The sequence below is a fragment of the Lemur catta genome, chromosome 23 (genome assembly GCF_020740605.2).
Source record: "Lemur catta isolate mLemCat1 chromosome 23, mLemCat1.pri, whole genome shotgun sequence".
NCBI classification, from domain to species: domain Eukaryota; kingdom Metazoa; phylum Chordata; class Mammalia; order Primates; family Lemuridae; genus Lemur; species Lemur catta.
In genome coordinates, this window is record NC_059150.1 from 18,149,046 (window position 1) to 18,221,134 (window position 72,089).

The 72,089-nt window shown below is 45.2% G+C and overlaps 1 protein-coding gene across 2 annotated transcripts; it reads right to left on the minus strand.

Moving 5' to 3' along the window:
- Positions 1–45,022: 45,022 nt before the first annotated feature.
- On the minus strand, positions 45,023–49,339 carry ZNF648 (zinc finger protein 648). 2 transcript variants are annotated; one of them, XM_045536032.1, is made up of 2 exons: positions 49,121–49,339; positions 45,023–47,748 (listed from the first exon to the last, which is right to left on the minus strand). In XM_045536032.1, exon 2 carries the CDS (start codon positions 47,684–47,686, stop codon positions 46,013–46,015), a length of 1,674 nt encoding a protein of 557 aa, XP_045391988.1. In that variant the 5' UTR covers positions 47,687–47,748; positions 49,121–49,339; the 3' UTR covers positions 45,023–46,012. The 2 variants fall into 2 exon arrangements, 1 of the variants encoding a protein (XP_045391988.1); XR_006731016.1 differs by lacking the exon at positions 45,023–47,748 and adding an exon at positions 48,547–48,782.
- Positions 49,340–72,089: the final 22,750 nt, after the last annotated feature.

Genomic DNA, 72,089 nt, shown 5'->3' on the forward strand with positions numbered 1-72,089 from the left:
TATATATAAATATATATGGTATATAATGAGCCCAGAACATAGGGATTGAGAAATAACGGGGTTTTACATACTGCATGTAAAAGATGCACCTACTTCTTGTATTCCAGCCCTGCACACAGCTGAGTTCCAGGCAAAGGACAGAAAAAAGCAGAGGGGAAAAATTCACTCCACTCTAAGACCTCCTCATGTTTTTCCCCCTTTTCTGTGACTCCATTTATAGTTTCTAAAAGTGCAAATGTTGCTACTATTATTTGGTATAATCTGAGTTGAACAAATCTTACCGGTAGTCAAAGGTACTGCCTGTGTCTGCCTGGGTAGCTCTCAGTAACTTTGTCTGAGGCCATCCCATTCTCATCTTCATCACTTGTCTGAATCGTGGCCTCCTAAGTCATGGCTGGAAGGAGGGGACATTCTGTCATTTATCAAATCCTTTTTTGGGGGGGAAGACTGTCGATGCCACTATCAGATGTGATTGAGAATTTGATAAAGTACTTGTTCATCAGACTATGTGATGTATCACAAACAAGAGATGAAAATGCTTGCCCTTGTTGGAGAAGATGAACCATAAAAGCAATAAATGATACGATAGGTTTAAAGGTAAGTGCTACAGGGAGAAAGAGCAGACACGCTGGCTGGGGCTGGGGCCACTGGTAAGCAGGTCCTCTGAGAAGGTGATGTTTCAGCAGAGGCTTGAAGGAGCTGCGGGAAGGAGCCTCTCTGGGGGAAGACCCCCTGGAGGGCAGAGGGAACAGCCAGTGCAAAGGCCCTGAAGCAGGGGGTGGCTGCTGTTTTTAAGGAACAAGTGTGGGGCAGGTGAGCCAGGAGGAGCTTACCAGGGGCTGACATCCTATGAGAGTGTATTTAAAAGTCACTGAAGGAAAGGGCCTTGTGAAGCTCTAATTTTCTGCTTTCAGAGTCCTGTGATTAAAAGGTGTCAGGGAGGGGAAGAATAAGGGCTGGAAGGAGTTTGTACCCCTGTGGCATGCCACTGTCTAGGAGTGACATGCTGGGAATGACCTGATAAACTCAGAACTAAGGAATCAGATTTTTTAAAAGTCCAATTCCCCTCCCTTGTCTTGCCCAAGATCCCGGGGTCTCAGGGTACCACTGCTGGTTGGTCAAGTTTCTGTTCTACCTAGCTTCGGCCAGAACATATTCTGTCTCTCGTGCTCTTTTTCCTCCCCACTTCCCTCCCTGAATCAGGCAGGGAAGGTACAAAATTTATTTTTGCACTTTTGTGGCAAGGCTGAGTTATTTTTATCTTTATAAATTATTTCCCATTCTTTAAAAAAAATATTTAATGAGATGCATTTCTAAGTGACTAGGCTTATACATATTTCAAAAGGCACCCTCAGGGGCCATGTGAGGGCCTCGCCTGGCGGGAACGCTGCCAAGTCCTCCTTGTTCCTACGCTGGGTGCAGCCTCAGAAGTCAGGTGGGAACTGGGCCCGGGAGACTGTGGGCATGGAGGATGCAAACAAAAGGGGGCCCCTCTGAGGTGGTCTTTGTCAACTGATAACTGTTATAGCTGGGGTGAAATCCCTGTGGAGTCTGGGACAGAAGAGGGCAAGAGGAAGTCTCTCTATTCGGGCCTCACATAAGAGTAACAATCTTTACTGGAAGCTGTTGTGTGCAGATCTTATGCAGAAATTCCAAAAGGACGTCCCGGGCCCTCCCAGCCACAGTAAATTTGGTGGCATCTACATCTTCATTGCAGATTCTCCCAGTGATGGGTTGAAAACATTTTGGCACATTAGCAAACCTCTGGACTTTATATAGGGGACTGTCTTTAATTGAAAATCCAGGAAAATCTAGAAATGACTTTCTGACATACGAAAAAAGGAAAGAAACCAGGAGAAGAGGAAATATGAATAAAAATATAATCAATAACAGTGACAGCAATGGCTAAATATAATAGTTGACAATTATGTGCTTGATACTGAGCTACAGGCCTTATCTGTATTACTCATTTAACTTTGCAAAATCTCTCTGAAGCAACTATTATTATCCCTGTTTTTCAGGGGAAAAATGGAATTTTAGAGAGGTAACAAGTCCAATTCCAAATATCTTGATTGTATCAGAAAAGGTCTGTCTCAAGTGTTTGGAGAAGAGGGAAACAGGGTGAAGAAATGGGGAAGACGTTGGGAGAAGCAGAGAGAACCTTACAGACAGGAATACTGGAAGCAAGCTCTGTTTGGATGGTAGATGATAAAAAATATTTGGGCTTAAAGATTAATGTCGTAGCAGGAACCTCCATGCAGTTGTGTTTTCAAATAGAAATGTTCTTTAACTGGTTGACAGGTGTTTTATTTGTCCAGTTTTTTTGACACAGTAGCAAGGTGGGACATAATGGAAGGTAAAAATTACTCCTGGAGTGTCACCCACTCATCTGGTGGGAGGGATGAATGGCTCTGAAAGCCGGATGCTGCTTGTTACCACACTCGCAGTGAGGCTCTAGTGCCTGAGAGTTCAGGAAAGCTTGCTGGGCCCACGCAGCTCCTGGCGGGCTATGACTAAGTGACCACCAAGGTTCCCCCACTGCCCTAAAGTGTCATGATTCCCTCACTCTGCTCGTGTTTCACTTTCTCTCCTCTCTCCCTGTTTGATCATTTATCTTCATCTCTGCAAATGATTCCCAGACCTAAGTCAACGTAACTCAGAGTTAAACTTTTGTGAAGCTTTGAAAACTAAAATCAGGCAAAACACTCGAGTATATAATACTATCCCCTGGATTGAGCACCACAGACAGGTCTTCAACTCTTATTGGCCTGCCCCATCCCAAGTTTGCAGGGGTCCAGGTGGAAGTAAAAAGGCTGCTTGCGGGGCTACTTTGTCAGTGTGAGTCATGGGCTGGTGACGCTTTCTGGTGATCTGGCTGGTAGGGGAAGTGGCACCTGCTTCATAGCTCTATAATATCCCTCCCAGCTTTGACCTTTCTGTCTTTAACTAGAAGGTTGGAGAGTGCAAATTTTTTTTGGGGGGGGTGAAGACATTTTTATTAGTCCTTTGAAGACCTTGGGTTAAAATTCTACAGAACCAAAGGGCTAAGCCTTAGATTTGTCTCTTCCTGAAGGGTAGAAATAGAAGCTATTTGCATTGGAAGTGCTATATAGTTGTCTACAGATAAAATGGCTTTTCTCTTTTTACCCCTTCTATTCCTCTTTCTGCCACTCCTTTATCCTTTTCCACACATTCACCCAAGGAGGGGACTGTAACTCTTGAGGGCAAGAACATGCAATTTATTTTTGTATCCACCAAGGCATCTAGTTCTGTGCCTGTCACATGCAGGTGCTCAGTATTTGCTTATGGGATGGATGGATAAGCCGAGATGGGACAAAGAAGAGAGGAGAATGAACACCTCCCAGTTCTGCCATATACTAGCTATGCAAATTAGGCAATTTACGTGGCCTCTTTAAGCCACAGTTGCCCATATCTTCCACATACACTGGCCATGCCCACCTCATACTTTGTTATGAGGAGCCAAAGCAATAGTCTGCAGGAAGCTCATAGCGCAATGCCTGATGTTTTTAACTTGCTTAATAAATGTTACCTAGTTAAAGGAAGATAGGAATAAACATTAAAATCGAGAGAAAGGAAGTTCACGGGGCTCAGAGTAGATGACAGTATAGAAGACAAGGTCTTTTATTCAAGTTGGGGCTTAGAAAAATCTCCTGGAATTCTATAGGGTAGGAGAGTCAATAAAAACATAACATCTGGAATCTAATGGAGACAGGATGAGTAAGTTGGAAAGCTAGGATATGCTTCTGGGCAAACACATAATTCTTCCAATAAATCCATCCATCCATAACCTCAGCTCAAGACCAACCTCCTTTTCTCACATGCCAGCTGGACACAAGCCCTAGGTCTTTAAGGAAATGACCCCTAATTTAGAGCTTTCTTCTTTTCTTTTAGACTCTGACCAAGCAATCATTTATTGAATATTTGCTATCTTCTAGGCACTATATTAAAATCATCTTTGAAGATGCCTAAGAGGCCCTCAGTTGCCAGTTTGACATGTAAGGAGCTTGGAGGTATAATTCCTGTCCTCACAACAAAAAATAAACTGAAAAGCAACAACGTTTTAGATCCATCAGAGAACTGAGGTCACAAGGCAAATTCATCCTTTCCATTCCCTCCTTTCCTCTCTACACTACAGCCATGCTCACCTCCCTTCCACTCCCACCCAAGCTGTTCCCACCTCAGAGACTCCGCACTTGCTCTTCCCTCTGCCTGAAACACCCTTCCCCCAGAGATCTCACTCCTCTTCCTTCATGTGATGACTCAAAGGTTACCTCCTTCAGGAGGTAGCTCTGTCCCATCCCCTGTTCTGCGTAGAACTGCTACTATCACAAATGGTCTTGTTTCTTTTCTTGCTTATTTTCTGTCTCTCCCACTAGAATGTAAGCGGGGACCTCATCTGCATTGATATCCCTGGAACAAGTCTTGGCACACGGTAGGCATTTCAGGCATTTTGTGAATTAATGAGCTCTCCTCTATTAAAATGTGAAGTATCCCAGGCAAGTAATATACAAAGTCATTATCAGTTATTAATAGACTGTTATGAAATTGTTTATCAGCTTCTTTCCAGGGCTCCAGCTCGCAGGGATTCATCACTATCTCCAGCAGCTCAGTGGGGAAACAAAAGAGAATTAAATAGGATTGCAGGTTGGGAAAGAGCTTTGTCATGGGGAGGTAGGAACGGGAGAGGCTCGGGAGGAAGAAAGTGCTGGAGTGATGGTCCGGGCAGGTAGAAGACTTCAGAAGGGACTTCTAGAAAGAAGAGGAGTTTGCCACCAGGACAACTCTCATTCTGTTCACTGGTGAACTCAAAGCTGACCCCAAACATGGGCATTTGTAAAGGCTGCAGAGTGGAACTGCAAACATCAGGACATTTATTCCAATGTACTTGTGACCCTCTTTCAATAACATCACCCGTGTAGTATACACATGCCTGCCCTTGACCATCATGTTCCCTGCTACCCTGAGCCACTTGCCAAGAGGCAACTCAGAACCGGATAAGCAATTATGTAATTAGATATAAGCTGGAAGGGAATCTAAAGAACTGGATTTCTAAAAACTCTAGAGGCCTGATTCCTTCTGGAACCCCTCATGGGATGAAGCTAGAGAAAAGAGAGAGAGAGAGAGAGAGAGAGAGAGAGAGAGAGAGAGAGAGAGAGAAAGAGAGAGAGAGAGAGAGAGAGAAATCTTAAAGGAATGAGGGCAGGTAGAAGAGAGATGTTCCTTTAAGAGTTCAATAAGAAAAATAAGGCTTTTAGAAATGATTAACAACAGTGACAGCTCTATTCAAAAGAGAAATGAATAAATATTAGAGCCACCCCACAATATCTAGGTGGGAAGCACTTAGCAGACATCACCCCCGGCAGACAGCACCACTCACAGCTGCACGGATAGAAAAGGCAAAAGTTGGGTTTTCTTGAGTTTCTTATCATCTCATTTTCTGTTGAATTTCTCTTGATGCTTCTCTCAGGGTAGGGCTGTCCCTTCCCGTTTGACTGTTCTGCAGGCCTGTGGCACAGACTTACGTAAGACATATGCAGAGAAATAACAGGATTGCTGGGAAGCAGCACTTAAAGGCTTATTTTTTAAAAACTGCATTGCTAAATTTAGGGAAATGATTCAGAAGACACCCCCAGCCCGTCACATGCACACCTCTCTGTCTAGTGTTCCATGCACGTTCGACTGTTTTTCTTGGCATTTTATTTTTTTCTAGTTTCGGCAAAGGGTTTTGCATCTGTCTGTAAAGGTTCTTTCTGTAGGGATCACTTTTGCCCTTTTTTTTTTTTTTTTAGGTGAAGTGATGGAAGTGCTGGCTTGGACTAACATGAATAAAATATAAAGCAGTGTATGACATCTCCTCGCGTGGAGATGGAAAACTGGGAGCTGCGTGGTTCGTGAGGGAAATGTGTTTGTAAGGGCCTGGGGAGGTTTGGGGTAATTCTTCTTGAAAGTCACAGGACCTCAGTCTTTGGAATGTCAAGCTGCAAACAAACACTTGACATCAGATTCATGCTCTTGGCTCATTCCAGGGGTTCTTTCCCCATTGCGTGGGATGCAGGGGACTGTGTAGCAATCCTCTGTGGACCAACCACAGAAGGGAGAAGTCTGGGTCCTAATCCCAGATGTGCTAATAAGATAAATGTCTCCAAACATGTCATTTTTTTCTTCCAATCTCATTTTCCTCATCTATAACATGAGAGGGCTGGACTGGTCAGCCCCTCCCAAACTGACCGACAGAACTCCAGTGAGAGTACACAATATATACTTTTATCCCTTCTTTTGGTCATCACAAGGCTCAATAGTACTTTAAAGACTTATTAGGTCCTATAATAATAATAAACTTTGGTCACAGTTTTCAAATTAATTTGTCCATGAAGCAGCCCCTCTCTTCCTTCTTCCCAACGACCTTCTAACCTCTGTCTCACTGGGCCCTAATGTTCTAAGGAACCCATTTTTGGGAATCCTGAGCTAGATGACTCTGTGGGCCCTTTCTTGCTCCAGGTTCAGCTTGGTTCTGCCATAGGGCCTACTTCTGGCCAAACATGTGCCGGTGCAATGAGAAGGGACAGGGCCCCTGCCTCCAAGCTGCTCAGTCACAGTCTATTCTGGTGACAGAAAAGCATGTTGGCTAATTAGCCGAACACATCACTTTGAAGGGTGACCAGCATGTCCCAAAGGTTGAGGGTTGCTTAGAGCTCACTGGCTGAGAAAGAGCTGGCCCTGTGTCTTAGCCGTTTACTTGTATGTTCATCAGAAATATGTGAATCCATGATGAAATATTGAATGGAAACTGTCACTGTTTCCCCAACAAATCCCCTAAACACAGGGCTGAGAGAGCTCTGTCCTGGTCCTGGGGAGGACCGTGACCAGTGTGACCACTGGGACAAGACGATGGCTGTCGAGACTCATGCAGGTAAATGTCAGGAGCTTCTGCCCAGGACCAGAACTGCAGCATCTAAAAGCATTTGGGGAAAACGAAATTGCGTGGAGAACAAGATGACTCTTGTTTGGTGGTAGAGCAGTATAAATTTGCTAAAATTTGTTCCAGTATATTTTATGAAAACATTTCTCTGACTTAGGATTCTCTTTTCTGGGCAAGGCAACTGCAAATCTGCCTTGAGCTTTACAGCTAATGGCATCCCCCACCGAGTCTCCATATGGCCCCGGGACTAAGGATATTTGTTACAACTTTCAAGTGGCCCCTAACAGTGCCATAGGCACAGGAGTATGTGATATCAAGCTACTAGAGACATGACTTAAGGGAAGAAACTACAGAGAGAAAAAGCAGGCAGAAAAAACTGCTGCTTTATGATACACTGCTGACAGATGGATCACTTACGGCGTGCGGAACACCTCAACAGCTCACTGGTAATGAGCACTCAGGCCTGCTCTGCTCTTCCTCCAACAGAGAGTGAGCAGAGAGAGCATCTGATTGGGAGAGCAGTGAATGAAAATGAAACAAAGGGTGGGGAGACTGTGGGATGGGTAGAGGGGAGGAAGGCAACTGGCGAGCAATAGGACCACAGGGTGACAAAACTGAGCGCATGCCCATTACAGAGCAGCTCAGGACTAGACGTGGATTCAGTTTCAAGCCCAGGGAAAGCAAATGCCCACTCCTGCTCCCCCCACGTGCGTCGTGCGTCGCAGCAGGCAAGAGAGAACATTGTTCCCTGAGAGGAGAGTGGGATGTCAGGGAGGGAAGTGGGGGAGAGAGGAGGAGCAGCTACTGTGCGACTGTGCATTTCCTACACTGCACGACCACTCTGCAAGGGCTGCAGAGAGCCGTGCTCAGCCTGCCCTGCGAGGGCCACTGCCTTTCCTGCCCCAGACGTCTGTGAAGCTTTACACCACTGCAGCTTCGGCAGCTCGGGGTCTCCCAGGGAGAAAGTGAGAGCTCAGAGGCAGGGCCACCCTGCCATCGGGGCCGCCCTGGGCACTCAGGTCCCAGAGCACCGCGACAGCCACCCAGCTGCCCAAATCCTAACCCCTTTCCCCACACCAGCTCCTTCCTGTCTTGCTCTTTGTCTCACAACCCATTTTCCAATCTTGTTGACATGTTGGGTATTTTTTTTTTTTCCTTTTCCGTCTCCTTCCCTTCTTGGCCCACTTTCTCACTGTCCCCTTCAGACCCATAGCCCATCTCCTCAGCAAAGCTCTTCTCAGCACCTTACATAACTTTGTGTCTTTATCTTGCGCTCACTCTGCAGACTTCTATAACCCCAAGCAACACCAGCCATCTTTTTTCACTTCTTTTCTGCTTGCATGGCTAATTGCTAGCAAAGAATCTAACCACCTCTGTTTCAGCTGCGTCCTCCAGCATCCCTGGCGTTCCTTCCCCCTTTCCCTGCAGAGGCCTCTTGGCATTACCTCCTTCTGGAGCCTTTTCTTACTCCTGCCCTCCCTCACCCAGCACCCCATCTCGGCAGGGGGCCTTGCTTCTAGCTGCACGCAGGGCAATGCAGAGTGAAACCAGGGCCGGATCTTGTCACACTGAGGATCTCTCCATCAGTGGAGAGGCTTATTGATCTCGGGTTTGCAAAGGCAGGCTTAGCCCAGAGTAGGAGAGCAGGGGCTAGGGACAGTTGCTTGACATAATAGAATGAAAAAATTCAGCATTCCCAAGGATAACAAAAGAGGGAGGAGGGAAAGAGGAGGGATAAGAGGAGCGGAAAAGGGAGGAGTCTGCAGCTTGGCCAAAGTTGTCCTTCACTCCTGGGTGAAGAAGCTGGTGAAAAATCCCAGTGGGGAAAACGACAAGAATTTTGAGCACGAGAGTGAATCATGTTCAGCTGGAAGCTGTTTGCGTTGCTAGGATAAATGCCCCTGCTTTGCCCCCGTCGAAAGCCTCTGTCAAGTCTACCACAAATGCACGTGCTTTGTGAGAGTGCCGTTTTATAGAATCTAAGAAAGGAACAATTTTTATCTGGGGCAATAAAGCATAGACATCAGACACCCCCAGGATGAAAGAGCATCTCCCAACTGAACCAACTCAGGAAAAGCCATTCCTGAGACCCAGAGGAGTTAGTTCATGAGAACGTGAGCCCTGGGCATCTGGGTAAGGGTTCAGTGACTCTCCCAGGTTTGGAATAACATTGAAGCAATCCTGTCTCCATTTAGAGGAAGAAAGGACCCCAGAAAATGAATGTCTGGATTAAACAGAAAAAAAATAGGTCTTCAAGTGTACATTTCTTCAACTTTGCTCCCATTTCACAAACATACAGATATACCTACCTTACCCGCAATTTCATTCATCTCGAAGAAGAGGTAGAGGCATGTGATTTGGTAAAACAAACAAACAAACAAACAAACGCACACCCCACTTGGGTGTCAAACAGACTTGGCTTTTGAATCTTGACTCTAACCCTTTTAGCTGTGTGGCTTTGAGCAAGTTGCTTAAACTTTCTGAGCTAAGATCAACTTTTTCATCTGTAAAATGGGAAACAGAACTGTTACAGAGTTGTTAGGTTTAAAGGATAATTTACAAGAAAGTGACTTCACAATCCCAAGGGAGGTCAAACACAAGCTCTACACCAGCTCTAAGACCCCAGGTCTTCTACCTGCCAAGGACAGGGGCCAAGAGGAAGCCCCAGACACCTGTGCCTCCATACCCCCAAATGCTCACAGCCTGACATGCAGGCCTCCCACCCACATCTGCCTGGAGTCCCCTGAAACCAATGTCATTATGGCCTTTGTCCCTGTGTCAGTCATCACAAGAAGCCTCAGATTTCCAGGCCACCCCTCATTTCCCATCTTCTTATCCTACATGCAACCCCAATTTTATCCCAAGTTCCCAAAACCTTCTATTGTGTGCTCTTAAGTCCATGGTCCATCACTAGCAAAAATCTCCTATGTCTCCAGGTCTTCTCTGAACACTCCTGCCAGTTTCTTGCTCTGACAAGAACCTGGTCACCCCTGAGGACACTCCCTCCAGTAGAGTGGGGGCCGCTTTCCTCCCACGCCCCCGAGGTCCTCCCTGCTTCTTATTGCCACTTTCAGACCTGTCTCCCTCTCTTCTCAAGTACCCCTGGCTTTGAATAACATCAGACTATTTCTCCCACTACCCCTCATTGTAGCTGTCACTTACTGACATTTGGCTGCCATTTTCTCCAACATTTCTTCTATCTTAATTTTTGGTGATTTTAATATGAGATGAAGAAACTTCATGTGTCGTGGCCGCTCACTCATTTCACCAAAAGCCCCATGTTGATGATCTGTCCTCCACCTTCCCTCATCACTCTCATGGTGACACCTGGACCTTGTCATAGCGAGTCACTGCAACTATTGCATGACACCCTCTCTCTGATCTCTTGCTTTCTCATTTTCAGCTCTTTCTAGGGCCCCAGATCCAAAAAATCATCTGGCCCCCTCAGGACCTATAATCCATTGATCCTGCTACCTTTTCACTGTCCCCACCCACTTAATGTCCTCTCCTCTTCCCTCTTTAGCCAGCTTAGTTCCATAGTCAATCATCGGTAACCTCTGTGTATATATACACTCATTTCCCATGTCCTTCTTCTTTCATTATATTTGCTTGGTTAAACTCCAAATTTGATAATTTCTAACTCTGCTGCTTTGGCCTATGAACTCAGTCCAGCCAGACGTGGCTGGAAACATGTACAAAACCATACTGACTTGTCTTGCTTTAAATTCATGCTCATGCCGCTACCCAATGACCATATTGTATTTCCCTAGTACATTTACCCTCCCACTCTACGAGATGATTATTTCACACCTTCTTCTTTTTCCTCACACGTCCAACACCTCTGCCCCCACTCACAGCAGACAACCTTGCTTCTTTCTTTCCTGGCAAAATCGGAGCAATCAGGAGAGAACTTCCACAAACTCCCACTACCTCATCTACCCACCTTCCACCATCTGCACCCATATACTCTGCCTTCCTCCCGTTACTGAAGATGAACCCCATGCTCCTCTCGAAAGCCCAACTGTCCTTCGTGCAATTAAGCAGACCTGACTGGAGTAAGTTTGGTGCGTGCACGTTGAGAGATCAAGAGAAAGAATGTTTTCAATTTCTTGCTGCTATAAACAAGACTGTCATGAATATCTTAATGCCTAAATGTGTTGAATTTTGGATTATTCCCTTAGGATGGACTGCCCAAAAAATATAATGATGAGGGCAAACCTTATTTTCATGGTGATACAGTGTGTCGGGGTGGGGTGGGGACATGTAGGGGAATAAGCGTTCTCTGGCTGGCTGTTGCATATGAGGAATTAACCTTATGAAACATAACTTAAAATGGAGCTAAGTTATGATAAAAACATGGATACTTGAGAAATATGTCTGAGTTTGTATGTTACAATGCAGTCAATCTAAATAACTTTTACGTCTTTCTTTCTCCAAAAAGTCAATTTTTCATGTTTATAGTTTTGCTCAGAGAAATAACCAAGTAACATAGCAATAAAAGCTAAAATATTAATTTCTGCTTGTACCATTTGTGCCAATTCATAGAAACAATTATGGAAAAGGGTTTCAGTGAGATGATTTTCCCATCAATAAATATTTGTGAAATTGAAGTACTAAACCTCCTTAATATCCCAGGAACTGCACAAGTACCTACACAATTCTGTAAAACCTTTGCTGATATTGGAGGGAGGAGAGTGGGGAGAAGATCAAATAAATCATGTCTGTTGGCCTATTTCTTGCTGTGCTTGTCTGGATTTCTGTTATTCACAGTGAGCTGCGTTGGCATTTCCCTGTAATTATTTTATTCAGATTTTTCCATTACAAAAGCAATATATCTCCAGTTAAATGAGATCTACCAGTTACTTTTTAAAAGAAATCTCTTCTCCGTTCCAAAACAGTCAAGTCCCAGTGCAGGAATAAAAATACATAAATCCGCAAGGAACAAGAGAACACAGAAGGAAACCATAGATAAGGAGAAAATTTGGCAGGTTTGAAAGATCTCATTTATACCATGTCCAAATACCAGATGGAGGAGTAGCGACTGCCTTTGCGGAGGGGAGTTGGTGCCAGCCCACGTGCCTGCAGGCAGAAAGGTAACTTGCCCAGTGGGTTCCTGGGAGGACTTAGCATGTGGAGACCCAGGCACTGCCAAAGACAAGGATGAAGCATGGGACTAAATAAGGGGCTTGGCTGAAATCTGTGTAAGAAGGTGGATTTCCCCAGATCCCCTTCCCAAAACTACACAGCCAGAGGACCAGCCTCTGCAAAAGATCAGAAGTTGATTCTCCAGCAAATTTTCTTTTTCTTTTTTTTTTTTTGGGACAGAGTCTCGCTCTGTTGCCTGTGCTAGAGTGAATGCTGTGGCGTCAGCCTAGCTCACAGCAACCTCAAACTCCTGGGCTCAAGTGATCTTCCTGCCTCAGCCTCCTGAGTAGCAGAGATTACAGGCATGTGCCACCACGCCTGGCTAATTTTTCCATTTTTTGTAGAAACAGGATCTTGCTCTTGCTCAGGCTGGTCTCAAACTCCTGGCCCCAAGTGACCCTCCCACCTCGGCCACAGTGCTAGGATTATAGGTGTGAGCCACCACACACGACCACCGACACACTTGATTTTCATTGATTTAGAAAAACTAAAGTTTATTTCTCATTTACACTGAGTCCAAAGCAATAAAAAGTTGCTCTTCTTTATCTGAAACTCAGAGATGCAGGCTCCCTTGATTTTGGGATGCCACCATTTTTACACGTGGCTTACAAGGACACCACAGCAGGAGGCAAGACACAGCTTTTTGCTGCCTCAGCCTACCAAGTGACATACGTCATCTCTGCTCACAGACCTTTGGCCAGAACTGGACACATGGCCCCAATTTAACTAAGGCTTGGAAGTGTAGAGAAGTACATGGAATATTTTTTGAGCCTCATATCACTGCAACAGGAACTATCAGAATAAGAAAGAGCTCTTGAAAATGAATAATGATAACTGAAATTTAAGATTCTACATAAAATTTAGAAGACAAAGTTGAGAAAACCTATCAGGAAATATAGTTACCTTTGAACAGCACAGGTTTAAACTTGGCGGGTACATTTACACACAAATCATTTTCAATCAAAAGCAGATCTAAAATAGTATTCATGGTTGCAAAGCCTGGGTATATGGAGGGCCGACTTTTCCTATACATGGGTTCCACAGGGCTGACTGCGGGACGCGGATATGCAGAGATTCTGGCATACGTCCCGTGTATTCCAAGGGATGAATGTACATTGTGAAAAGACAGATAGAAATTTACAAAGGTTTATAATCCATCCAATTATTAGAAACTATGAACAGCACACATAAAAAGAATGGGAAGACATTTTTTATGAAGTAATATCAAAAATCATCCACAAACTAAAACACACAAGTCGCCAAATTAAAGGCACCCACTGACACGGGCACTCACACTTTGTGCAAAAAGCTATGACCAGGAGTCATGTGATATAACGCCCAATAATTGTGGTTAAAATAACAAACGCTCAGAGGTGTGGCCTGCACTCAGTTTAATGGAAGGGAGCAGGATGAACTTGCAGAGCCTGTTCTGCTGAGTGTATGGTGTTGTCTTGTGTTTACCATTTGACATTATAAAATAATTGTATTCCCATGGAACTTGGTGATCTTTATAACAATCACATTTAATGGTTATAAATATTCTATAGAATAGATATACCATGTTTTACCTAACCCTTCTACTATAGTTAGACTTTAATGGTGTTTCCAATCATTTACTGTTCTAAATAAAACGGTTCTAGCTATCTTAATGCCTAAATTTTTAATGTTTTTTTTTGTTTGTTTGTTTGTTTTTGAGACAGAGTCTCACTCTATTGCCTGGGCTAGAGTGCTGTTGTGTCAGCCTAGCTCACAGCAACCTCAAACTCCTGGGCTTAGGCGATCCTCCTGCTTCAGCCTCCCAAGTAGCTGGGACTACAGGCATGTGCCACCATGCCCGGCTAATTTTTTTCTACATATTTTAAGTTGTCCAGCTAATTTCTTTCTATTTTATTTTAGTAGAGACGGGGTCTTGCTCTTGCTCAGGCTGGTCTTGAACTCCTGACCTCGAGCGATCCTCCTGCCTTGGCCTCCCAGAGTGCTAGTATTACAGGCATGAGCCACCGTGCCTGGCTTAAATTTTTAATTTTATATTATTTCCTTATGATGGACACCCTAGAACTGTAAAGATGGAAGCAAACCTCATTTATATTTCCATGAGTCTTGGTAGATTTTACCAAAAATGACCTCTGCAACTATTATTATACAACAGTTCCTAATACATCAAAGCATACATACACATACTTGCACGCTCACCAGCTTTAGATATTTTTATTGGAAAATGCTTTGCTAACTTAGAAAGGAATGGCTTTGTCTATATTTTCTGTATTTGTTTATAACAATTTTGTTTTAATGAATTATCTGTCTGTAAGTGTTGCTTATTTATCCATTAAGTGCTTAGTGCTTTTCTTATTATTTTGTATAATCTCTATATTAATCCATTGTCAGTTACTTATTTGCCTTTTAGTTTGAATACCTAGCAAAGTATTGGCTGTTCAATAATGCTTAACATTGTCTTTGTGGTATTGTATTTAAGAAGTTCAAAGATTAATAAAAGGCCAACTTATGAACAGAGCAAAATAAAGGTAGGTGTGAGTACATTTGTCTTTGCAACTTTTAATAAACCAGTTGACTATTCTAAACTGACTTTTATACCTTTTTAAGTAGTTTTAGACTCTTTTGCAAAATTATTGGGTCTTATATTTGTTGTTGATTTCTTTAGTATTCATAAAGTGTGTGTGTTTTATGGGATGTAGGGGCAGCAATGTCTACCAGTGATATCTTGAGATTCAGAGATAATATTAACCATCTGAGAAGAAGGGTCACAGTTCTAATTGTTGATTCAAGTGGAATCCTGAGGCCCCTCCTGCTATTGCTGAGTAGCAGAGCACTCCGTGACTGGTGGCCTAGGACAGCAACCATTCACTGCTGCTCACACTCAGTGGGCCAGCTGGGATTCAGCAGACAGGGCTGTGCTCTGCTGCCTACTGTGGGCCTGTGGACCAGCGGGAGGCTCCGCTTTAGGCTGCAAGGGCAGGGGGCAGCCTTGCACCATAGGGGTTTCATCCTCCCTGTCCCGGGCATGTCCTTCTCATGGCAAATGGCGGAGCTGCAAGAGAGTGAGCCGAGATGCAGAGCAAGCAGCAGGACTGAGCCTCGAGATCAAGCCCCACTCACGAGGCCACGTCACCATGCAGAGAACAGAAAAAAGCCGGGGCTAGTGACGCATAGGGTCTCATGCAGAAAAGGAGAAACTGGCGAGGAAGGAGCCAGAAAACCACGGGAAGATTGGAATATGAGGAAGTAGAGAAGTTTTAGACAAACCCTCTGGAAAACAGGCCTGCAGGAGAACAGAGAGGGTTTCTGTTGTCATCTAAGCATGGAAATCAGAAGCCATGGAAAAGGAGTAATGACAAAGATTTCATAGTTTCTAACTTCTTCCCATTCTGGAACCCTGGAGTGAAGAGTGCAGCAACCTTTCAAACAAAAGGCCGTGTGTCTTTGGGGACTGCGAGGAGCAGGTGGCTGGGAGGATCAGACTCACTCTGCGTTCAGCCCTGGGGAAGGAGGGCTTTCTAGAATTAAAGAAGCGAAACTGTGGAGACTGGGTGAGATCAGCCTCTGTCCAGACGGCTGCTGTTCTGAGGCTGATTGGCTACTTGGGGAGGGTAAGAACTCCATGCCGCCATGGAGCTACCGCCTGCTCTTTCTTTTCCTCCTGGTGATATATCCCTGGAAGGGTTTGGGGGGTTTAAGCATCTCTGTGAGGGTTGGGGAGGGGGTAGATTCTTAAAGATTTGGCATAATTCAGATTTGACTTCCCCTCTCTATGCTCCCTCTCATTCTTCTCCTAAAGCTGAATCCCGGAGGAGCCAGTCAGGGAATAAGCCTTTGGAGGGAAGAGAGACTGTACTTTCTGGTCAGAATGGGACTAGTTTCTGATTTCCCCACATCCCTCCATGAAGTTTAAATCCATTTTTATCCCCAACTGTGAGTTATACTTATTGTTTGTCAGGTATCTATTCTGAACCATTTAAAAAACAAGATTTGATTCATTACAAGCTCTTACCAAAATGTGTAAATTTGTTAACGATCATAATTATTTGAAAGCTCCACTTAGTACAAATTTAAAGTAATTCACAAGCTTCCTGTATTCTCACTCTGCTTCACAACCACAAATGCAATTCAAATACCCAGCCCAGTTTGAGGAATTGACTATATCTAATTTGTCTATTTAAAAATCCCCAAATTCATGAATTCATGGAAGACGTAAGTACCCTTGAGGAAGAGAACTTTGTCATCAGTTTATCATAAGTAATGACACCACATCCAGCACAGCAGTTGCAATTAGGATTACTATTTGGTTTCGTATTTAATAACTCAAAGATTTTGGCCATCATTTGGCAGCTTTGCAGGGATTAGACTGGTGAATTAGAGGGGAATGTAATAGAGACCACCTGGATCCTTTAGATCTCAGGGTGGTGCTAACCTTTGCCATTCCACTGGGATGAAATGTTTTTTTTAATCTTGGTATGGGCAGAAAGATGGTATGAAATTTCAAGGGCTTCCACCTAGTCTTTCCTACCATAGAACTTCTGACTGTATAGGCCGAGGAATGAATGTGAGGGTTACGGCAAATGCTATGTCTCTTCCAATTACAAAGTTGGGAAGCAGGGAAGTGACCACAGTGTGAGGCTGTGACCCACTGGATCCATTGTGAGGTGGCTCTGGGCCAAGATTCTACTTGTTGCCCGAGCCCCAGGAGCCCCCTGCTCTAACAGGGGTGCCATGTTGATACTCTGAGCCCCTGGGCATGAGCATCAACTCAAAACATGTATCCAACAGCCCTTGAAAGATCTGGGAAAATGGCCAAAGATCTCCTTGGGGAACGAATGGGGGACTAACCGTTGTGTACACTTGCCATGGTGTTGCAAATCCTTCCTCATGACAACCTGGCCTCTCCCCTTCAGTTAGTGGGCTCTGAACCAGAGAGCCAAAAAATGAGCAAGAGATTGGGACTTTCTGCAGGGGTGGCTGACTTCAGCCTTCTATTCAACCATTCTTGGTCTCTTGATTAGATGCAATAAGCAGTACCCTTGTTGGCCATCCATCAATCTTGTCCATAAGAACACCTGTTCTAGCCATCTTGTTTGATACCTACAGGTGAGGCCTCTCTGGCTGCCATTCTGACCTTGCTGCCCATCATGGTAATTATACTCACCTGGCTTCTGACAGTCAAATACTGCCACTTCACCTGTGTTTCCAACATCCCACTGCTATTAGGGACCCCTACTGTACCCACACATTCTACCACCAGAACTGGCTTACAAAAGACAGCTGCTGCTGGGATCCTCAATGACGAAGCTCCCCTCACCAGTGCATTTCTTATCACCTTGCTAAATGGATTGACCTCTGGGTCCTCTTGAGAATTTGGTCAGCTAGTAGCTTTCCTGTCTTATACAGCAGATCCAACCCAGTATACCCACTTCTGAGCTTCCTGATGCCTTTCTCCATCATTTGTTACAACAGCTCTTGCATTTTTACTTCCCATTGTGTAAGTCATTATTTTTTCCAACCTTCCAAAAGCTTTCCCAGCAACAATTTTATGTCATCTCCTCAGCGCTTGCTAGGGGATTAACTTACGGCAGTAGCGGAGTGCCCCATAAGCACAAGCTTTCCCTTAACACGCTTGTATTCCGTTCCCCTTGGTCAAGCACTCTTAGGGTCCTCTCTTAGACATACTCTTCTAGCTTCCACCAATAAGTTTTCTCTGGGTCCTGAGGCCCCTTCAACATATAATATCTCCCTTTTGGCAGGCCTAGCACTTTTATGACTGAGCAATAGAGATTTGATGCTAATTATGGGTCAGGAGGTCAGCTGGGGAAGTGGGACCATATCATGAACAGGACCCTTCATTGCTTTATAAGGCCTTATTTGAAGTCTCTTTATGGTCTTCAAGAAAGGTGGGGGCTGAGGGACACTATCTTCAATAATGGGGAATAGGCCACTTCTTCAGCATCAGAGGGTTTAGGGGAAATCAAAGTTCAAATTGCATCTATGCAGAGATATCCCTATTCCAAGTTTCAGGTCATACTCTTTCCCTATCGAGACCCTGATATTGGCTGAAAAGACTTACCGAGGCTAAGGACTGCCTTCTCATGGCTTCGCACTGTTGCAATCAAGTTCTGTGCCTGATTGCCAGCTGTTTCTGCTCCCACCCCATCCCAGCTGCAGGAGGTGAAGCCTTCTGACTCACATGTTTGGCTTTCAATTTTTGACTAATCCATATGAGCCTGTAGTTTTCTCTCTTCAACTAGTGATTCAATTCCAGAGGATGTAAAATTACTATTTTCCCTCATTTCTCAAATGCCTGAGACATTACACCAGCTAGTTCAGCCCCTTCCACCTTAATCCCATCTCAGCTCATCACAAATGGAAATCTGAGCCATCACACTGTGCAGCATAGCAGGGGTGTCAGTGCTCCACCTACCTCCATCAGTGGGGTCCTCACTGCCATCCAGCCGGAAGCAAGCCAACTCTAGAACGCCATGCAGAGGGTCGACTTCCTAAGATTACCACCGATGCCGGTTAGGTTGGGTTCCTGGGCAGCGAGAACTGAGATGAAGATTCTTGTGATTGGGAAAGTGCTTCCAGGATGAGAGGAGTGAAGGAAGCACGCTAAGACAGGAGTAGAAAGCTTAAACAAGAGTGTGCTCACGGCCGAAGACTAGTTTTGGTTTAATCCTACAGAAAGACTCAAGCTGCATGACATAACAATCCCACCTTGAGGCAAGGGGCCAGCCTTTTGTACCACTAAGTCTGTTACCATTGGCTGAGATCTGCCCTGGGGAGGTAGGGGTGTTTCCTCCCAGGCAAGGAAGCTTCTGTTTGGCTGAGGGCTAGTTGCTGATGGAGGGCAGCTGTGAATTGTTAACACAAATAGCAGCCAAAGCATGAGTGCACGCTGTCCTGCAAAGAGGCTCCAGGTGGGCAAAAAGCAACTCCATTACACTAACATTTAATGAGTGCATACTATATATGCTAAGCTCTTTTTTATTGTCTATCTCACTTAAACTTCACAACAGTTCCATGAAAGAGGTATTATGATTATCTCTATTTTACAGATGAGGAAAATTAACCTTGAGAATTCATAGTTATACAATGATGGTCTATCTCAGGTGTAATAAGCTTGTGGATAAGCAGGAATACCTCAACTATGTATTTGTAAAGTGGGCGCATGCAAAACCTATTTCTGTTAATCTCTCTGGAGGCTTAAAGGGACTCTGGAGTCAGCCAGTTGGATTCAAACCCTGGGTTTTAAGTGATTTGTAATAATATTGCCCTTCAAATATAATTATGAATCTCATTCCCTAAATATGATTGATCTCATGTTGGTTTTATGTGTGTATCAACCCAGTTACTGGTAATATTCAATTAACTGAAACACTACACTTCCCAACTCCTTTGGATAATCAGTGTCAAAAATTACTACTAAATTTTCCATTAAGTAGTGGAAAGGCCAGAAAACCAGTCCATATGGAATTAATAATAATTTATTTGGCTTTTAGCTGTATGTTATGCACTTTTTATCCATTTTATCATTATGAAGAGCTAGCATCTTATCCCATAATTTAGATAAGAAAACTGAGACCCTAGGGAGTTCATTAATTTGCTTCCAATCACAGAACTAGGAAGGGCTGTGTCTGAGAATTAAACTAAAACTACCATGTGACATCAAAACCACAATTGGAACCTAATGAGAAAATGGCACATCTTAGATTCACATATATAGAGACAATCAGTGATACTGATGTCAGCATGGATAAAGGAAATTTTCCACCTTCTCAACTCTCTTTCACATGAGCCAAATCTGAAGGCTATGAAGGAGACGGAAAATTTCAAAAAACATTCATTCATCCAATGGATCACTGAGCTGAGAACATTTCTGAGACAAGAAGGAAGAATCATTAATAATGATTTGCTAAAATAAAAAGTATTTTTCTAGAGGCAGTGCCCCGAGCTGACACAAAATTGAGTGGCTCTGACTCCCTGGCTTGGATGACATCATCAAATTGGGTTCTCTGGCCTAGAAGAGGATGAAGTTTTATGCAGGGGTTGGTATCTATTACCATGGAAACCATGCTGGCCACTTGCCCTGGAGGCTGGCTTCCCCAGAATGCTACTGGGAGTTTCTTTGTTTTCTCTCCCTACCCACCACCTCCTACCCCCAATGAAGAAGTCATTTGCTGAATCCCACCATGCTCTGTTTCCTGAAGTCACTCTTAAAAAGGAAGCAAAACTGTTCCACTGTTGGCAGAAGCCCGCTTCTGTTATCCTCAGACAAATTACTTAGCTTTTCTAGGCATCAATTTCTCCATTTGTGAAATTAGAATAACCCACTCCTTTGGATTGTTGTGGGGATAAAACCATTTTATACATATACATATACATATGCATGGATGTATACATATGTACATGTATATGTATGTATATGTATATACATATGTAGAGAGTTGTGTGTGTGCATATGTGTGCCTAGGGTAAAAAATTCTGAATAAACTCAGATATACTTCCCGTACTTCACCCTATTAAAAGTAGTAAGAACTGTGGAGAGTTACTACTCTGTTCAAAACTCTTATTGTCTCTCTATGGCCCATGAGATTAAGAACAAACCCTATCTAGTGTTCAAAACCTTCCACAACCTGGCTCCAAATCCCCTCTCAGCCCCCTTCCCCATGATACTCCACCTCTCACTAGGCCACAGAACATGATCTGCATTTGCTCACCTTCGTGCTTTCCTCATACTTTTTCTCTCTACTTGCACTGTTCTCTCTACATTTCACACAAATCTTATCTATCACTTTAGTCTCAGAGAGTATGGAAATTCTACGCAAATCAAATTTCAGGAATAGTTATGGGTAATTGTATTTCATTCCTTTGCTTGAATGTGTCTTATCATTTGCTGTGGATGAAATTCCAATTTAAGAATGTTCCTTAATGTTATCAAACCATTATGTGTAACATGATGGATTTTCTTTTTCTTTTTTCTTTTCAATTATTATGGGTACATATAATAGTCATATATCTTTATAGGGTACATATGATCTTTTGATACAGGCATACAATGTGAATTAATCAAATCAAGATAATTGGGGTATCCAACACCTCAGGCATTTATTATTTCTTTGTGTTAGGAACATTCCAATTCCACTCTTTTAGTTATTTTAAAGTATACCATCATTTACTGTTCATTATAGTCACTTCATTGTGTTATCAAATATTGTTCATTCTATCTAACTATATTTTTTAACCCATTAACCATCCCCACTACCCTTCCCAGCCACTGGTAACCATCATTATATTCTCTGTCTCCATGAGACCAATTGTTTTTAATATTTAGCTCACACATATGAGTTAGAACATGTGAGATTTGTCTTTTCGTGCTTGGTTTATTTCACTTAAGATAATGTTCTTCAGTTCCATCCATGTTGTTGCATATGTCAAGATTTCATTATTTTTTGTCCTATATACTATTCCATTGAGTATATGTACAATTTTTCCCCATTCATCCACTTAATGGACATTTAGGTTGATTCCAAATCTTAGCGATTGTGAATAGTGCTGCAATAAACATGTGTGTGTAGATAACTTTTCGATATATTGATTTCTCCTTCTTTGCATGTATTCCCAGCAGTGGGATTGCTGGGTTATATGGTAGTTCTATTTCCAGTTTTTTGAGAAAACTCCGTACTATTCTCCATAGTGGTTGACTAGTTTACATTCCCACCAACAGTGTATGAGGGTTCACCTTTCTCCACACCCTTGCCAGCATTTGTTCTTGCCTGTCTTTTTGATAAAATCCATTGTAAATGGGGTGAGATGATATCTCATTGTAGTTTTGATTTGCACTTCTCTGATGACTAATGATTTGATCATTTTTCCACATACCCGCTGACCATTTGTATGTCTTCTTTTGAGAAGTGTATTCAGCTCCTTTGCCCATTTTTTAATTGGATTATTTGATTTCTTCATATTGAGTTGTTTGAGCTCCTTTTATGTTCTAGTTATTAAACCTTATATAGCTTCAGATGATTTCTTATTTTTCATTAACATCCTTTTCTTTCAGATTGAGGAATTCCTTTTAGCATTTTTTGTAGGACAGCGCTGGTGTTAATGAAAATCCCTCAGATTTTGTTTGTCTGGCAAAGTATTTCTGTTTCATGTTTGAAGGATATTTTTGCTGGTATAATATTCTAGGATTAAAATTTTTGTCCTCCAGCATTTTGAGTATATCATGCTACTCTCCCCTGGCCTGTAAGCTTTCCACAGAGAAGTCTGCTTCCAGACATATCGGAGCTCCTTTGTATGTTATTTTTTCTTTTTTCCTGCTTCCCTTGGGACATTTTCTTTATCCACAACTTTGGAGAATTTGATTTTAAATGCCTTGAGGTGGTCTTGTTTGAGTTTAATCTGCTTGGTGTTCTACAACCTTCTTGTGCCTGAATATTGATATCTTTAGGTTTGGAAAATTCTCTATTATTATTCCTTTGAATAAACTTTCTACCCCAGATTCTTTCTCTACCCCTTTTTAAGGTCAATAACTTTTAGATTTGCCTTTTTGAGGCTATTTTCTAGATCTTATAGGCATGCTTCACTCTTTTTTATTCTTTTTTTCTCTTCTAACTGTGTATTTTCAAATAGCCTGTCTTCAAGCTCACTAATTCTTTCTTCTACTTGTTCAATTCTGCTGTTGAGAGACTCTGATGCATTTCTCAGTTTATCAATTGAATTCTTCAGCTCCAGAATTTCTGCTGGTACTTGTATTGGCCCTCCTTTGTATGTCATTTGTTTCTTATTTCTTGATGTTCTCACAATTTTTTTTGTCTTTGATTTTTGACAGTTTTTTATGCATCTTGGTGAACTTCTCTTTGGGTTAAATTTGATTGAAAGCCTCTAGGCACTTCTTGTACCTGGCTGCTGGCATCTGTCTACAGATTAGGGATGTTTTCAGCCATTATTGCTTTAAGTATGCCTTCTGCCTTTTTTTCTCTTTCTTCTCCTTCTGAAACTCATACTACATAAAGGTTTGGCAAAATTCATTTTGCCATAGGAGCTAGAAGAGTCCCTCACAGCTATAGATTAGACAAAATGTCAGCCTTCTCACCCCAGCTCCTCAATGCCATCATGGTCAACTGAATAGCTGTGGCCAGATTGGATCCCTTAGGAATGAGCCTAGGGTGGGAAATTTTTATAGGAGGCAAAGGAGGAAGTTGGGAGCCAAAGGGATGAACTAGAGGAAGTTCAAATAGTCAAGCTAGGACCCAATTTCCATATATACAGCTAGGCCTTCGAGATAAAAGTGAGATCACGGACACTAAGTGGGGAATTGGACCTGGATTAGAGTGCCAGATGGTTAGGAAAAACAAGGGCAATGACTTCCCTTGAACATGGGCTGTAATCAGTGGCTCACCTTTCTAAATTGGAGATTGCAGGGTGTGTGGATAGCTGGCTTGAAGGTTCAGGAAAGAATATTTTAAAATCTCATCTCTGTTTCAATGTGCATCTTTTTTATTAGTGAGAATGTTTTTCTGTATGTTACTACATGAACATTTCTCTATATGTCAGTCATTTGTTTTCCAATGGAGGCTCATTGACTAAATAATTTCCAAGGGGACCTTTGAGAAATGCAGTGGAGGCTAAGAGGGAGTAAGATAAACTGTAATCTCAGGGAGGTCATCCCTCCAATTACTTCCCTCTTAGATCTCACGCTGAGATAGAACAGTACAGGGAATGCACCCTGGAGAAAGACACTGGGTTAGACTCCCAGGTCTGCAATTTATATTAGCTATACTTCTTGCTCTCTGAGCCTCACTTTCCCATCTACAAAATGAAGATGGCAATGCCTACTTTACAGGTTGTTATGAGGATTCAATAAGATAACATGGGTAAGGTCCCCATAAAACACCTGACACATGCTCTCTGCTCTTCTCTTAGCCTGCTGAAGGAAGGCTGACATCACATTAAGATGACAACGGTTAAGGAGATGTTGATTTGAGCTTTGATCCAGCCAAGGAGACATTCCATAGGCATGCAGGGGACCTCTTTGCATACAGTGATAGCTCTGATGGCCTTTGACATAGTCCCTTTCCCTAATCTAACCCCGTTGGCACCAAACATTAAATAAACCAAGGAGCATATTAGTTTTATAAGGCTATAAACTTATGGTAGTATTTCACCCAATAGATAGAAGTTTTATTGCCCAAACAAGTAAAAAGTTAAATAGGTGATTATGGTTATACACTGTGAATACCCATTGGCAAATGTTTTTGTTTGACTGCTGCAGCTTTCTTAATGTTGACATTCACTGCCTCCCATTGCAGCTGAACATGCTTCACACAGTCCTCAGAATTTGAAAGAGACACAGAACCCACCCTAATTCTTTACTTTCTGTCAGTGAAGCAGGATCAGTTAGGGGAAGAAGCCTTTACTGGGAACTCTCTTTTGTTCCTTGTGTTTACTTGAGTAATGCGATGGAAGTTCACATAAGCCATGCTACAGGGCCATGGGGTGCCTAGACGGTTGACCAATTTGGTGTGCACCCCCTTCCAACCAGCAGAATCAAAAGAACTTGAACAGATCAGAAAGCTGATCGTATCCTAGACTCATTCAAGATGAACAAAACCAAGTTTCCTGGTGGCCTTCCAGACCCAGGTCTTCAAAAGTATATATAACCTGCTGCCCTTGAGCATAAATTTGAACTTGATCATTATACATCTTAGCTTTCACACCCTGACTTCTTGTTCATTGATTTGAATAGTAACTGACCCTCGGGTCTTTGTACTTGCCTTGCTCTGTTGGGAGTCTTTCTCTTTATAGCACCTGGTATTTATGGCTAGACTTTCAATTCTATTTCCTGCTTTATGAACTAGATTTTCACCCGCTTCAGTTTTTAAGATAACTTCTCTCTCCCTACCATCATCCTTCCTCTCCTTTTCCTCAGGATTCTTCCTGATATTTCATTTTTGCATTTCTATCTTGGTGCTGACAGAAGTAATCAGTATAAAAAGAGCTCAATTATTCAGTACTGTCAAGTATTTGGCACTGTTGTGAACTCAGAAGCAAATAAAGATGCTCAAAAAACTGGCGGCTAAGGAATGATAGAGAAATGCGAAGTATATGATATCCTTGTGGTTGAAAAAATAAAAAAAACCTAAGTTTAATGGTCATTGGTTAACACCAATTCTAAATCCCACAAGGTAAGAGTAGTTTCTCATAACAGAAAGTAGTGTCTTATTCCAAATGAACTTAAATTTAGCAAACATTTATTGATTACTTACCAGATAAAAAGGATTGTGCTAAGTAAGCACTGAAGGGAAAGCAAAGATGAGCAAGTCTCCATCCTCAGAAGAGCTGGCAGTTCATGACCCATGCCTCACATTCTAGACCAGGGCTGTCCGGTTGATATTTAATGCAATCCACATATGTAATTTAAACTTTTTTATTAGTCACATTAAAAAAGTAGAAGGAGGCCAGGCACAGTGGTGCATGCCTATAATCCTAGTGCTGTGGGAGGCCAAGGGGGAAGGATTGCTTGAGGACAGGAATTTGAGACTATCCTGAGCAAGAGCAAGACTTTGTCTCTACAAAAAATAGGAAAAATTAGCTGGTGTAGTGGCATGTGCCTATAGTCCCAGCTACTTGGGAGGTTGAGGCAGGAGGACTGCTTGAGCCCAGGAGTTTGAGGTTGCAGTGAGTTGTGATGACCTCATTGCACTCTAGCCAGGATGACAGAGCAAGGCTCTTTCTCAAAAAAAAAAATAAAAATAAAAACAAAAAACAAAAAAATAAAAACTTAAAAGGAAACAGGTATAAAGTAATTTTAATAACATTTTATTTAACCAGTATATTTCAAATATTACCATGTAATCAATACAAAAATTATTGCAATATTTTTCATTCTTTTTGTCATAGTAAGTCTTTGAAATATGATGTGTATTTTACACTTATAGTACATCTCAATGCAGATGCTAAATTTCACCAGACAAACCTGACTTATAGTTAGATTTCATAAAATTTACAGTTGGAAAAAATTGATTTCTATACACAAATTGTTTCAAACATACTTAAAAATTTCCAATAACTGAATCAAGTACCAAAACATCATATTCCTTTAAAATTTGCATGCACATTTACAAAACTGGTTCACCCTTTTAGAAAAATTGCTTTGACTATGGAGTAAATGCATTTCATGTTCAAAGCTATTTTTGTCCAAGTTAAGTAAACTCACTAACTCTTGTATATTAGCATCAAATTCAAAGGGATATTATATAAATAGCAACCCTAAATTTATAAATATTAACAAACTGTTTTCAAATTATTTGTAGTGTTTGCAGCTAATTTATATAACACTGCTGATCCCAACTAAAATCTTGTGTATTTTGATTCACCTTAGTGAAAGTGTAAGAATCATTATTATTGATTTTTATTATGAAAAGTTTCAATTTCAACAGAAACACTTGACTAATTAGGTCTCATGTGAACTTTTCTTTTCCTTAGAGCTTCAAATTTAGTACTTCACATGAGAAGTCTAAGATCAGTGAGAAATTGTAAATAATATATTGCCATATTTTGTTTTTGATGATTGACTATTTGGCAAGCATTCCTTTTGTTTAAAAAATTGGGAGTTAATTGTATAGTAAATCTTTGTACAACTCCTCTGGTACTCAACCAACATGCAACTTCTGTCCCATTCTCTATTCTCCTATTCTCTCTTCAACCACATTTTTTGCTCTTCTCCCTTTCCCAAGGAAGAAGAATTGCTAATCCAGTTGGGTTCCAGGTCATTGATTGGACCACATTTCCTAGTGGTTGTTTCTTTCACTTTTCAGTGCTGTGTAAATACTCTCTCTTCTATTGCCTTTTTCTTTACAGCTAAGATTCTGCCTCCTCACAGCTGACAGGCCACCTTCTTCTCTCTCTCTCTCTCTTTCTCTCCCTCTCTCTACTCCTGTTTCTTTTCACTTAGGTGGGTAAGTTTATTTATAACTTCCTTCTTCGAAACATGTCCTGCCATCTTGTACTATCTTCTGTCACCCTCATTCATACATGAAGTAAAAATCCTTGGCTTGGTCTCCAACATCATGCCACTGACTAGAAAATGGCAAGGTCCCAAGATCTGGAGGCTTAGTGAAGAACAGATCTGCAGTGACCTTTAGGTTAGGCTACATGCCCCTACCTCGGTTTCCCAGGGCATGGCACTAGAGCCATATTTAGTCAGGACTCTCAGAGGCAGTGAACAAATCCAGTGGAAAGTACTTTGTCGGGGAGGGGGCTGAACTTACTGGCTCACATAATCAAACTATGGGAAGGACAGGAATGTAGCTATTCTTGGGGGTTGAGTAGAACTGGATTAATTGCCATCTCGCCTCTGCTTTCCTCAGCAACACGGCTTTTTTCTCTCAGACCGGCATCCTCTATGAGGCTGGAATCATGGGCACCAGCATCTTTTAACTTCAACTCCAGAGAAAAAAGAGTCTCTTACTTTAATTTCTACTTGAAAAATCTGCAAAGGGCCCTGGATGACCTAATTTCCATAATCTGCCCACCTTTGGCAAAGCTGGGAAGGAGAACAGTTCCCAAAAAGAAGTAGGACAGAAAAAGGGAGGAGTTCTGGAGAGACAAAACAAAAAGGCATACATTACTGGGAGTATTGAACACTAGCCCAAGTAACAATGAAGTTCTTCTGTATTAGTTTGTTCCCTAAACCCTTAAATACATTTATGAAGCAATTCAACTGGGCTGAGTCAAGATTTTTGGAACTTCCAGAACGCTGAAGTTAAAATCAGTATTTCATCCGCACGTCTAGTACAGGTCAAGAAATGAGTGCAAACTTTAGAAAGCTCAGGATGCTTTAGAATGCTTATTGATGCATATGTTTTTTAACACCATAAAAGTAATATAATCTAATCTGATTATTCAATTAATCAGGGCTCTTTCTGTTATAAATTAAAGGAGAGAAACAGACAGGCTTAAGTCAAAATATTAATAAAGTTATGGGTACATGTGACTGAACAGTCCAGAGGTAATTTCACATCATACATCTGGGGGTCAAAAAATGTTCTCAGAATTCAGTCTTCTTGTCTCCATCTCTTGTCTTTGCTTTCCTCTGCCTTGTCTCCTTTCCCAGACAGACTGTACCCTGTGGTGGCAATATGGTTGCCTGCAGCTCCAGACTTATACCCTATCCTCTCACCAAGCCACAGTGTCTGGAAAGACCTTGCATCTTTTCCAAAAGTTCCTACAAAAGTCCTAGAATTGGGTCTAATTGCTTTTGATGATCTTGGCTTGGACTATATCCCTGGCAGGGTTAGAGTCAGCCTTACTGAAACCATTCGAACTCAGAGAAGCAACCAGCAATTCCCTCTGGAGAGTCAGGGCGCTTTTGCTAAACAAAGGGCAAGTGGTCACTGGAAAAACAAAAATAATAAATCTCTGATACACATATAATTTGGAAAATAAATAAAAATCATAACCCATAATTTCCCCATCCAAATGCAACTATTGTTAGCATTTTGGCAAATTTATTCCCATTATTTTTCCTATGTAGTTTTGACATAATTGTAATTATAATCTACTTAAAATTTTTCTCCTGCATGGTCTCTTTTAACATCCTATCATATGCATTTTCACGTCTCTCTATAATTTTCCTAACTATAATTTTAATGGCCACATGTAAACGAACTATAATTTACTCCCATAGACACCAAGGTTGCTTCCTTTCCTTTAAAAGCTATAAATAAAGCTGTGATAAACATCATTATGCATACAGCTTTTTCTATTGCTTAGATGATTTCTTTAGGATTTGCCAAAAGTTGAATTACTGGGTCGGAATGTACATACATTTATGACTCTTTCTAAATTTTGCCCATTTTCCAAAAAGGATTGTACGTCTTCATAAGGCTATCATATTATGTAAGCAGTAATCATATCTAAAATGTTAAGTCAAAGAACACTAAAATGTTAAGTTGAAGAAAGTAGCAAATTTCTCTGAGGATGATAAAAAATGCTTATGAAGAGGATTTTTAAGACTTTGATTCTATATCAATTTTGTAGAAATCAGTCATATCATACTGTTCAAAATCATACAGTTGTGCATTTGTTCTTTTTTTTTTCGAAAATTATGTCAATCACGCCGGATCAAAAATTGATAGGACATTATTAAAGAAAGTAATATCAATGACATGGCATGAGATTGTGAATTTCAGCCATTCTCAGTTCACTAATGTCTTCTGCACAGTATAGCTAATTGAGCATCTGGGAAAAAATTTACCCACGAGGACATATGTCCCAATGTCGTTTATAATAACAATAAAATGGAGACATGGCTCCTGAGCTTTAGATGCCTCTACCTATTGGCTAGACATCTCCATCTGGATGTTTCAAGGCATCTCAAACTTATGTCCAAAATGGAAATCATTCCAGGACTTAGCCTGATGCCCAGCATGTAGAAAATGCTCAAGCATCTGTTTGATGAATGAATGAATGAATATTTTCCAATAAGTCCACTTCACTTTCTATAATCCATCGTGAGGAATGGTTTCTCATCTACCCAATTACACAAACCAGAAACCTCATCAAAATTTTTCCAGTTTCTGGAACTTATGGCAATCTCTCACTCAGAAGCCTTTCCTAATGCTGTTTTCTCTTAACTAGAACTCTGTCCTCTCCCCTCAGCACGCTCCCCCACTGCCTAGCTGTCTCCCTCATTGTTCTGGTGTCAGTTCCTCCAGGAAACCGTCCTCGACCCAACATAGCCCAGTACTTGCTATTCACTCTCTGAGCCTCCTGTACTTTCCTTATGAAACACCCACTCCCTTGTTTATTTATCCTCTCCTGCTGGACTAAAGTTGGGACGAGCAGAGACCAGTTTGCCTTCTTTACTCCTGTGCTGCCCCCTCACTGTTTGGCACAAAGTGCTTGGCACCAGTAGGCGCTCAATACTTGCTGAGTCAAGGATGATAGGCGGGTTACTCTCCTGGAGCTCGCTTTCCTCTGCCGCGGGCTGGAGGCGGAGCCTTGTCTGCTGGGGGTGGGTCTCCGTGCTGGGGCGGGGCTGGGGGCAGGACGTAGAGGAAGATTCGAAACCTGGTTGGCCCGGAGGCTGATCTGTCAGGCCCGGGGGCGGGGCCGGGAGCTCCTTTGTTTGCCGTCCGCGGTTGGGCGCGAAGAACTCGCTGCAGCTGCGGGGCAGCAGTAACTGCAGGGCGGCTGCGGCCTGGCCAGCCTCCCGCGTTCCTCCGCCGCTTCTCGGGTCTGGTCGCCGCCGCACTTCGGGAAGCAGGGCGGCAGGCGGGTGAAGGAGTCGGGGCAGGCGGAGGGCGCTCCCTGCCCGGGAGCCAGGGCGGCACCTGGAGCAGGGGGCAGGCAGCGCCCTAGGCTTGGCGGGACAGGCACCGCCCCTTGTCGCCTGGGCCCGCGGGCTGCTCCTCGGAGCGTTCCGGGAGACGCAGCCCCCGGAGGGCGGGCGCGGGACACCTCTCCGGACAGGACCCGGGGAGGCTGGCGCGGGGCGGCCGGCCCAGGTTATAAGGAGGCCACCTCCTGTGCTTTAGGTTTTAAGTTCCCCAGCTGACCTGGTGTTGCTCCAGGTGTTTACAGGCAGGTACCGAATAAGCTGTTCATTGGGAAGCAGAACTTTGGTGGAGTCAATGCGGGGATATGAGAAAACATACGTGGACAGAGAGAGTGAAGCCACTCAGAAGCCAGGACTTCTGATGTTTGTTACTTATATTTTACTTCTCTTTCCCCTCACTTTCCTCCCGCCCCGCGCTGTAGGTAACGTCATCTTGTCCTTGTTATATTCCGGTGATAGAAGCTCTCATACAACTTAGAAGCAGCCCACTAATGTCTCGGAACACAGACCACAGCTTGGACATTAATGCTACCAGTTAGGAATATGTAGTAGCTTATAATTTCCTCATGGCTAGTTCAAACTAGAGAATTTTAAATTATTACTAAATAATTTTAATATGGATCTAAATATTACTAAGATTTTTCTATTATTACTAAATGCAAAGTATACAGGAGCAGAAATTGTGGGAAAGGAAGATTTGGATAAGTACCTGACAATTTACTCAGTATTTTACTTTCTTTGAAGCAACTAATGAGCTCTGTGGCTTCTCACCTTGAATAGTAATTTCCTTAGCCAGGTTGCTATTTAAAATGCTTTTAAATTTTAAAAGTACAACTGTGAGGAGAGGTCTCCACATCCTCCACTGAAAATTGGGGAAAGCAGAAGGAATAGAGAGTGTACCTTTGAAAAAAGTACACTTAACTAAAAAAAAAAAAAAAATGTTTAAGTATATAGGTAGATAGAAAACCAGCAGCTTTCTTCGTAGGCTTTGAAATCAGAACTGAAGGAATGACCGACCATCTGCCATCTCTTCTTTGTCCACCTCTTCATTTATTGCTGATTATTCATTTTACATTCTAGTCAGGTCAAATTATAGTTTCTCCAGACTCATTTTACTTTCTTAGATCTCTTTGCCTTTGCACAATGTACTCCTTTACTTTCTTAATGTTTATTTTGCCTTCAAAATCGAGCCAATAAAGCACCTGGCCTAGAAAGTTTCAGTATCTTCAAGTACAGCTCTTTCCACTGTACTACCGTAGTGCTCTATGACACTTATCTTTGGTGGCACTTTTCACATTTTGAGGTTTACTTGTTTCTGTTCCAAACTGTTAGGACAGTGTCTTTATCTCAGTATTTCTATGCCTAGATCAATACTAATGTTGGGTGAATGGATAGATGATGGATGAACAGACAGGTGGGTAAAGAAATAGCTAGAAGGATGAACAAATGAATAGATGAATGTTTGGACTCAAGGTTGGGCAGGTGAGTGGATTGGAAGCTTGTTTGAAGAGTGAGTATTGACGAAGACTCTTATTGGGAAACACTGAGAGTATCTTGATATGAGCTCAAGGAGGTTGATGGAATGGGATAGGAGATAGTTGAGGTTGGATCAGTGAAACCATTATTTCTTTTGGAAAAATATTAATAAAACATGTACCAAAGTTAATAAATGCAACTTTACAATGAGAATATTAGTTTGATATTCTTAGTATTTAAAATGTAAACTGCTAACATTTCCTTCTATTAGTCTCCATTTCTTTCTTAATCTCTAGTGTATTATTAAAAGGTTAATCATTATAGTAAACACTACACAGAAATCCTCATCAGAGAGATTATTCTTAAAAGTCATTTAAAGTATTTTGTTATTGTTGTTGACTAAACTAATTGACTTGTGTGCTTTTGGTCTTTGAAAACAACTATTTTAATAGTAATATATTTTTTTTCTATAATAATACCTTACGTGTGTTAAAAGAAAAACTTGAGAAAAATTAAATTTAGCAGAGTTTAGAGCAAAGAATGATTCATGAATGGGGCAGCACTCAGAACCAGAAGAGGTTCAAAGACTTCTGCCCAGCAATGTGAGTGGCAAACTTTATAGGCCCAACACAGAAGCAGAGTAGAGAAATCACATGATTGTCTACAGCTAGGTGTCTGCCTTATTTGGGCATGATCTAATCAGTTAGCTGTGATTGGTTGAAGCTCAATTGTTTATGATTGGCTGAAACCCAGCTATTTGTTAATAAAAAAATACGACTCCTAATTTAGGCTTCAGTTTATTTATATACTAGGTTAAGTTCAAGTTTATTAGTAGAAGCTCAAAGTCTAAAAACAGCCTCAGGCTAATCATCTGTTTATTTAACTTAATACATGTGTAGAACTTTATAAAACTTAGAAATCTTCTGTGTACACAATTTCATTTGATTTTTACAGCAATTCTACAAGGTTACTTGATATTCTTTTCACTTTATAGATGAAGAAACTGAGACTTAAAGAAATTATGTGGTATTCTTGTAGTCACACAAGCCACTGTAGTAAATTGAGCAAAAATTCAATCTATTATTATATGAAGTAATTTAACTTTCAAATTTAATCAGAAATTTTTTGAACTACTATGTGCCAGTTCTATAATTAATGAAGTAGATATTCAACAAATGTTTACTGAGCGGCGAGTTTTTCTGTATTGTGTCTTTCCAAATTTATAAAGGAGGCACAAATCGTATGATGGGACCCAGGGAAGTAATAATGTAAATGAGGGAAGCACCAGGTTTAAGCCAGCAGGGCTGGAGTGAACTGTGGAGAGGACATGGTCTATTATTATGGTCTTGCACTGGTGAAGTGCATTTGATCAAATGTGTATCCAGGCACAGTTCGGAACATATAAAACAAGAGCCTCAAAATGCTCACAATAGCAGAGCAGTGTACCTTTGGGAATTAGAGAGACCAGCATAGTGCTAACAAGAAAACCTGTGCATGTGATTGCAGAATTCTACAGGCGGTCTCCAACAAGTTCTCTCTCGGGCTGTGTTCATATTTTCTGCTTTATTCATCTTCATATTTTCTCTGTAGCAAGGTATGAAGAGTTTGTAGGAGGACATTATTATCCTTGCTGACATTATCTTAAGACAGCTAAGGTTATGGCCCCTTTCCTTCCAATAACAAATGACCTTAAAAATAGCATAGCCTAAGATCTACACTAAGATAATTAAGCTCCTTTAAAATTTGACTTTTCCCCAAATTTAATATATCTGACTATATTTGTAATTCATGCTGCTCTGAAGTTGAATTTGTGATTATTACCTTGAGTCCATATTAAAATAATTCCCTAGTTGTATTTATTATCAAACCTCTTAGAGTTAATCATGTTTATTGCACCAATCTTTTCTGAATGAAACATGGGAATTGTCTTTCTCACTCTTAATTAGGAAATCATAAGATGCAATTCTGAGAACATGGGAATTATTTTCCCTTGCTTAATAAGAATGACCCATCAGGTTTATTAAACAAAAATATCTCTTGATAGCCCATAAAAATTTTAACTTTACTGTTAAAATATTAGGTTATTAAATATGAAATATCTGATTTGAGTACTGAGCTTGACAGTTGATATCTCTGACATTTCACTTTGACACTTCTGGTTTTATTTTTATTGTGAAGGTACATCTTCATTCTTTCAAATGCATGGTTTTGCTTGTGATTATCTTTCAAATTTTTTGAGCAATTTTTATAAAACCATGGATAAGTCAAAAATTTGAGTTATTTTCAAATATGAGTTTCGTCATGGAACCAATGCAGTGCAGATAGCTTGAAATATCAACAAAGTGTTTCAAAAAGGATGTGGCTAATGAACGCACAGTACATCCATGGTTTGGGAATTCTGTTCTGGTGATTTTGATCTTGAAAATGAACCATGTAGGTGACCCGAGACCAAGGTGGATAATGATGAGCTGAAAGCTGCAGTGGAAGTGAATCCATTTCAACCTACACATGAATTAGCAGTAAGGTTTGATTTTACTATTCCAGCAATATTGGACCATTTAAAATAAATCGCGAAGGTAAAGAAGCTGGATAGATGGGTATTACATAAATTAAATGAGCATCAGAAGAGAAATTGTCTCGAAGCTTGCCTTTCTTTGCTGTCATGACATAAAAGCGAACCAATTCTAAACCATGTTGTTATGTGTGATGAAAAATAGATTGACAGTCACAAGCCTTCAGCACAATGGTTGGATAAAGATGAAGTACTGAAACACAGTCCAAAAATGAATATTCATCAAAAAAAAAAAGCTAATGGTGTCTGTTTGGTGGTCCAGGGCTGGTATTATTCACTCCAGCTTCATGAAACCTGGTCAATCCATTACAGCGGATGTCTACTGCAAACAATTGGATGAAATGATGAGGATGCTTGCAATTAAGCAGCTGAGATTGGTCAACAGAGACAGACCAATCCTCTTGTAAGAGAACACTCGACCACATGTCGCACAAATAACACTGCTCAAATTACAGAGCCTGGACTTGTAAACACTCTGTCACCCACTGTATTCACCAGACCCTTCACCAACTGACTACCACTTTTTCCAGGCTTTGGACCACTTCTTGCAAGGAAAAATACTCAATTTTCAACAAACTGTGGAAAACACCTCTCACAATTTCATCACCACTCGTTCTCCAGACTTCTTTGATGCTGGCATGAGCAAGCTACCATTAAGATCACAAAACTGTGTTCATGGTTTAGGCGCATATTTTGATTAATTTTACTGCTTCTTGTTTGAAATATAATAAACTACACTTTTGATTTGAAATTGGACATTTCATATTTAATGACCTAAAATATACAAGGACATTCTATTGAATAACAGATCAGCTTCTCTTTTTAATTTCCAGTTCTTCATTTTACATTTTTGAGGGAAGAAGGGTTTTTGCTCCTCTGTTGAAAACATACTTTTTTTAAAATTGCCTTATAAGTTATAAATGTTATATTAGTTTGCTAGGGCTGTCATAAGAATGTGCCACAAACTGGGTGACTTAAACCATAGAAATTTATTGTCCCACAGTTCTGGAGCCTAGAAGTCTGAGATCAAGGTGTTTTCAAGATTGGCTCCTTCTCAGCTCAGGGACGTAAGGGACAATCTGTCCCAGGCCTCCCCTTGGCTTGTAGATGGCTGTCGTCTCCCTGTGTCTCTTCACATTGTCTTTCCTCTATGTCTGTCTCTGTGTCCAAATTTGTGCAATGGACTGAATGTGTCCACCCTAGAATACATATGTTGAAATCCTAATATCAGTGTGATGATATTTGGAGGTGGGGCCTCTGGGAGATAATTTGGTCATGCAGGTGGAGCCCTCATGATTGGGATTAGTGCCTTTTATATAATAAGAAGAGGCCAGAGAGCTTAGCTAACTCTCTTTCAGTCATGTGATGATACAGTTAGAATCAGCAGTCTGCAGCGTGGAAGAAGGCCCTCACCAGGGCCTGACCATGCTGGCACCCGGATTTTTCACCCAATATTTTCAGTTGCCATGTTTGTTGTTGTTGTTGTTGTTGTTGTTGTTGTTGGGACAGAGTCTCACTCTGTCGCCCTGGGTAGAATGGAGTGGTGTCATCATAGCTCACTGCAACCTCCAACTCCTGGGTTCTAAACGATCCTTCTGCCTCAACCTCCCCAATACCTGGGACTACAGGTGTGCGCCACCACACCTGGCTGATTTCTTTTTTTTACTTTTTGGTAAAAAGGGGGTCCCACTCTTGCTCAGGATAGTCTCGAATTCCTGTGCTCAAGCAATCCTCCCGCCTCAGCCTCCCAGAGTGCTAGGATTACAGGTGTGAGCCACCATGCCCAGCCTCTCAATATTTTCTAAAGCTGTGCATGTAGACACTTATAGCTCTATTTCATTTATCTTAACTGATATTTAGTATCCCATCATATGAATAAACACAATTTATTTATCCATTCTTTTACTCATGGGCATTTAGAATGTTTCCCAATTTTTGCTATTACAAATTGTGCTGCAATTAATATTCTTATATATATATATATATACACATATATATATATATGTCCTCGTGCACATGTAAATTTCTTGAGGAAAGTGGTCTCCTGGTTTTTTTGATTGTGCTGCCCTATCAATAAAAAATTTAACTGCCTATCCCCAATATTTCTATATCTATTTATAAATTATGTAGATGTCCTATTATATTAACATGTAATATCCATTATAAAATTTAATTTTTTTCTTAAAAGATGAAATAAATACAAAGTTTTGTTATTTCCTTTCCATATCCCATTTGAATTGCTCAGGTATAGCGTATAGACATATTCATCATTGCTTATATTACAATATTATTATCATACTATATTAATATTATTATGTCAATATCATAATATTACATTATCATATTACTCTCCAAAAACTATACCAATAATTTGCATTCCTTCTAGCAGAGTATGAAAATTTCCATTTCTCCACATCCTTACCAACATATAAATAGATGCTTTTAACATTTTATTTTGAAAAAAATTCCAAATCAGCAGAAAAATTATTAGAATGGTACAATAACCTTCTGTTTACCCTTCACCTAGATTGGCCAATTAACACTTCGCCACATTTGCCTTCCTTTCTCTCTGTCACTCTCTCTTCTTTCCTCCCTCCCATCCTTCTCTTCATACATATTTATTTTTATTTATATCATTTTTTCCCAAACATTTTAAGAGTAAATTACAGACATCATGACCCTTTAGTCCTAAATATTCGCACATGAAGATCCCAAGAATGAAGATGTTCTGTTATGTAACCACGGTAAAATTATCAAATTCAGGAAACTTAACATTGATGTTGAACTAGAAAATTTACCAATGTTCCCAATTAAGTCCTTTCTAGCAATTTTTTCTGATCCAGGATACACATTGTATTTAGTTGTCATGTTTCTTTAATTCCTTTAGTCTGGAACAGTTAGATCTTAGCTCTTTCTTGTTCATGACGTAGACATATGTGAAGTGTACAGGACCGTTATTTTGTTTCCTGTTCCTAAATTTGAGTTTGCCTGATGTTTTACACGTGATTAGACTGAGTTATGCATTTTTTATGCATTTTTGACTGGAATATTATCTAAGTCATATTGTGTCTTTCTTGGTGAATCTCATCAGGAGGTTGTCAAATTTTAAAAATGCTTGCCAATCTAATGGACATGAAATGGAATTTCGCTTTATTTTGTGTTGCCTTGATTATCCCTGAGGTTGCATATCTTTTCCCATGTTTATTGATCATCTGAATTTCTTCTTCTAGATTTTTTTATAACTCTTGATCATTTTATTTGAGCTGTGATTTCCTTATCGTTTTGGCTGAGTTATTTATGGATTATTGACACAGTTATATGTGTCAAAATTGCTCTTCCAAACTGTCATTTGTCTATTATATTTACTTAGGCCACTCTTTGTTTTGCACAGCTTTAAAATTTTAATGTAGTCTAATTCCACCGCATTTTCCTTTATGATTCCTTTTTGTGTCTCGTTAAAAAAAAATCCTCTTGGATTTGATTTTCTAATATTTATTTAGGATTTTTGAATTTGTATTTATAAGTGAGATTCAGATATAATTTTTTTCCTTGTACTGTCCTAATCCAGTCTTACATAAAACTTGCCTTCTCTCTCTAATATTTCATGTTAGAAAAGGATTATCTATTCTTTGAAGATTTGATAAATTTACTTATAAAGCCACATATGCCTAAGGTCTGTTCTCCAGGCTGAGGGAAAGCAAGTATGATTTTAAATAATAGATTAAAATTTTTAGTGGCTATTGATATGAGTTTTTATCTTCTTGAGGCTATTTTGATGATCTATATTCTTCTGGAAAATTTTCTATTTCATTTAAGTTTTTAAATTTATGAGCCCCAGGTGGTTTAATTTATTAAAATATTATTTATTCTATTCTAGTTTGTAAACTTTCTACCATAAGTATAATTTTGCCTTCTTTTTCACTTCTAGTATTTTTGCACCCTCTCCCATTTCCCTTTACCAGCCTTGCTTGTACTTTTCCCTTTTTGACTAGTATCTTCAAAGGACCAGCTTTTGCTTGTGATCCTTTTTATTCTGTTTGCCTTCTGGATTATTAATTTCCTCCGATTGTGACCACATCCTGGTTGAGAGGCTGTCTGTGTCTGCTTCTACCTGCTATTCCAGGCACGCAGCTTTACATAAGCATCTCGCAGACTGCGAGCACTTCTTTTTCTAGCCCAGTTTCATTTTTATGTAACTGACACTTTGGGAATTACACTCCTGGCCACTTCTGCCAATTCTCAGACCCAGAACCCAACAAGCCTACATCTTTAGCCTCAATTACTGCATTGTGTTTCTATTTAGTTATGATCCATGAGGGTTTTTAATCTTAACTTTAAGCACAGCTATATTTTAAATTTTTTCTTTTGTTACGTTTTATCTATAATTATATTGCCTTCTATTTTAGGAATAGTGGTTAATGTGTAAACTCCCGGCACCATACTGTTGTAATTCTCTTTCGAATTAGAAGCTTATTTAACTGTCGAGAAAAATGAAAATTATTCTGTAGTTCCTAGAGTAAATTTTGGCAAATTCTATGAATTAAAGTTATCTCTGGAGAAATCCCTGGTGCTCGGTGCACCAGAGGTATCACAGTTCGGATGAATGAAACACAGGGAAGGAAAACTCCAAACCATACATCCGTCTTCTCTGTTGTCAGGGGTTCCATGAACCAAACCTGCTCTCAAAATTTAAGGCGATCCATTGGCAGGGCAAGCCATACAAGTGCCAACGTGGTAAGGCCTTCGTCCAGCTGGTCGGTTAAAAAGACACCGACAAACACACTCTGGAGAGTGGCCCTTCTGCTGAGATGAGTGGGGGGCGAACTTTGCTCAGCCAGCATCCCTGCTCCACCATCAGCGATTCATTCTGGAGAGAAACTCTCACCCTGTGCCTACAGAGGTCATTCTCTCTCTCAGTCCAGCGCTCTGAGAGGCATGAATAGACAGACTCATAAACTGGAGGAATCCCAGTGGCTGGGCTGTTAATTTCATCTTCACCTTTTGTTTTTATCTCTGTTAAGATCTATTCATTCAAACAAGTTTTCTAATGTAGTCACCAGCTTATTCAGTCCAGGCTTTTTCCCACACCTTGCCTCCTCCTGGATGGCTTGAAATAAACCTAAGAATGTGGGTTTTCCCCCCTTAGAAATGCTATGGTTGTTTTCAGCAGGAGTAAAATAGTTATTTAGAGGTGCAGACATCACTGTATTAATGACTGAGAATTAAATAAATGTTTACAGTCGGCAGACTCCTTATCAAGAAGCTTAACGATTTTCATCATTTGGTGCTCTGCTTAGTTCTTTAAGGACTAGTCTTTATCGGAGTTTTTCACAATGGCAACCTGTGTGCTGATCTGTGTGCAGTTCTGGATGTAAATGTAGCCTCTTTCCTCAAGTGTATTTGTAATTTGGCTTCTCTTTGTCATTAATGGTTGCGCTTTTCAAGATATTTATTTTTCTTAAATGATTCGACAATACTTATTTGGATGGTTTTTCAAACTACATATACCATTTCATATATTCCAAGAGTAATTGTTACCTTTATCGAGAGAACATGGCTAATTTCCTATGTCAGTAATAAATTCATTTCAGTGTTGGAAGAAACCTGTTTTACCCCTTTGGAATATGAACTGTCTTAGTCATCTTCTGGTTGTCTTTTTTTAAAAATCCAAAAGATAGTCTTTGATGGGCCTTACTTTGTGAGTCTGTTGTGTCCCTTTTGCTATTACAACTGAATTAAGTTCCTGGGTTTTGGAGCTGGACACATATGTGGAAGTGGAACCTAAAAGAGAATCTTAATTTAAGCCCAGTCAATGGAAGGAAGTCCCTGAACTCCCTGAAATCGTCAACACAAAACATCAGTGATGTGAGGTTTTCCATAGTAACCATAGCCTTCGTTGGATTCTCAAGGAGCCTGTGATTTAAGGAAAGGTTCAGAACCATTTTCATGAATGAAGGTGTTTTTTTGTTTTTCTTTTTTTGCTGGCCCAGGCAGGATTTAATCATACATAAAGATTTAAGAAACAGTTGCAGATCTACCTGGTTATAGCATTTTGGAAATTCTGGAGGGACTTCTAGACTCATTCACTCTGATTTCATCCTTATCCTTAGTTCTTTACTGCTTCTCTCAGGACTAGTATATCATTACAAATGCACCATCTTTAGTATAGCCCTAATAAATGCTTTCTTTCACATTTGTAATTATATTGGCAGTAATCTCTTCTGCATGGTGTTTCCTTATCTGAAAAATTGACATAATAATACTTCCCTCAAAGGCTTGTGTTCTAGGCCCTGGAGAATTAGGGATTTCTCCCCTTTCTAGGGAAGACTGTGCATTGATTCCCTCATCTCTGTGAGTTAGGAGTTGCAACATAGCAAAAAAGAGAGTAGCCAAAAGGGATTCATTCTTATCATTCCCCATCTGATATGGTGCTAGTGTCCAGATATTACCCACAATATTTCTGCCCTCTTCTCAAACGACCCCTTTTCCTGGGCCCCAGAGTTTAGTATGGCTCACTTGGCAGTGGGGCACATGACAGAAAGTGCCTATAAACAACTGGGCCTCTGCCAGCCTCAGCAGGTGACCATTGGAGGGGAATGTGGTGACAGGAAGCAGAGACGTGTTTTGCCTTGACAACCCCTCCGTCAGTCTACTTAGGGCAGAACTCCTTAGGGTTCATGGGATCATCAAGTGACTAGTCTCTTACTCAGTAGGAGCAAGTGGTTCTTTATATTATTGTCTGTTATCTATTGCTGCATTACAAATTACCAACCAAAATTTAACAGCTTAAAACCACAAGCATTTATTACTTCACACAGTTTCCAAGGATCAGGATTTTGGGAGCCACACAGCTGGATAGTTCTGGCCTTGAGTCTCTCATAAGTTTTCCGTTTAGCAGCCGGCCAGGTGTGCAGGCATCTGAAGTCTTGACTGGGGCTAGAGGATCCGCTTGCAAGCTCACTGATGCAGCGGTTGGTGGGGCCTTTCTGTAAGGCTGCTCAAGACAAAGTAGCTGGCTCCCTCCAGAGCAAGTGATCAGCAGAGAAAGAGAAAAAGAGAGAGAGAACAAGTGCTCTATGGAAGCTACGGTACCTTTTACGACCTAGCCTTGAAAGTTGCACAACACTCTTTATTTCGCTCATTAGAACCGAGTCACTAAGTCCAGCTCATACCAAAAGGGAAAAATAATTAAGCTCTACTTCTTGAAGGGAAGCATGTCAAGGAATTTTTGAACATATTTTCTAAACCACCACAATGATGACAGAAAATAAAAATGTAAGCAAGCATGACTCCTAAACCAAAAGGCAGGGATTTGCTGCATCTTCTCCTGTTGCAGATAGGCCACCAATTCCCTGGACGGGACACACAGACCTAGTGACCTTTGCTTAACAAAAATAGATAATTGCCATGACCTATTAATCTTGTCTGCTTTCCTGGAAAGGAAAATTGTTGCAGGCCTCTTGTGGGAATATTTTCCAAGAGTTTCCCTTAGCAGATGGTTGTAAGGATTAACTGAGATAATGAATGTAGTGTCTGACCCCTAAAAAGTGTTCACTAAATGGTAGCTGTCATCCTTTCACCAAGACTTACTGACTCTGCCTCTGAAATCTCTGCATCTCATCTTACCTCCTTTCCCACCCATCCTTGACTTCATCCGCACTACTGCAATAGAATCCATTTCCCTCGTTTTCAGCCTCCTTGACATCTTCTTTGCTTTATGCAAGACATGTTTTTCTTTAAATCTTAGTTGTAACTTATGTTTTATAGAAGCTCCATCCATTCACTGAACCAATCTACTAAGCTCCTGACATTCCTGAGACAGTGAAACTCTGAACCAATTTGACTGAGGTTTGTGTGGGGAGGGGCAGTTAAGAGAAAAACAAGGATGAGAGAGAGATAAAAATGTCATCCTGTCACAGTGGGAAAATAGCACTAGCATGGTTTCATGCAGAATGGAGAGAGGGGAATTGATGTTAAAACTGAGCTTTCCTGTCAACTTAAACAGACACCTTATTCTGGTTTGACGAAATATTGAATCATCCCATCTTTGGCAATATTCTCATAGGTCATTGAGTTTGTAGTTCACATTCTAGTTCTGAGTCTAGCATTGACATTTGCTTGAGTATTTTAGCAATTAAACTAGTGCTCTACACAAAATTTTCTTCCAAGCAAGATTTTTAAGGTCTAGTAAGAACTCCTGGGTGATCTATTGTGTTCATATCAGGGGAACATAGCTCTTCATTGTACATGCATTGGGTTATAAAATGCTGTGTAAATGTCGAGTGCCAAGATTCATTGCTGGTGTATTTTTCTGTGCATGACACAGGCACAGAAAGTTTTTTTAGTCAGTGAGGTGAAACAATGGTGGGCCTCCAATCCTTTCCCACTGGCCAGCTTATGGATGGATTTTCTAAGGAATTAATGATTAATAGCTGCCAACCCAGGAACTCCCAGTTTCCTTTTTAAGAAATTTGCAGGTCTTCTTCCCTGAGTAACGTCACATTTTCTGTTGTGTTGGTTCAACTTTTACCTCCTCTTGAATTTATGGTCATCCACTTTAACAACTGTGGAATATTCTTCCATACCAAACAGAGGCAGTTGGCCCTGTGTGTAAGCATAGTCTCTGCTGCAAGCATGCCTAAGTGTCAAATCATTACTATGCCAGCCACTTTCTAGCTATGATATCTTGGGCAATTTTACTTCTGTGTCCCTTGATTTCCTCATCTTAAAAGATGGGGATAATAATCACCATAAGTTTCCAAGACATTTCAAAATGCAATAGCTAATATATGTAAAACACTCAGAACACGTACTGAGCACTATGCAAGTGTTGGCTACTATCATTATTATCTAAAGAACGTGGGTCAGGATCACTGTATTCTCTGGTGAATACATCAGGAGAATTTGTATTAAGTGGAAACTTATAAATGAACATTTTTATGGGTTATATCCCAATTAATCTTGGCAAACTAAACTGTGGAAACAGAATTAGCCCAGAGAGAAGCTTGAAATTCTTCCCATCACAGGGAAGGCCCAGCTCTGATTTTTAATTATTCATACATAATGGGGAAATAAGATTGTCTGCTGTGATGTGTGGTGGGTTTATAGAAAACAAGAAAAGTAGCTCAGCATAATTTGGGACAGTAATCTGAGAAAGAATAACCTGTCTTCAAGCATTGATTCTTCTCCAGAGAGATGACTCAATTGCCCCTACTTTGGATGGGCAGACTCCATTGGACAGAATTTGTCCCGAGCCACCTGGAAGCTGGTTGGCTTCTCTTTTGTCCACTCCGTGTACTGTTCCCTTCCATTTATGCACCACTGTTTGTCCAGTGAACTGTGACTACAGTAATGGGATTACTTTCTCCTCTGTTACCTACTCAGCATGACCCTTGCAGCTGATGTGAGAAAAGATTGCTTGGAACAATTTTCCTTAAAGTTTGACTTGTGTGATAGGCCTGAAGGATTACTGAACTTCTATTTGGCCTATTGAGTACATTCTACTCCTTACATTCCAGAAACATAGTACATAGTGCCAAAGATACCCAGCATAAGCGAATCTAGCCTTTCTGCCTAATAATAAGAAGTGCACTCACTCTTTCCCTCAAAGGTGTACCCATGTGGAAGCCATACCTAGATACTGCACTGCAGACCTGTATCAGTGTTCAAGGTAAGGGTTCAGGAAGTTGTATGGTTCACAAACAGCCCAGGTGACTCCTGTGCAGCCAGGCTTTGGAGAACAACTCAAAAAAATTATAGAACCAAACCAAATTTTTTAATTAGTAAAAACTATACTAATGACCATCTTCAAAAAAGAATATAATGAAAAGCAATAATCCTTCGGTCTTCAAATATTTCACTGATCACTCAGAAAAATACATATATACTAGCTCTTGCTCTGTTCATGGTCATAAATTCATTCTTATAACGTCTCTACCAACGTAATGCTCTTACATTCAGCCAAACTTCCTGTCACACAGTAGGATGACTCCAACACCTTTCTTACCAGTTATTCTCATTCCCATTTTGCCAATTCAGATGTAGACGCTGAAGCCCAAAGTCCCATCACTGGTAAATGATGGGAATGGATTCTTTTGCTATGGTCTCTTTGGCCACACAAGGCATGACTTTACATATTATTTTTCTCTGGGCCCCCATGTATCCCAAGAATGCTATTGAGCAGTAACACTGTGGATCCAAATCAGGTGGAATCCAAGAGAAACTCAGATTTGGCACCCTTTAGTGGCAATTTTACAAATATACTAAAGATACCCTCAAAAGGAAGGCACTATACCATCTTGTGGAATATCTTCTTTAACTTTGGTACGATTAGAAGTGCTGTTTGTGTGCACCAAGGATCTCTGTGAAGGTGTAGATTCCCCACAGTTGAGGTCCAAAGCTAAGAACTATTGACTTTATAAAAATCAATACATGTATCAATAGACTTTGAAGAGTGGCTATTACTAATGCAAATTTTGAATAACCTCATTAGAAGATAATCGTGAATCATGTAGACTTCACACCTGGTTTTAATGACTTTGAAACACAGATAAGCCAATTGGCACTAGGGCAAAGGATGTTTTATTTACTTCACATCAAAGCTAATGACCCAGGCAAATTTAAATGAACCCCAAAAGTTTCATTAACCATGGTCAGGCTTGTCTGGAGAAATTCTATGTCTCTCTCTGTAAATGGGCCAATTCCTCAGTAAATGTTACATGTGACTTAAGCTCCCAGGGTGCAAATAAGAAAAGAGGCAGCCAGAGGAGATATCATAGATTTTGTGGGTGAAACTCTCAGGTTAGATCCAGTTTCTAAGTTCTCCTGTAAAGAGGAGTGGCCTTCTTTTTTGGATACTAAGGCTACTCTGAACTTGTAGAATAACTGGTTCCTAGACACAGAACATTAACTTCCCTCTAAGATAAAGGTCTCCTTTACTTAAAGCCAAGACTTAAAAAGACATTCCCAAGGGTAAACTAATTTCGGCAGGTGCTGAAATGATGGGATATCTGTCTGGGTTTGAGTTACCCCCAGATCAGCTTTGTTGCTTGGAGGAGAATCCATCCTAAGGACCACTCCTGGGGATTCCTTTTGTAAAAACCAAAAAGCCCCTTTCTCTAAGGAGGACCAGCCCAGATGCCTTCTCAGTATTTGCATATGGCTTTGAGGGCAAGACAGGACAGGTTTGTTTTTTCCTCACCATATCCCTGGACCCCTGCACAGTGTCCAGCATATAATTCTAAAAAATAATTTCTGATTGATGGAGATCCCTCAACCCAAGGAACTCTTGACCAGCTCCCGCTACTTTGTCTTACCCTTTTCCATTGCTCATGACCTCAGAGACTCAGAAGAAAAACTGACACGAAAGCACACGCCTGGGTGCTATCCCTGCAGTTTCTTTCTATACCAGAGAGCAAATACACACGCTGACCAGAGAGGCTGGCTGGCGATACCATGTGAGTGGGTCCGCGGGGGAGGGTTCCAGGCAGCCAGGTCTGGTGTCTCCACCCCCTGAGAGCCACTGGAGCCCTCATTCGTCAGAAGCAGGAGGGATGGGCTCCTTCTTGCAGGTGCCATGCTTGGCTCGGTGTCGCTGGAGGTGATTGGACCGGGTGAAGGCCTGGCCGCAGTCCTCGCACTGGTAGGGCCTCTCCCCGTTGTGCATCCGGATGTGCTGGGCCAGCTCCGAGGCGATGCGGAAGGCCTTGCCGCACTCCGCACAGAGGAAGCCCTTCTCCCCGGAGTGGATCTGCTGGTGCCGCTTCAGGGTGGAGGAGCGGGCAAAGGCCTGGCCACACTCCGTGCAAGGAAAGGGCCTCTCGCCGGTGTGGATGCGCTGGTGGCGCACGAGGCGCGAGGGCTGCGCGAAGGCCACACCGCAGTCGGCGCACTTGAAGGGCCTCTGGCCGGTGTGCAGCGTCTGGTGCTCGTACAGGTTGGAGGATTTGGTGAAGCACTTGCCGCAGGTAAGGCAGGGGAAGGGCCGCTCGCCCGAGTGCACGCGCTGGTGCTCCACCATTCGGCTGGCCACGGCGAACTCCCGGTCGCAGGCGGGGCAGCGGAAGGGCTTGGCGCCCAGGTGCGTGCGCTGGTGGCGCAGCAGCGACAGCGGCTTGTTGAAAGTCAGGCCGCACTCGTTGCACGGGAAGGGCTTGTCGTTGCTGTGCATGTTGCGTTGGTGCTTGCGCAGGTCCGAGGAGCGCACGAAGGCCTTGCCGCAGTCCGGGCACGGGTAGGGCTTCTCGCCGGTGTGGGTGCGGATGTGCTTGCGGTGGTCGGAGGACCAGGTGTAGGCCTTGTCGCAGAAGGGGCACCGGTAGGGCCGCTCGCCCGTGTGCAGGCGCCGGTGCTGCTGGAGCGTGCCCCGGTGGGAGTAGGCCTTCCCGCACAGCTCGCACGCGTAGGGCTTGGCGCCGCCGCGCGTCTCCGCGGGGCTCGGCGGTTTGCTGGGCTTCCGGAAGGCCTGGCCGCCTCGCAGGCACCTGTAGGGACGCGCCTCCGCCTGCCCGCCCTCGCGCGCGCCCGCCTGGTTCTGGCCCTTCCTGCTAATGCGCGCTTTTGCCAGTACCGCGGCTGCCAGGCTGGCCGGGACGGCCGACCCGGGGGCAGGTGTGTGTGTCTCCCGCGTGGGGAGGTCCCAGCTGCGCCCTGGCCTGGGGAAACGCGCCGGGGAAGAGATGTCTGGGGACGCTTCTACATCTTTCTGCGCGCAAGAATACTTTCCAGTGCCGGCTAAGCTGGATGGGACATCCAAAGCTGCATCCTGGCTTGCACTCCTGTATCCCTCGTCGCCCGCAGGTAGTGAGTCCCTAGGAGGTTGCATCTGACCTAACAACTTATGAGAGAGGCCGCTGGGAAGGGTACCCAGGGACTGTGTGATTTTTGACACCTCTCTTCCCCAGCTGGCCTTCCCAGGCATCTCCGTCGGTGTCTGCCCCACGCCCTTACCTGTGAAATAGTCAGAGAATTTCTCTTCGTCTTTCCCGGGTGGATGCTGGGAGGCTGGATTGTCGTGAGTCGCTGGGGAGCTGCCCCTTGGACAGGCCGCCAGGTCCCCAGTGCCCTCGTTATCTCCTGTCTCCCCACCATCTTCCTCCTCACTCTCTAAGTTCACGCTTAGCATCTGGCCGTCGTGAGCCTCCTGAGTCAAGCTGCGGAGCGGGGACACTTGGCCCCACCTGTCCTGGGAGTCCACTTGTGCCATGACGTTCAGGCACTTCTGTTACCCACTCCTCCTAGGAAGAACCTTGGCTTGGCTCAGGATACCTGAAAAAAGGGGGGTGTGAAGAGGAAATCACAAAGAATGTACTTAATTACATTCCTGACCAGAGGACTGAGGTTCTCAGTATAGCCGTTTCCCACTGGTCTCCGTGCCAGGCTATGGTTGAGCCTCCCTGGGGAAGGAGGAGCTGGCCCTACTGAACATTCCACAGTCATCCTTGGTCCCTTTGGAGATCCCACTTGCTGTGATTAGGGTTAGGGTTAGGGTTTAGATAGATACTATCATTATTATGTTATTATTACCATTTTATAGACTGGGAAACTGAGGCTTAACAAGGACACTTACCTGCCCAAGGCCACACGGCCAGACAGCAGCCCTGGGGTTTCTCTCTAGCTTCAAGGCCATTATGTTAGGCCCTGAGCCATGCTGCCTCCCAGCTGTGGCCTCCAGACTGAGGCCAGCCCTGGGGCTGGGCCCTGCCCAAGAGCAGCCGCAGCCTGCTGGCCAGGAGAGCTGTGCTTTCTGGAGGCATCAAAGCCCCTTGTGTTTTCTGGGCCAAGGAACCTTGGCTGTGAGGCCTCACCGCTGGGTTCCTCCCTGCTCTCATTGACCCAGATTGCCCCCACAGAAGGGAGAGGCCGGTGACCAGCTGCAGAGCCAGGACCCATGCTGCAGAGGCCACTGCCTGGGGTGGTCGGCAGTATTAGTCACTGAGTGTTTACCTTCCGGAAGCGTCCTCTCTGCCTCCGCCCACCTTCCACTGGCTTCTCAGAAGGGATAAGGGAAGTGATCTTTGCACTTGGTGGGTCCTGTGACCCCATCCCCATCTCATCAAACTGTCCTTCCCCAGCCCCTGCCTGATCACAAGCCCAGTTACAGTGTACGGATGGAGTGGGAAGCAGTGGGGAGGAATCCGCACTTTCTGTTCTGGATACAGAAGCCATAGATGGAGGGAGGACACGTTGCAGTCATGACAGGCATTCAGCGTCTCATGTCCCTTTGTGCCCTCACGCCCAGGGGCCACTCCTCTTCCCTTGCTGCTCTGTCCCCATCACATATCAGAGTCTTGCTGCCATGCCTGTGGACAGGAACCCAGGTTTGACATATTTTCAGCAGAGTGGATCTTAGAAACTGGATGTGTGTGTGTGTGTGTGTGTGTGTGTGTGTGTGTTGTGTGTGTATAGTTATTAATAATACAGAAGACACACCACTGGCCAACTTTATATGACTTAGACCAGCTAGCCTGATCAGGGGCTGTGGTCCCCCAGCAGGGACAGCAAGGGCTGCTGGATTTGTGTGGAACTGATTTCTTAGGTCTCATTCTCTCTCTGCAGCAACACGCTGTGCATATTCCTGTGGCTCTGTTCACAGATCACTTACTTCACCCACTCCCCAGCCCACCTCCAGTGCACATACCTCATTCTCGCAGCCTGTGTCTCGCTCCCTTCCTCTGGGCCAACAGGTGAGCCTCCTTAGGGCAGCAGGCAGCCTCCACTAGCTCGCCAGCCCCTTCTCAGGAGCCTGAGGGGAGACTGCCTTCACAGATGGGGAACCCTCCTCTGTCTGAAGCCTTATCCCCAGGGCATACGTCCTGCCTTCCTCCTTCTGTGGCTGCCCACGGCTCTCTTTGAGGAAGGCAGGGGCCCGGGGTGGGATTTTCTGGCAATGTCTGCACAAATGTACCTGTCTGGAAGAGGAACACTGATGCCGTGGTGTGGCTGGCCCCTCTGCTCTCCAGATGTGCTGGCCCCCAGGAGCTGTCAGAACACAGCCGTTTCCTGGAACTTTGTCTGCACTCACCCAGTGCAGCCGCCAGCTCCCCCACCTCGCACATGGGCACTTTGCAGAAGTCCAGACCAAGGGCTTGTTCCAGCTCTGGACCCTGCCCCTCTTCCTCGGTCCTTCCAGATTGTACCAAGTCCATCCCAGGGCAGCCACCTCTCACGTTCTCCTCTGCCCACCACTTCAGGCCTTGCTCTCCACCTCTGGCTCAGACACAGACAGTTGCTTACCTGGGAAATGCAGGCAGCAGCGTGGGGCTCCTGCCCCGGCTTCTGTGACACGTGGCCTCTCAGCAGCGGGAGCCAGAGTTGGTTGCAGATCAGCAGAGATGCTGTCTCTGTCTCTTATGCTTTTGTGTCCAGTCCAGCAGCTGCAGTGAGAGCCTCAGGAGGTGGGGCCAGTGTAATACACTCAACCTTCCTGCCTGCATCCGGAGAGCAGCCTGGGAAATAGAGTGGGGCTGCCCTCTCTCACTGCCTGAACCGATCCTCCACTGCCTCTGCTCCCGCCTCCCCTCCTTGCCAGAGCCAGCCTCCCTCCCTTCCCCCTCCCTCCCTCAGTCCTCCTGCAGGTGGCCCTATGCCTCTGTTCACTCTCACGCCTTCCTCCCACAGAGCAAGCAGTCCATCCTTCACTTCAGCCCTGGTATACCCATGGGCCACTTGTCACATGTGAGCTTCCTGAGCAGCTTTTTCTATCCCTGGGAGGCAGAACAAAGTACTTGGCCTGTACTTCCACTTCCCCTATTCTGGTACCCACCTTTTGCAGAACTGTAGGTTGAGCAGGGGTGAGGGTTCCCAGAATTCTTTGCAGCAGCCCAGTCATTGGCTCAAAGATGCCCACAGCCATGTAACTGGGGGTGGGGGTACAGGGACATCATTTTCTGCCGTGTTCATACAGATGCCAGGTATGTCTGGGTCCTCTCTTCATCTTTCAGCACTGCTTCCCAGGTTCATTCTGAAGAGAAGGATTGGCTCAGGATAGAAGACTCACTATGTTCAGAATTTATACCCACTCAAATCTAATGAGCAATTTATTAGGATGACCATTCAGGACGTTAAAATAGGAGATGGAAGTATGGTACCTGTGATGTCATGAGGTGGCCAGAAAATATATTGGTTGTCAGCAGGGCCTGGGTCTGTGTTTGAATCTTACCACTCACCAGCCGTGTGGCCTTGGGCAAGTTACTTAACCTCTGTGTGCCTTAACTGCTCATCTGCAAAATGGGGCTCAGGATAGTATCGCCATCATGGAGGTCTTGGGAGGACTGAATGAGACAAAGAGCTTGTAAAGAGCTTAGCGCAGTGTGTGGAACATAGCAAATGCCCAGAAAAGTTAGCTGCCATGATTGTTCTTATTGATATCTTTGCTATGTCTTGGGAAGACAGGGTTCCTGGGGCTCCATTTATATCCCCATGGCCCTGTTAGAGCTGGAACTCTGATAGGAATACTGGCACCCAACACACTTTTCTGAACAGCAATTTTCAGAGTGTGGTCCAGAGAAGCAGGTTCCTCTGCCCCTTGATGTTTTGTGGGCACGGCTTGAGAGGGACGAGGCAGGCAGCAGGGATGTGCCTCAAGGTCTGTGAGTGTGAACATCTGGAACAGGGTTCAAATCCTGATGAACACAGAGCCCCCCAAATAAAGTGCAGAATGTAGCAGATTTGTGGACATGCACTCTTCCAGCAAGAGGATCCTTAGCAGTCATCTGTTTCTCAAAGGGCCATGATCCAAGAAAGGTTGAAAACGATTGGCACTGAGGAGGAATTGGAAGAGTAGGTAAATCCCTAAAATAACTCCCATAGCAACGTTTCAGATGGTGTTGCCACCAACCCATATCCCAACTCTGTTGTTCAAATGTCCCAACTGGCCATATTGTACAGGCTTTGGGATTCAGATACCTTTGGCAAGAAAGGACCTAATTCCTCGTGGATTGGTAGAGGGGCCTGTGGAGGTGGAAACTGGATCTGGGATGAGTGTGTGTGTGTGTGAGTGTGTGTGTGTGTTCACCCATCCCACTCACTGCCTCGCAGTGGTGGTGCACGTTCATTGAGCATTCGCGAGTGCCGACACTGTGCTCACACACCACACGCAGTGTCTCTGTTAATCCCCACCACGTTCTGATGAAGTGGCTACTAGCAGTGTTATCCCCACTTACGGGCTAAGGATGATGAGGCACAGTCAACTTAAGTACCTTATCCAAGGTCACAGTCACACCGTTACTATGTAGTGGAGCTGGGACTGGGGCCAAGGCATCAGAGTCTACACTTTAGCCACTGCAACCTAAGATTCCCAAACTCTGTGCCTCGGAGCCTACCCGACTTCCCCTTCATTTCCTCCTGGAAACCCTTAGTCCTTCCACTCCAAGGCTGTGTGACCCGTGTATATGTGGTCACTGTGGTCACTGCCTCAGAAGACATTCTTCTCCGAAACTGATGGCTCCCACACATGCCTATCCATCCTTGTCCAGCCGTGACAGCCAGGTTTGCACCATGCGTTCTTTCTAGAAACCGTAACAGTTGGCTGGTTATCATATGTCTTGGGACCTCCATGTTAAATTGCCCACGTGACTCCTTAGTTTTCATGAAACTCTGATGTTTCCATCTCACTGGTATGGGACGGGCCACCTTGAGATAAATGGGACCAGGAGTGGCCTGGACACTGGCCTGGCTCACTGGATAACATCTCCCTGAGTCACCTACTCTGGGTACAAGAGGTGGGAGATTCGCATTCTCTGTTGGCATGGCAGCACATTTCCTTGGCCCAGGGAATAACAAACCTTTCCAGGCCACAGAGACTTCAGGCCTCTCCTCCTCCGCATCCCACCTCAACCTTGAGACCTTGTAGAAGTCAAAGAAAGAATACCACAAATGAGACTTCTGGGAATCTCCTATACTTCAGGTTTACTTTCTGTCTTTGCTGGTGCTTCTTGGATCAGAGACGGGAGATCTGGGGAGGTTAGAAGGGAAGACACTGCAAATCTTTAATTAATGAACAAATTGCAACAGAACCCTCTGATCTCTTGTATCAGTGAGAATCCTTTAACTGAGAGTTACCAGAGCCCTGGGGCATGGTGAAACTGTTGGAAATCAAAAAAAAAAAAAAAAAAAAAAAGAAAGGCATCAATTTCAGAATTTTAAATGAAGAGATCTTAGAAATCATCTAATGCAGAGTCTCTATTTAACCAGTGTTGAGATACAAGTATTCATTTATTTGTTCCATCATTCATTCATCAAGAATTTGGTGAACTTCACTATGTCAGTATTTTTCAAACTGCAGGACACAACCTGTGAATAGGACAGGGAATCACTTTATAACCCCATACATATGGGGTATAGGAGGTTCCCATAAGTCTCATTTGTGGTATTCTTTCTTTGACTTCTACAAGATCTCAAGGTTGAGGTGGGATGTGGAGGAGGAGAGGCCTGAAGTCTCTGTGGCCTGGAAGGGTTCGTTATTCCCTGGGCCAAGGAAATGTGCTGCTATGCCAACAGAGAATGCAACAGAGAACCCCATACATATGGGGTTATAATGAAAACTATATTTCGTACTCTGGATTGCTTTGTTTCTTGGTCAAAAACATTCGAAAAACAGTGTAGTGCCTAAGAATAACCTGGAGACCTGGCTAAGTGTGATGATTTCAGGGCCACACTCTCAGAGATCCTTCAGGTCCCAGTGGGCCCCAGATTCTGCATGACTCCGAGGCACGAGCCCGACTATACCAAGAAGCACTTCTCAGAGCCAGACTCCGAGCCACCGTGATACGGAGGCAGGAGGCGGTGTCATGCTTTGCAGGGTGCTGGAGCGCTCGGAGCCATCCGCAGACAATTCTAACGTGGGCGGGCGTGCTGCAGGTAGCAAGAAGGAAGAATTGGCTTTGCCTGGGCTTTGGGGAAGTCTTCCCAAAAGAGATTCCCTTTGATTGGCCTTGAAGGATGAGTTTGAGTTTGCCAAGCAAAGAGGAGGACTCAGGAATTCCCCACTGGAGTCCTTGATCCTGGCTGTCCTCCGTCCTGCAGGGACGGGGCTGGGCTCGGCTCTCGGGCTCCCCCTCTGGCTCGCTGGAACATTGCCGCTGGGATCCGGCTTCTGCAGCAGCGGCCGCCGAGCTCCTGGCTCCTCTGTCCTCCCAGGTCACACCACCTACAGGCGCTGGCCGGGGTACAAGGGGCCTTTTCTTTCCAAGGCCCCCATCAAACACACACGCCTTTCCTTGCAGCTGTCTAGCTCGGCTGCCTGAACACAGAGGTAATTCACAGGAGATGTGGAGAGGCGTTTGAGGTTTCCACAAAAACACACCTCCCTGTTCCCTTTGCAACTGCTGCGCTGATCCCAACCGGAGGGGACCTCTCTCCATAGTGCTCTGGCCATGGGTGTGAAGCCAAGTTTCTTGAAAGAAATTTTCTTTAGGGCTGCTGCAATGCCGTATTCCTCTGTGCGGGTAGATGTCCCGGCCAGGGTGAACTGCGCCCCAGGCCTGCCACCTACCAAGCGGTGAGCGCCTCTACTGTTTGGAAAGACCATGAAAACCTCTGGCAAGTCGAATGGCAGTGGGGGTGGGGGTGGAGATGAAAACGTGAACAAACAAAATTATAAGTGAGGTGTAAAAAAATAAAGGCACACTTTGCACAACTTTATGTCATTGTATTTGAAAACAATGAAACAAATTACATTCTTGTATATATGTAAAGTTAAAATCTTACATTCAGAATAAGAAGGATCAACAATCTGCTAATGGTCGGGCCTCATTAGGTGAGAGTGCCTTGGCCTCTGGCGACAGACTCCATTTTGACAACTCTCCACCCCCACCCCAGGGGCTCGGGCCAGTGGGGCAGGGACAGAGGAGCGATGGCACCAGGCAGGCTACTCTGAGGGACTCGGAGTGTCCAGGCTTCTGCTGTTCAGCCAGGTTTCTTCCTTCAGGAGGGCGTGGGGGGTGAGCGATGGCCCTCTATGGCTTTTGCACACAGATGTGTCCTCCCTCTCCTCCAGGAACCCCGCACCCTCCTGCAGTCTCACCAGCGTGTCTCTGTGGGCAGGAAAGTGTAGAGGAAAAGCTGAATTAGAGCCCCAAGAGCACTGAATCAGAGAGAGGAGAGTGAGCCGGGGCTGGTGTCACAGAACCTGCCACCTTGTCTCCACCCCAAGGATGCAGCTGCACAGGGGCCCAGTGAGGTGTGGCCCTGGCGGCAGGCCTGCTCTGACATACTGTTGCACAGGCAGTGCTGGGGACAGGCCTGAGTTCTTGCTCTGGGGAGGCACTTTTCCTGGACCAGAGCAGACCATTCTCCTGTTAACACATCCTTCACTGTAAAGGTTGCTGCTTAGTTAGGACCCAGCTGTAGTTTCATTCTAGTCCCAAGGACACTGTCTCAGCACCTTTAGTGGACTTGTGGGCTTCCTAAGCCTCTTCAGCTACATAACCTCACCCATTAGGATTTTTCCTCTCAAAAGGTGAAAGCATCTCCAAACTTTAGAACAGGCTTACTGTAGCCATCTGTCTACTCAATACAAGTGGAGCATCCCTAATTCAGAAATCTGAAATGCTCCAAAATCTGAAACTTTTGAAGCACTGACATGATGCCACAAGTGGAAAATTCCACACTTGACCTCACGTGACAGGTCACAGTCAAAACACAGGTGCACAACACACAGTTTATTCAGAATGCCTCCCCATCCCCAGGGGACCCACTTCCTGGCCCCTCAACTGCTTCAGATGTTTCTTGTCACCTTGATAAAATAAAGTACAATGTGCAGTAACCATTTAATCACAACACACAAAACACAGCATTGTAGGTGGAGACCGAGAGCCCGCTGTTGTTTGCTGTTGCTATTGTTTGACAGCTGATGCAGGCTACCGTGCTGCGACCGTGAACACATTATTTTTTCATTGTTTTAATAGTATGTCAGATGTTTTTATTGTAAAGTACTTATGTGTGAATAAATATAAGAAAATGATTGCTTATCCGTAGCATATAAATTCAAGGTCAAGAATGATGGTGATGCCACACAACCACAGATTGTCCACGTGGGTGGCTGAGATAGTGCCATCGCGTCCACAGCAACAGGAGGAAAGTAAAAGTCCATGGCCGCAGGTGCAGGGGCGTGGGCACAAGTAGAGGTGGGAGCTCAAGGAAGCTCTCTTGCTGGGTCGCTTTTTCTCTGAGAAATAGGAAGCAAGCTCCTTGGCTGGGATGGCACACGGGGGAGGAGGTGTGGGACATCTGAACAGGGAAAAGGCATGACCTGCTATCCAGCAGAGTGCATGGGTCTATAATCGCCAGGCAGCATGAAAGGCCCACTTGAGGTCAGTGGTCATGAATGAAAGTTAGGCCAGCCAGGAAGATCGTGTGCTTTCCTTCCTCCAGCCGCCGACAGCGTGTGGGTGCAAGTGTGGAGTAGGCACAGAACTGGGGTTAAGCAGGGTCAGAGTTCTGCCAGACAAGGACAATGAAACTAAAGAAAGGTACTAAAGATGAAGGTGTATGAAAACGAAGTGATTGAAGCGACAGACCATGGAATTTAAGCCAAGTCAGATGGGGGACAGAGCGATCCCAAGGGGTGCAGGATGAGTCACAAGGTGCAAGCATCAGGTATCCCTCGGGCTGAGGACTGAGGATGGTGGGATTTTATAGGCCGTGAGCTGGGAAGTCAGGAGGTGCTGGCCAGAGAGGGAGATGCACCAAATTGAGACTGAGTTGTTACTGATGACAGGCTTAGAATCTGGCCATTTGAGTATTTGATAGGGGAAGGACAAGGTCATCGGAGGAGAGGTATTCAGGGACTCAGAGCCAAGACTGTCATCCCAAGAGTGATGACAAGGTGGGCTGGTGAGAGTGGTGGGGGGCCAGGTGCTGAGATCCACACATGGAGCGGGGGAGTGGTCTGGGCTTTGTGGGAGATGCTGCAGGCTGCTTGTTGATATTCACAGCTGGGCAGTTGTAAGGAAGAGCGAGAATGATCTGAAACAGCACAGAGGAGTGAGGACGACACCTGCCCCGCCTGGTGGTAGGAGGGGTGTGGAAGAGACGTATAAGCCACCACTTGAGAAGTCTGCAGGGAACTGTTTTCACAAGAGAGCCATGTTCTCTAAGAGCAAAAAGGGAAAGAGATGACATTAAGGATATAGGATGATGTTTCTGTCCAACTTAACAAGCTTCACTCACTTCCCATTATGCTTTGAACCTCACACCGAATCCCATGCCACCTGCTACCTCTCTGCCTGCCTGCCAGCCACACTGTCCTTAGCATGTTCCTTGGATGTACCAAGTTCTTTCCAACCCCAGGGCCTTTGCACTTGTTGGAATATTCTTTCCTTTCTTGAAATTACACCTCTACCTCAGTCCCTTAAGTCTCATGCTGAGTGTCATTTCCTCTAAGAAACCTTGCTAAGCCTGCTGGTTAAATCAGGGTGCTGTGCTTGGTGCCACACAAGTGATAGCCATCCACACAGTTTCTGCCCTTGAGTGGTTTACGGTCTGGTGAAGCAGACAAAGGGCCGAGCAGGTGCGCGAGAGTGTGCTGAGGGCCGCAGTGGGGTAAACCTGGGGATGTGGGTGCTCATGGGAGCCATGGTGGTGAGGTGGAAGGTTCAGATGGAGGCTAAATGGAGGCCCGGAGGACGAACAGGAGCGAGTTAGGAGAGGGTGGCAGACTCCGAGGAGAGTGGAGGGAGCCGTGAGCCCTTCAGGGTGGCCGGCGTGCCGAGGGGTGCCGGGCGGACCTGTGGACACGCTGAAGGGGTTGGGCTCTTTCCTGGGGCCCATGGGGGACACTGAGGGAAGACTCTTTGTCTTTAGAAGGTATACAGCTCTTTCGCTGAAGAATTATGAACAGGAGCAGAATATTGTCAACTTTGGCTCCTCTTATGTTTGGCCCCAGAACAAGTGCAGAACTGCCATTTGGGAGCCAGGTGACCACAACCTCTGGGGCCCAAAACAAGGACGAGTGCTGTCTGGGGGAAGAAGTTTGGCCAGCATCCCAGAACCACCAGAGCTACAGAATGTTCTGGTCTATTGGCCTCCCACCACACCCCCTCCCCGCCCACCCCCCGGACAGTTTCATTAATGAGCTTTATAATTGGTACAGATTCTCTGTTTTATTCTAATGCCAAGGAGTCAAAAAATAAGAAAACAATGGATTGGAATCATTATAAATTTTTCCCAGTTCCTTACCAAACAATAAGCTTCTGTACTTCCTCCCTCTGACTTTACTGCCTTGATGCTTTGCAAGATGACCGTGACGTGCTCACCAGGTGCCAGGCCCACGTCACAGCCACACAGAGAGGTCGGTGCCTTCATATGCATTTTAGAAGAGGAAATTGAGGCAAGGAGCTCCCTTGTCACAGAGCTAATAGGTGACAGAGCAAAGATTCAAAGCCATCAGTCTGATGCCAGAGCCCAGGGGCTAAACCGACACTTCTACTCCCTTGAAATCTGGTGGTTCAAACAGTGTGAGGGTGAGGCATGTTTCACTGTGTTGAAGACTTCATATGGCAGACACTTTCCCCAGTGAAAAAGAAAGTAAAAAAGAATAATAAAAAAAAAAGACAAGATAAAAAAACAAAAACAAAAACAAAAAAAAAGCCTTCAATAAAACTGCCTTTTGGGATACGACACACCATTGACCAGGACGATTCAGGGTCCAGGACCTTGCTCCTGACCAGGCGTCTGCAGTCCAGCCCTGCAAAAGGCTGGCTGCTCCCGCCCTGCACGTCCTCACACTGTCAGTGGAAACACACTTGTCACGTGTGGTGTCCCTGCCATCAGGTGATGGAAGTACAGGTGTCTGAGGACATTTTCAGGAAGGGCTTTGGGGAGTATCTGGCTCAACATGAAATTCTCTAGAAATACAGTTGGGATTCTCGGGAGCTGTCTTTCCCGTCTCCTCCCCTGTGGACTCTCCTAAACGGAGGTGACCCTCTGACACCCCCGCCCTCCTGCCGGTGTCCTGCTGCTCCTCCTCCAGGCCTCTCTCCCCAGCTGGGCACGCCATGCACTTGCCCACACACCGTTGCCACCACCTGAAACCCTTTGCCTTCATCATTCCTTCGCTTCTTCCCACCTTTCAAAATCACATTCGCAAAGTCTTTCCTGGTCATTGCAGTAGGACCCAGTGTCTCCCCTGATCTGCCGCAGCACATGTTGTCTGTATTCCCATAGACTCCTACAACAGGAAGGAGCTTCGAGATCATATGCTCACCCTCCTCATCCTGTCCCCAAAGATTAAACCAAGGCCCAGAGGGCAAGTGGTTAACCCCAAACCACCCAGAAACTTTACTGCTCTTTCTGTAATTGTCTCAAGAACAATTGTCTTGACCCTCTTTGTACCTAGGAGCTGTATGAATCTGCTACAAACCCTGGTATGCAAGAACACTGAGTTCCTTATTTTCTCATTGCGGTTTGAACTTGTATTTCTCTATTTCTGGGACTATGTCAAGGTTTTTGAGTCCCTCATAGGGCCAAGGAGTCTGGTCCTTGGGCATTTGTCCACAATCGTTGGCATGGTGACATCTAGGGCTCTTTCAGCCTAGGGTTCACAGGTCTGCTGGCTCCAGGAGGCCTCTCTGCCATTCTCGGGACCTGAAAACTCACTGCAAGGTTGGACTTCCAGAGCATCCTGGCACGATGCAGCCATTTCCCTCTGGGGCACTGCAGGGACCAGGGTGGGGCAATGACTAGAGTCCTCTCTCCACGCTGGCCCAGAGAACTCTCTATTAGGGGGAGAAGCCTCTCTACCTCCTGCCTCCTTCGGTCACACTCCTTCTTCCCTCCAACCCAGGAGTCCCTCTTGTCCTTTTCTGATAGACCTGGAAGGTCCCTAAACCCCACAACCTAATTAGTAGCAACTGAAACACTTGTTTCCTTTCCTTTTAATCTTTAAACCTGCCAAGAAATTGAGGGGGAATGTTTAATTTCATCATTCTGAGGGTAGCAAAAAGTAGATTAAAAATATAGCAATTAAATTTCTATATTAAGACAGCCAGGATATTCTATCTTGCTAGTCCTTTTGCCTGGAATCCTCTTTCCCATTTTTCAGCTGGCTGACCCTGGCTTATCCTTTAGGTCTCAGCTCAGACATCACTCTAGATAGAAATCATCCATATTCACGAATAAACCCGGCTTCTCACTCCCTTCTGCAAAAGTAAGGCCTTGCATTATTGCCAGCCCGTGCCTGGTTCCTATCGAATGCTTGCTCCGCAATGCACGCCGAATTGAACTGAATTCAAGGAAAGGTTGTGGCTGGGCGAGATCTGCCTGTTGGCTGGTGGCTGCCCAGGGAAGATAGGCACAAATGAGAGGCACCAAAAAGGCACATGACTGGGGGACACTGCAGTTCTCAGAATAGGACATTCAAAGGCAGAGCCAAAGAGTGAGGGCAGGGCAGCCCCTCGCTGCTGCTCGCTGCCTCTGATTGAACCAGGTGTTCAGAGAATGCGGGACGTTTTTAACACGCAACAGCAGGTGGCAGCATTGCTCCTTGGATAAGGGACTCCCCTCTGCAGGACAGAAGCAAAGGAGCCCTTTCCCGCGCTGGGAGGCAGTCGCCATCCCCGGGCCAGTCTCAGAGTGGCGTTGAGGCCCCAGACAGGGCCAGGATGCCAGCCGCACTACACACAGTAGGGATCCAGAGCCACGTGTGATCCAATTTTTTGCTCATTCTAAGCCTTCTAGGGCCTTGCATGCTGGAGGAAGGAAGGGAGGGAGGGACGGAGGAGGAAGGGAATGGACTCCCAGGCCTCAACCTAGAGCCAACGAATTAGAATCTGTCACATGGTACCGGGAATGCCCAGAGGTTCTGATGGAGGCAGGCAGAATTCTCCTTTGCGTGGCTGGTTTCCAAAGGCCTTTCGATCACAAAATTGGATTTATTGATTAGGAAAACCTGGCACAGCCCACGGTGCGCCCCTTCTGCCCTCCCTCCGGGGGCTCCCTCAGGGCAGAATGAGCAAGGTGTCTGTGGGAGTCCGGCGGGAGGTGGCCACTGGGTCGCAAAGACAGACTGTGCCCCCACGGGCACTCCCTGCTCTCCTCCTCGTCCTCCCTTCAGCCTTGGCGTAGGTGGCCGAACTAACACAGCCCCCAACACCTCCAGCTGTTGTTCTCCAGGTTGAACTTTAACCCACCCCCCTGATGAGTGTGCAGAGGCAGCAGGGAAGCTGAGAATTCGTTCACGGTCAGCTCTGTCGCCGCTCGGGCAAGCAGCATTTTCATTAGTTCCTCATGAAATTGAGGCCAAAGGGGGCATCCTGGTGTTGATGTGGGTGCTCGAGTTGCAGGGCTACCCATGCATGGAAAATGTGGGCTGCGGTAGCGGCGTTTGGTCTTAACAACAGGTGACTCCGTGGTGCTCTTTCCTCCTGTAGCGTCCCTGAGTCCCTGCCTGCGGATGCCCCGGGAGAAAGCTGCCAGCAAGAGGGTGGCCTGGAGGGAGATGCCCAGGCCCCTGCAGCGCCTACTTGGAGGAGCTGGCCTGACTAGGACCCACCTGGGGGGACCAGCTCCTGGCGGTTCCCTGCACATCCATCCACCATGTCCCATCTCCACTCTGCAGGAAAGTCTTTTCCTATACTGACCCCGCCGTCCCAGCCCTGTGTGTTTCAGGAAGTCATTTTTCAGATGCCACTGGGAGGGCCCCTCCGCTGCCCCCCTCAGGTCAGGGGGGTGAAAACCACTGCCTCCACCCCTCCAGCCCCTGAGCCTTTTCTCTGAATCTCTCTCATGGAACCACGTGTGACATTTCTGTATGTCACATACATTTTCTTGACTGCACTGGAAGCAACTCCAAGGGCTGGGGGCCACGCTGTGACATTGCCTCCAGCCCAGCCCTAGTGCAGGGTCTTGTGCAGGCGTGACGGAGGGGCACGTGGTGAGGAGCGAGAGCATCACTGCTGTGTGAGTGAGTCGGGAGAGATGCGGGGGTGACGGGGACAGCTTTGTCATGCAGGTATGGATTGGTCTGGGCCCTGAAGAATGGATTACTTTATTAGGTGAAAGGTCGCCAGTGTATTCTCAGAGCCTTCCTCTTAGGTAAAGTCAGTGCTGAGATATGAATGACAGGGGTCCATGAGCGGGGACAGGCAGGTCCTGATCCACAGTCGGCCTTGCTTGCCGATGCCACTGGTCGGTCCCCGAGACTGCCTCCCGCAGTGTGTGGCTGTCCCGGGGGGTGGGCAGTACATGCATAGCAGGGCTTGTGCTTCTCTTCTGGACCCAGTTCACACTAGGAAAGGACACAGAGCACAAAGCCAGAGAGGGGGCTGGAGGCAGAAATGCCCTTAGAGCGGACACAGGACCCCCAGCCCAATTTCTGTGCCCGGAGAAGCGCTATGACGTGGCCGATGCTGGGCGCCAGCGCGGCAGAGTGACACCTGCAAATCTAAGTGGGAGCATCGTGAAGGTGGCAACCGTGTCTTTGAGCATCTCAGAGGTGGACCCTCTGGGCTGAACCCTGAGGACTTTGCACTCTCCCGAACTTCCCAACCCTCTCTCTCCTCCGCTGCCCCCAAGATAAATGTTTCTAGACTCTGGGGCTACAGCAGGCTTCTGCTCTTCAGCGAGAAGTTCGGGCCTTTGCTCCGGGAGGGCAGGGTGTTTGGAGGAGACAACAGGCAGGAGGGAGGAAGGGAAGGCCCACAGGGTGGGTCAAAACCTCTTTCCTGCCTTCTCAGCTCCTCCCTGCAGGCGCTGCCTACACCTACCATACTTCCTTCCACCTTTGCCCAAGACAAGGAAAGCATCCACCAGAGATTCCCCTCTCAGCCACCCCAGCCACGGCCCCTGAGAGTGGGCGTGGGCACACATGGACCGGTGGGGACACCAGCTCACGACACGGCCAGCTTCTGGCCCCTCCATGGCTTGTCTGGTCTGGTCTTGCCCCTGTTACCTGGGAAAAATGGCACCTCAAGGACAGAGTATGCCTTGCTTTCTCCTAGGAGAATGACCTCTTTCTCTGCTATCTGATGGGGCTCTGGCCAAAAAAGTATATATCTGTCTGCCTTTCCTTTCTTCCTCCTGGGGGGCCTCTCTGTAGCCTTTATCAGGACACACTGCTGAGCTCAGAAAAACAGCAAAGTTATGACTACGTGGGAGCTGGCGCCTTCCTCCTAGTGCTCAGTAAGATCTGGGCACCTGGGGCAGCCCTGGATCTGGGCCCCAGGTTGGCCCCCGTCTCCCTTGGGTCATTCAGGGAACCAGCAGGGCAACCCCAGAATAAAACAGCCTCATTGCCCCCACAGCAGTCCCAGCTCAGGGCAAAAGGGCCATTGCTTGAAGTCCACCCAAGGCACGCCCAGCCCCAGGGCTGCAGGAGGAGGCTGGAGAGAGGCGGGGTGGGGCAACAGGAAGCCTCCTGGGGTTCAGTGTGTGTCCCGACTTGCCATTTCTGACATCAGCCTCTTCCCATGTCCTTTCATGGGGTAGGAACCAGGAAGGGCAGAGGTAAGAAGATCAGAACAGCGCTGGGTGAATTCCCACGGAAGGCAAGTTGAGCCCGTCAATGCCTTTTGGTAAACAAGTCACAGCTCTTCCCTCCTGGCCTGTCCCGTGAAGGCACCTCCCTGTGGGGTTCCGCTGCTGCCCCTGCATCCACAGCCTGGTTCTAAGGCATGCTATTTGTTTATGCATCTGTCCTGCCCACCTTGGAGCCTTAGATTCCGGGCTCTGACATTCGGTGCGGTGCTCGCCACCTGGGAGGCACTCAGTGAGCGTGCTGTGAGTGCAGGAATGAACGCTTAGGCTCCAAACAGCACCTCCATGGCTCCAGGAGCACAGGGCAGCTGCTGGACTTGGGGTGCTGACTTGGGTGCTCACTGGCTGTTCCTCCAAGTGTGAGGGAAGGGACACAGGAACTGGGGCAGGAGGTGGCTTCCTCTGAGTTGCTGACCTTAAAGAGAACAATGCACCCTCCTGCAGGGGCCTCCTGCCTGCGGGGTGGGGTGGGCCACGCTGTCTCCGTCTGCAGCCCTGCTGGGGCTGCTTCCTGCCCTTGACTTGTGCCTCCAGCAGCGAGTCCAGGTCTTATTTAACTCTGGATCCCGGCTCAGAGCCTGGCCCATTCCGGGTGCCTGTTAGGTGAAGCACGTGTGCCTCCTCTACATATGGGTCTGTGTGCGGGGCCATCTGTCACTCCCTGTAAGGCAGCTGTTAGGCGATGTCCTGATTGTCCCTGCCCCTTCCCTGCGCATCCCTGGGGCCGAGCCCAGGATGGGTCCTCTTCCTCCCTCCCTCCAGCACCTGCCTCCGAGCCGAGCCGGCTGAGGTTCCTGAACTCCTGCAGCCACAGCGAGTCTTTAGCACACAGAGATAATATTTGCAGACACTCTGATGAGTTGGGGAAAGGGAATATACATTCTGTTTTATAGAAGGTTTGAGAAATCTTCAGAAAAAAGACGCGAGCTGCCTGCTAACATTCAGCCGCCACCATGCCTGGAGTGTCGCCTCCCTGCCCTGTTCCTCACTCAGCAAGCGGCCCGGCAGGGCCCGCGCCATCCTGGGCCACACGTGAGAGAAATACTGTCCCTGCCTCCCACCGGGAGCCCAGGTCCCCGCAGGGAAGCCCAGTGGCTGCGGGTTCTGGTGGCTGAAGCCGCGTCTTGCACGCGTGTCCCCAGCCAGCTGAGGCAGCGAGAACCGCCGCTGACTCAGGAACAGACGCGCGTAAAGAAGGAGGAAATCCCCGGAGTCAGCCGCAGGGGCTCGTGGTTTCCGGCCAGTCCTGGGTGTGTGCTGAAGTGGGCACTGGTTAATGTGACTGTGACCTCCTGCATCTGCACTGGACACATTCGCACTCACCAAGACACGGCCCTCCCCTAAGCGCTGAGCTGTCTGCTGCAGGCTCAGTGCTGTGCAGCGCAGAGGGGCCACGCAGATGGCCTTCCTGGCTCAGGGAGGAGGGGCTCATGGCCGGCTGAGCACCAGCTATGTCCGGAGAGTGGGGACCCTGAGAACTGTGACAGCCCGTTGGACAGATGTTGGCAGGACTGGGGACAAAATCACCCACAGGCTCAAACCCCAAATGACACGTGAACATGAAATCCACAAAACCCCCAGGTGGAGGCCCAAAGACTAATTAGGGTCCCAGCTCATCTGCCCAGGCCAGAGCCTGTGGTCCCGTACCCTTGTAGCAAGCAGCAGAAGTAACGACAATTACCAAAAAAGAAAGAAAAGGAGAAAAGACCTTCTGAGTTCCAATTTTGGGGTTTGACTGTGGTGTCTGGTGAGTGTTCAAGGGCATGTCATGTACCCGTCATTACTCGTTAACCCAGGGCCAAGCATTTGAGGCAGAACTGCAGGTTCAAAAGGACCTTCTGAGATACAGACTTCAGGGCTCGTCCTATGCCTCCAAGTTGAGCAGGCGAGAGCCAGCTCTGCCCAAGTGAGGCTGCGTCTCGCTGGTCATTTGTATGGCCCAGTGGAGGCTGCTCAGGGACGGTAAGATTGTCTTCCTTAAGGATTGGAGCAGATGATGGCCCAGGTGCAATGACTTCTTGGACGTCAGTGCCCTAAATCAACATTAGTGTGCTGCTCCTCCCGCTCAGGGGCCCCGCCTGTCCATGCTGTGTCATGCACCTAGAATAGCATCCTGGGTCAGAGTCACACACAAGTGCCACTAGGTGCTAAGAGTGGTAATGTTAGGCCTCACAACAGCCCTACAATAGGGGCGTATATTCCTTGTATAAACACAGAAGTTAAAACCGAGATTGCCTAAGTGACTTGCCCAGGACCACAAAGATAACTGATGGAGACTCAGGTCTTTTGGTTTCTCAGTCGGTGTTTGGCCACTGCACAAAAGCTGCCTCCCTCTTCGAAGCTGGAATGGTGCCAATTGCCCTCTCAGTCCCGGCGTGGAGACGGGCGGGAAGAGGAGAGGCGAGGCGAGACCAGTGCCCGCTGTGTGCCAGGCTTGGTGCAGGCATCCGCCTCCCCTGCCCTCCTGCGGTGAGTGGTGTCCCGTGGTGTTCTCCGGGGCCGCCACAGCAGGTAGGAATCTGGACTCAGGAGCCAGACTCCTGGGTTTAGCTCTCAGGCCCTGCCACAGGCTACTTGTGTCCTCCCAGACAAGAGAGTTCACCTCTGTGGACCTCAGTTCCCTCATCTGTAAAATGAGATTAGAATAGCACCTACCTCACAGAGGTCGTTCAGGGATTAACTGAGTTAATCCCTAACAAATTAACTTAATTTGTGTACGGCACTTAGAACAGTGGCTGGCACTGAGGAAATGCTCCGTGTTTATTGCTGTTGTTCATGAGTTATTTCTGATATTTAATATTACTTCTAAATGGGGTAAACTGGTTGCCTTATTCCCATTTTATGCAGGAAAAAGAAAAGGTGATGCCAAATAGCCAACAGCTCCCCGAGGCCCCAGGGCCCCCAGCCACGCTGCCTGTCCCATGAAGCTCCCCCTGTGAGGTCTCAGAGTGGACGGTGCCAGGACACCGGACCTGGGCCTTCCAGGAAGGAGTCCAGCCAGCTGGTTTTGCTTTTGCTCTCTCCCTCCTTCTGGGCTCTGCTCTTATTCACCCTTCTGTTCTGGGAACACTCAGACTGTCACCGCACCATTCAGGTGGCACAAAGCACAGGCCAAGCCACTCAGTGGCCAGGCTGCCAGCAGCTTCTTTGCTGCCTGAGAGGCAGGATGGACAAGTGCCTGCTTCTTGGCCTGGCCCCGGGGTCGAATGAGCAGTTACGCGCACAGCTGGGGTTTGCTGCAGCTCCCTCGCAGGAAAACTGAAACACTGGCCGCTGCTCCACGATCCTCTTCCCCTACTCTCCTCTCCCTCTTGATAGCATGCAACTGGGCCCTTACCCCAGCCAGCGGCTTTGAGAGCTGCCTCTACCTTTCCTTTTTTCCATTTGTGTCGGACAGTGTTTTCCCCCAGAAGGTAAACTGCGGTGAGGGACACCGCGAGGTGGGCTTGGCGTGACGCGGAAGGACAGCTGGTGGAGGGAGGCTGTGGGCAGTGGGGGTGCCCGTGCTCGGCGCTCCGCTCTAGAGAGGAGACGTCAATAGGCTCATGGAACCATCAGCAAAGGATCCGTACTTGTTAAGGGGTCCTAGCTATTATAATATGCAAATTCTCAAATCTCAGTGGCTTCCCGCCTAGAAGTTTGTTACTCCTGCAAAATGCAGTCTGGAAAGGAGTCACTCAGGCACCCAGGCTGGCAGAGGCACGGCCATAGTCAACGTGCAGTTTCCAGAATCAGCCGCAGTGTCGACATCCAGCCTGCAGATGGGGCAGGGAGGGTGTGGAGAGTGGGCAAAGCTTTTCTGGGTTAGTCCTGGAAGTGGTACATATTGCTTCTGCCTACATTCTAGAGGCTGGAACTCAACCATCAGGCTGGTTGAGTCCATGCATGGAACTGGGAACTGTAGTCCCCACTGGAATGCCCCTCCCAGCACCAGCTCCACACTGTGGACAGGGAACACGGCTATGGTGGAATCAACCAAATGCAGAGGCATTTGGAAGGAGAGGCATTCTGGAATGAAGTTCTATTCGTGTGATCTCAGCTGCCCCTGAAATGGAAGAAGAGTGGAGAGACCTAAAAAGCCAATCTTAATAAACATGGATAAGTAAATAAATAGGCAGACTTAGCCACCCAGGAAACCTTCAGGTGAGCTCAGTCCACCATGTACAACAGGTGGAAAGAGCAGCTATTGACCAAAATCAACATAAAAATATAAAAGACTAGTATGGAACTGGAGTAACATCAGGAATGCTGAACCAGGATATCTGAAAAATGTTAACACAGGAGCCTTCTTAAAGCTTTGTTTGAGCAGAAGAACAAAGGAGACTTAGGTGTGTCCCTAGGGATGGCTGGTAGGATGTTACTGAGTGACAGGAAGAACAGTCCTACTCATTTTTATTTTGCTTCCAACTTCTTTGTCTAAGTGAATGATTTTAAGACCAAAAAGAGCAGACACTTTGAATAAAAGACATTGAAATCCCCAAAGAATGAGGACTGTGCAAGACTGAAACTTACTTACTCCTCAAACTAACTGAAATATTCTGGCCTAAATGGGTTACATTCCAGAGTTCTAAAAGAATTTTTAAGAAGAGATAAATGTAAATGCAGGAATAATTAGGAGCACACGCCCTGGAACTAGGCTACCTGAGTTTGAATCTCGTCTCAGACACTTGTAGCTGTGTGACCCTGGAGAAGTTACCTAATCAATCTGTGCCTTAATTTTTCCACCTGGTAAGTGGGTAAAATAATAATACCTACCTCATAGGATTTTTTAAGAGTTTAAATAAAATACTATCTATTCTTAGCACTGGGCCTGATGCCTGTGAAGTACTCAATAACTGTTAGCTGCTGCTACTATTACATGCTGATCTTCTGTGAGTAATCTATAAAACATGTCAATCAGAGAAAACTCCGGAAAACAGAGATGAATGAAGAAATTCCAGTTTTCAAAATACCAAGAAGTGAATTTTCTCAATGCTATCAGTGTCAGGCAAAATTTGAGACTATGTGGTTATTCAACATGTTATTACATCCCTGCTGTGTGTTAGCCTGTGTGCTGGGTAATGGAAATAGAGCACTGAACACAACACACAGAGATCCATGCCTTCTTCAGTGTAGCAGGTCGAGGAAAGGGAGACATATAATTTTTAAAAATTAATAAGTATATAATATGTTGATGGGGGTACAGAGCAAAACAATGTGGGGCAGAAAGATGCATAATGTTACAGGGAGAGAGTTACACATTTAAAGAGAGGAGTCACACAAAGTCATTGTGACAAGAAAAGTGTTTTAGCGAAGTCTGAAGACACGTGGCTCTCTGCAGAAGGAAGTGCAAGTGCAAAGAGTCCAAGGGGGAAGTGTGTGCAGCATGTTCCTGGAACAGCAGGGAGGTCAGTGTGTCTGCTGTGGAACTGGGGGAGAGAAGGGTGAAAGATGGGGTCAGAGAGAGCAGGAAGCCAGACTGGGCGGGGTGTTTAAGGCCCTTGTAAAGACCAGGATTGTTAGGTAGGGAGAGATGGCAGCCAGTGACCAGAGGAGTGACAGGCTCTGATTTACACTTTAACAGGGTCCCTCTGTGTTGCAGAGGCTGAAGGAGGCTGCCGTGGAAGTGGGGAGGCCTGCAAGGAAGCTGTTGTCATAAACTGTGCAGTGGTGATGGCTCAAACCAGGCTGGTAGCAGTGGGGGCTCTGAGACGTGGTCTGAGAAGCAGTCACATTCTGGGTGGAAGCAAACAAATTTTGCTAATGGGGTTGAATGACAATATAAGAAAAAGAGAGGAGTCAAGGATTTTGGCCCAATCAGCTGGAGTGGTGGAGCCATTAGCTGACGTGGGACGGCTACAGGAGTACAGGTGCAGGTTTAGGGGACATGAAGAATTGAATGAGGAGCTCATTTCTGGATATGTTATGTTTGAGATGCCTATTTAATATCTGAGAAGAGAAATCTGGAAGGCAGTTGGATTCATGAGTCTGGAGATGAGAGAAGAGGTCAAGGTTGGAGCAGTACATCCATGACAATACTGAAATTAACAAAGGATTAAAGCCACTTAAATAAAAACAAGGAAGTCCAAGGTCTGCGTTCCAGTGCATTCCAATGTGGAGACGTTGAGGAGGAGGAACCAGCACCTGGAGACCAACAAAGAGCAGCCAGTGAGACTGGAGGACAATCAGGAGAGGGTGGTGACCTGGAGGCCTGGTAAAGACAGAGTTTCAGGGAGGAGGGAGGAGTGGACTGCGCAACTTCTGCTCAGAGGTCAAGTCAGATGAGGACTGAGAAATGGCCATTGGAATTGTTGGTTAAAAGGTTTGTCAACAGATCCTTGAAAAAGAAAGTGATGATGACTAGGATTCAAGATTGGTTAACCAAGAACAGGTTTTGCCAGATGAAGCACATTCCTTGATTTAGAAAGTGTCCCCAGATGATGCCACAGTCTGCCTAGATTTCTACACGGTGTTTGAAAAAAAAAGATTCTTCTAGTATCTTTGAACATGATGGAAAAATATGGTCTTATAAAACAGTTGTATTGAACGTATAAATGGCATATTCCAACCCTCTTTCCCCTTGGCCTGTTCAAAAATTTTCTCAAGGACTCAAGTAAGAGCATCACTGGAATGATTAGTCTAGTTTGCAGATGTTGCAAACCTAGGCAAGGTAGAATACATTGATGGAACACATGGGACCCCAAATAATTCTGGTGGATTACATGAGTGGACAGAGCTAACAAATGAAATTTAACAAGAATGAATGGGAATTCCTGCATTTTGGCACCATGAACTGAATATCTAAATCAGGGAACCAGTGTTTGACCACAGTAAATGATAACGTGACCTGGAAATTTATGTTGATAATAAACTCCGCATGAAGCAGAGAGCTGTGATATGTTACCAAAAGAGTGGTAAGAGAAGGGTGGTGTCTACAATAATCCATCATCTTAGGGCACTCTGTGCTGGTCAAGCCACACGTACCATATTCATTCCATTCTGGCATCATAGGTAGAGAGGGAAATTGACATACTGGGGTGCATATGGAGGAGAAAAATCAAGACCCATGGAAACCACTGCAACCTGCTGGTCTTCCCACCTCCACCTCTTTCTTCTCCGGCCAGTTCCCCACGCTGCTCCCAGACAGGTTTTCCTCCAACATAGATAGGATCACGTCACTCACTTGCTTAAAGTCTTCATGCTCTTTCCCCATCGCCTAAGGAATAAAACCTGAGACTCCTCTCCCGTTCTTCCCAGCCTCATTTCCCTCTTCGCTCCCAGTGGGCTCCGTGCTCCAGCTACCCTGCACACGTTCTCATCCAGGCTTCACTCGTGGAGTCAGTGCCTTCCTCCAGGCTCTCAAAGCAACTATGTTTCCCTGTTGTCCTTGTCTTGCCTCATTATGTCACCCTTGCCTCTTTTCTTACCTATATCCCAAACTAGCGAAAGCTACCCGAGAGCAGGGACAATGCTTCTCCTTTTCACTCTTATTTTCCTAGTTTGGACAGATCTTGGCACAAAACAGGTACTCAGTAAATGTTGATTGAAGGAAGGAAGGAAGGAAGAAGAAGGAAAGAATAAATGAATCGGTGCTAGTTCCTCTGCCGAAATGCCTTCCCTTCCTGATTGCTCACTGGTAAATCCCATTCATCATTCCAAGCTCCCAGCTCAGACAGCAGGCGCTGTGAGAATCCCTTCTGCTGCCGCGGACCACACCTTTCCCTGCACTTCCTGCGGCACTTGGCACGTGGCACCATAAGGCACTCGGGGCATTGTATTACTCGCCCACCTGGCTATTCTGTCTTACTCATCTTTGCAAGGCCAGGACCATGGCTGGTCACATACCTGGGTCTAGTGTCATATCTTATAAGGGATCCCTACAGCACCTGAGAAGGTACAGCCCAGAGAAAGGGAAACATGATGCTTTTTATTAGGAAGAAAAAAAAATGGCCCCTTGGCCTGGTGTTGCAATGCTCACTCACATCTATGAGGGTAGAGAGGGACGGCCGGCCTCCACAATCTCTCCAACTCTAAGATTTTGTGGCTCTAAACTCTGAAATTCGATAGAGTTTCTGTATTACTTAATTGATAGCCTTGCTTCCAGGCTATGTAGCCCCAGGGAAAGGTGGGGAAGAAGTGTGGCCCCCTCTGCTGCAGGTGGATTGTGGCTGAGGATTAGTAAGATGGTCACCCTCTTCCTGCAGCAGGGAGGTCAAGGGAGAATTTTCTAATCTCTCCCCATGCCTTATGGGAGGAAGGCATCCTTGGCCGTGGCATCCCGTAGGGGATGGGGCAGAGGCCACCCTTCATACTCTGTCCCTGGCTCTCTCCAAAGCCAGTCTGATGCAGGGAGCTGTGGTCACTATACCAGAAGACCTTTGTCTCCCTGCATCTGGCATATAAAGATTCAACCTTGTGCCAATGTCACAGTTCATTCTGAATTCTCTCAGAGATCTGGCAGGATGTCATCAGTGTGGGCAGAGAAGGGTCACAGCAAAGACAGAATGTCCCTCTGGCCCTACAGCAAAGAGTGAATGTCGCTCTGGCCCTCAGCTGCGTGGCCACTTTGCCCTGGGATATGAATAAGAGAGGAGTGGGAGGCCGGAGGGGAGCTCTCCACACAACCGCTCTGGCAGCATTCTGCAGGCAGGACAGCAGCTTTCCAGGAAATCTATGGGTCAGTGTAGCCAGAGGCTGGCCTGGCCTCAGATTTCAGCACATTGATATAGGTTAGGAGGACACCATACTTTGTCCCTGCATACCTGGCTTCCTGGAAAGTATGTGCCGAAGACGCTGCTGTCTGCACTGAACCTGCTTGGGTCTGCTCAGGTATCTACAGGTCTGAACACTGTGGGGCAAGACCCAGGCTGGCCATCAGGGAGCATTTCTAGGTTTCTTTCCTAAGAGCAGACGTGATAAGATAACAGCGCTCAGGTTTTCTCTTCCATTCTCCTTATCAAAGGGACAAAGTTTGTAGGTGCTGCTCTGACCTTTACAACCATCCAAGAAGACACTTGCCAGAAGTTTCGATGTCCCTCTGAAATGGCCCCCTTGCCTGCCCCCCCTTCCCGTTTTTCTAACACCCTGTCCCTCCCACTGCACCTCCTTTCTTCAATCCCACTACCAGAATTTCATAAAGTGATTCAGCTCACAGT

Excerpts from the sequence above, each read along its gene's own strand:
- ZNF648 (XM_045536032.1), bottom strand. The coding sequence starts at position 47,686 with ATGGCACAAGTGGACTCCCAGGACAGGTGGGGCCAAGTGTCCCCGCTC.